Source organism: Mytilus trossulus, chromosome 3 (genome assembly GCF_036588685.1).
Source record: "Mytilus trossulus isolate FHL-02 chromosome 3, PNRI_Mtr1.1.1.hap1, whole genome shotgun sequence".
Taxonomy (NCBI): domain Eukaryota; kingdom Metazoa; phylum Mollusca; class Bivalvia; order Mytilida; family Mytilidae; genus Mytilus; species Mytilus trossulus.
The window spans coordinates 55,421,473-55,493,561 of record NC_086375.1 but is presented as its reverse complement, the minus strand read 5'-3'; the positions used below and the strand labels follow the sequence as shown (position 1 = coordinate 55,493,561).

The window sequence follows — 72,089 nt, the reverse complement described above, 5'->3', positions numbered from 1 at the left end:
CAAAGTTAATAATGTCAAAATGACATTCTCCGAAATCATCTGGAGCCATTGACATCTCTACTGTTGTATGCTTTTTCAATTTCAACTTTTTGCTCAAAGGACTAGGCCAACTCAGATAATAGTATAAAACGGAAAAAATATATCTGTTAATGTGCCCATTAATAATAGCGTTTTGACCGAATAATTATATAGTATATAAAAAAATGTACTTAATAGGGGGACGAAAGATACGAGGGGCAGTCAAACTCATAAATCGAAAATAAACTGACAACGCCATGGCTAAAATTAAAAACAAATGACAAACAATAGTACACATGACACAACATATTAAAAAGTTGGGTCCTTTTTTATTCTGTTTTACAGTTTCTGCATTGTAATATTGTCTCTTATTTGTTAAAGATTACACAGCGATGACAAACATCTTTATTCTGACACATACATATTTAACTGCATAATCTACAACCTTCAACACTATGAGCACACATTCGTTTGTCTTTAACGTATCATCTCAAAGTTAATAATGTCAAAATGACATTCTCCGAAATCATCTGGAGCCATTGACATCTCTACTGTTGTATGCTTTTTCAATTTCAACTTTTTGCTCAAAGGACTAGGCCAACTCAGATAATAGTCTAAAACGGAAAAAATATATCTGTTAATGTGCCCATTAATAATAGCGTTTTGACCGAATAATTATATAGTATATAAAAAAATGTACTTAATAGGGGGACGAAAGATACGAGGGGCAGTCAAACTCATAAATCGAAAATAAACTGACAACGCCATGGCTAAAATTAAAAACAAATGACAAACAATAGTACACATGACACAACATATAAAACTAAAGAATAAGCAACACGAACCCCACCAACAACTAGGAGTGAACTCAGGTGCTACGGGAGGTTAAGCAGATCCTGCTCCACATGCGACAAAAATGCTTAGAAAAGTTGTAACGGCTGTCATAAATTACAAGTTATCATGAGAATAACAGTTATGACCGGTTACCAATTGTATGAAATCTTTAGTTTGTGTGTGAATTGTGCTACTTATGGTGTGTGATGCACTTTAATAGGGTTTTTCATTACTTGTATAATATCTTTTCAGTTTTGTCTGAAATATTCATCTTGCTATTTTTAAGTCTGTCTAAATCACAAAAAAAAAGTTTGGTCGAACCATTGTTTGTGTGTACATAATGAAACTAAATGTAAAATATTTTTGGTAAATTGTGCACACAGCTAAGTTGTATCCTTGAACATTAAACTTGCCTTTATAAATGAGAGACTCAAAAAGATGTTTTCCATTTGAAGTTTTTGTAACTCTGAAAAAACGGGGGTCTGCTCTGGCAGTCTTTTGAACGTCCAGTTCTAAAGTGGGGAAAATCTAAAAGAAGTAGAACATAATGAGTTATAAATAAATCTCAAAAAGTAAAATCACAAAAAATACTGAACTCCGAGGAAAATTCAAACAGAAAATGGTGGATTAAACATTGTTTTAAAACTAGCTTAACCTCTCAGTTGTACGACATCAAATGTAATTATACTGACAACAATATGTGAACAAAATAAACGGACATAATACTAGAAGGTAAAAATGTCACAAATAGTGGTAAAATAGAGAAAACAAACCCCACCTACAACTGCGGTGATCTCAGGTGCTCCGGAAGAGTAAGCATATCCTGCTCCATATGCGACACCCGTAGTGTTTCCCATGTTGTAAAAAAAATGGTAAATAGTCTTATTCGGAAGGTCACATTCGTGAAAAAGGAACGGGATTGTAGTTACGACATAATGAACATAACCTTTATGGAATATCACCTGTGAAACGGATATTCCATGAAGGTCAACCAACTCATAATGGCGTCTTAAAATGTACGTTCTGATCAAATGGCAAAATCAAAAGCGCAAACACACTAAACGAATGGATAGCAACTGTCCTATTCCTGACTTGGTAAAGGCATTTTCTTGTGAAAAAATAATGGTTGATTGAAACTGGTTTTATAGCTAGATAAAAAAAAACTCACTTGTATGACAGTCGCATCAAATTCCATTATAATGGACGACGATGCGTGCACAATACAACAGGCATAAAAGGTTAAATATCTAAAAAATGGTGTACAGTTATAAATATTCTGCATAGAAAGGATATACAAATCAAACATTCGAAAACTTGTGTGATGTTCTGAAAATGTAAAGTCTGGCATGCAGTTTATATCGTCATTGTTTTGAACTTTAACATCGTTTTCAAAAATCAAAAAAAAATTTCTCAACAATTGATTAAAATCGTTACTAAAATGCAATGACTTTAATATGATGACGAATGACGGGTTTCGTTATCTTATTTTGATTTATTTGTAGAACTTGTTTTGCTGATTATGGATGCTATATAAAGTTCATGTCTGTCTATTATAATTCAAAATAATACGCATTATTTACAAATGGAATGCAAAATGAATAATTTTACAGCAACACCTCCTATACGAAGTCGTTTGACAAATTTGATGTGACGGTCAAGATATGTCAACATTTTTAACATATTTACATTCCGTTTTTTCTTCTTCTATTTACAGCAATTTTTGAAATAGAAGACACAACTTGCATGTTACCACTATTTTCTATTATCAGCCGTGCCGTCCATTTCGGTTGGTAGATTAGTCACCAGACACATTTTTAAAACCAGTTGTTTTAGCAGAGAATATTGGTTAAAGTTAACGGACGACACATGCCAACTGATGAATATAGCTCGTTTCGATCTAACGGCTAGATTAGCTCTATAATTGACTTTTCATGGTACCTGACTGGCATAATTAGTATTACCCAACTTCTCGTGGTGATCAAAAGAATACAGCAGAAAATGTGATGATAGGGCCTATATTTGAATTTATTTCTTAACAAATACCTCAATAAGTAAATATGATTTAATCATTTATACTGTATTACTATGAAAAAGGAAAAAAAACTGAGTCTAGTCTGCAAAAGTGAGTGAAACTGTAGTTTATAACCTGAAAATTTTATGTGTGTTTTAAATAACGTTTTTCCATCAATCTTTCATGTATGGGAGGGGGGAAAGGGTTATGTTAAAAAAAAACTGTATACAAAAATAAGAAAATAGGCATACAAGTCGTATGCACGTAATAAGTTACACACCTAGTATCTTTGAAGGAGTTTTTTACAACTTATATTGAATACGAATGAATTGTGCTTGTATCAAATCCAAAAGGATTTGTAATACTTATTGATTTTTGATTTTTTTTATCATATCTTCTATTATCTATAAAGGAAACAAACACATTTCTGGAAATAATATTTTCTCACCATGACTCCAACATTTGCACAGTTCTTTGCCATAATGTATGGTTTTTGATTATCGAATTGATGACAGGATCGCAGCACACAAATGAACATTGTCGTTGGTATTTCATCAGGTGATGCACACATTTTGAGACATTTGAAAATATAACAGTCGAAGCTCCCTGTGGAATAAGGAGGGTAAAAAATTAAAAGTCCACCAACAGAATATTTCGTAGAACAGGACGTTTGATAATGTTTTATGGTCTTGCTTTATAAAAGTGTGAAAGTATGTTTTGGTTTTTATAATATATTGTATATCTATGTTCCTTTATTTGCCATTCTAAATTAGATAAATATGAGCTGACCTTTAAACTTTTTGAATGAATGAAAGTTCTTGTAGCAAAATTATTGCATGTTTATATTTGTCTACTGCTAGTTGTCAATGTGTATTCTGAGAGTTTTAACATTCGTTCATTAATATATTTGACTGTCCTTTTGATTTGAGGTATAGATAGAGACAGTAGTTTACCGATGTTGAAATCTCATAAATCGATTATGAAGGGACAAATCAATTAGAAAATTAACTGAATTTATTTCAAGACAGCTGAGCAAAATCGAACTGAAACTTGATAAATGAATAATTTAAGTTGTCGTTGGAAACACTAATATTTTTTTTTGAGGTAACAGGTCTGTTAGAATATTTAGAAACCTATGTATTTAATAACTAGAATTGATACATACAGTAATCTTGTTTTTCACTGGTTAACAGTTCCATAGATAGATGTTGTTCTGGGTCAACTTTAAGGTAATAATTTGTCCTAAATCCATGTCTGATTCTACACTGATACAGGTTTTTGAACTTCACACATTTTACCCGAGGTATGTAGGTTATTCTTTTTATAAAGCTTTTTATTTCAAGGAAAGCACCACCTAAAATATTCAATGGCCAGTATTAGTCTTTATGTGATTTGTTTATATCCCAATGATGAAAAAAAACCCAACAGACATTGAATTCTAATCATCATATATGAAGTCCTTTACAAACAGCACGTTTAATGTAATATTGTAAAACCTAATACAAATTTTCCCTTCGGCTCTTGATAATGAAATGATGAATGCTATGGTAATAACCTTTACATCCCCTTTCCTTTCATGAATGTGACCTACCGAATTAGACTATTTACTGGATTTGTAATCACATAAGCAACACGACGGGTGCCATGTGCTCAAAAAGTATAATATTCAGATATAAACATTACCAAATTTTCACATTATTTTTTCAAAATGGTCACAAAGCTTCCGATTTGCAATTTCTTAAATGAAAATCTACACAAAAAAAACTACCCATAACACTTCGGTTTGGTACATTTCATGAGCAGAAGATTATATAATTAAGTCAAATACAAACTTATAACCTTATCAAAGTATCATACTTTTACACAAATTTCAAGAAAATCAACCAAAAACTGACCCACAAAAGACTACTTTTTGCGGAGTTATCTCCCCTTCAAATGTTAATTTCCTCGGGAAATTAAAAATACTGATTTTGAGTTTCCCTCAAGTTAGATTTTATGGAACTTTTTTCTGTGTATATTAAGGGCATTATGTTATAGATATGAAATAAAAAAAAATCTATTGCAATTAGTTTGAGTTTAAATCTTAGTTTGACTGGATTATTCTAGTTTTCAAGAAAAAGACAAAGACTAAAATACACACGAAACGAAGCTACGTATTATCATGTATATGTCCTGTTCATTGTTTATTTTATACTTTAAATAGTTTGGATAAATGTTTTACATTGTAATAAATCAAATATGATAATTTGATTAAAATCGGTGAACATGAATTTGACAGCTAGTGTCCCTTTAGAATATATGTTATGATGTGACCCTGTCAGACGAGTATACACTCACTGGACCAAATGAACTCCCTTTCGTTTCGTACTCGCCGCGATATAGCCTTTTTGTGCTAATGCGGCGTAAAGCAACCATCAATCAATCATTCGTTTAGGGCGGGTGAAACTGACTTAAACATGAAAGTTAGTTGATAATAGAATTATACAAAAATGATTAAAATTAAAGTTGTGATCCCTGTTAGAAAAATAGGAATACTAAACATAGATAAGTTTTATCATTAGATTTTAATTGCTTTAAAGTAAAACAACGAATGCAAGATTTAGAGCAAGAATTGTGTCTTTAGAAGCACATAAGATTAGCACCAGTTTTGAGTGAGGTTCGTGTGTCTTTATACTTAGTTTTTGAGGCAGTTTCTAGTGGATTTTTTTAAATGGCGTTGTCAGTTTTCTTCGACATATGAAGTTTGAACGTTCCTTTTGTATCTTCCTTCTTTTTCATAGTTGAACATGTATACCTTAAAACAATTGTCAGATACAAAGACGACATACAAAATTCATTATGTGGTAGAAAATCTGTAACAGAACATGACCAGAAAAGTAAAGAACGAAAAGACAAATAGCAATCTACAAAATACTAGACAGGAATGTGCAAAACCAACCACATGGTTGAATAAAATAGTAAATACAGGCACTATCTGCGATTGGAATAGATATGAATTACCATGTTCGACATTAATAACAAACGAAGACAACATCTACATAAATGTTAAATGTTTAAGCTGAAACGAAATAAGTTATTTAAGCTAAATATGTTTGTTGAATACATCATCAGACAGTAAAGTGTTAACATTCGTATAGTGTTTTGATTATAGACTATACTGTTTTATATTTTAAATGGGCTTATATTGCCATCGCACAACAAAATACTTAAAATCAAATTAACTGATTTTATACTTTCAAAATGGTTTGATCGATTTTAAATCGAAAGATACCCCAATACATTTGAAATATCAGTGAAAGGGCTCAGTCAGAAAATCTTAAATTTGAGGTTTTTTTTTTTTTACAAATTACTAATCCACAACTTTGTTTTGACATGCACTCGTCACATACATAGGCACAGTCGCAAATGCTTAGTGATCTCATATCAGGTAGAATAGAATTAAGCAAGATCCTGTTTGACTGCGACACCATACAATACATAGACATAAAAATAAAGAGTAATATTTTTTTAAACCCAGGCCAAGGCTAGAGAAATATATTAATCATCGTTTTTACCAATAAAAGAATGAGTTTTTGTTGATCGAATCCGTCAACCTAATGGCTTACTTTTGTTTCACTTTCAATGATGAAATAATTCTTTTCCTTTTAATAGTTGGACACGCATAGCTCCTGTGCTAACACTATATAACTAAGGGGTCAAATTGAAGGCCACACGAATACGGAGTCAATGAAGTCGATTTATTCACATGTTAATGAATAATTCATAAGCGAAGTTTTTTTTAACTAATTAAAATTGCAATAAACTGCTAAAAGCGAAATGTTATTTCACTATTTCACTTTCTTTAATGATTAACACAAAAATCATATATATTTTTATATGTTATAAATAATGGCATTTCAGCTAAATTTTTCTATAACAAATTAAGATATAGAGCTTATATTTGTCTCTTCGCATTTACAATACGAGTATTACGTTATCTGTATATGATATAGTAAATAGCTGCAATATATCTGACAGTAGTCACCTTGAACCTTACATTTGTAGGGAATTTCAATTGTTCGTAATGAAGGTTTTGATTTTGCGTTGATGTCATTTTCTCATAATTATATATGATTGAGATAAAGAAGAAATATGTCAGAGACGAAAACCCAGCGAGAAAATCCCATCAAAAATGTAATAAGTTAAATTTCAACATATATGAATATTTTGACTATTGTTGGTTGGTAAATAAAGGGTGAAAGATACCACAGGGACAGTCAACTTGTAAGGTATACACTTACATATCAATCTATATTGTGTTATCTGTGTGTTTGATTTTTAATATCTTATTATGTTTTAAGAATAAACGTTATTTTTACGCCAAAGACTTTCAAAATATTTTTCAGTTATAGTCAATAAAGCAGACAGAACATTGCAGAAAAGCTGATCACGTTTAAATCTATTCTCACATGGTAAAGTGTGTTTATATATGGAGTTAGAATTAAGGTACTAAACAAGCAAAACAACTTACCAAGATCGATTTCGATATCAGAATCATTGTATTTTTCATCTGAAAGCCAGTTGATTTAACCGAAACAGATTAATATATTATGTTTCCTATGACCAATTAATATAACCAAAAACAGATAGATATGATACACACGGTTTGAAAGAGGTGCAAACACTTTATTAGATATGATATAGCCACTTTTCGGTGCTTTGAATTTGAATATAAAAAAGTAGCATAAATCTACCTCATAGCATTTTTCAAATGGTATACAACAAGACATGTCTGTCGGACATAAGTTTTTTTTTATATTATTTTAATTTCATTTACATATTGGCATTATGGCCTTGAACTTCTCATATTAAAAGAAAACCCGTAAAATCTGCCACAATTAGCCAATTACAAAATTGAGTTGTTAAGTAAATATTAAATGTATGCAAAGTTCATTCACTTAACTATTGCCTCAGAAATATAATATTTTTAAAGATTTATGGTTAAAAAGGTCTCTAAGTAGAAATTTTAACTATAGGTGTGAATAAGAAAAATATATAATAAACACAGTCGACGTGTTGCATTTATTGTGGTATTGTTAGTTCTAGCTAATATCAATATGATTATGAGATGCAACCCTTTTTAACCCGCAAGCGAATACAAATTCAAAGAGTTTTTGTGTTATGTTGTTAAGGGAATTGATAAAAAAAAAATCAATAAGGAGATTTCTGCCATAGGCATATATTGCATTTATTGTGGTTTGAAAATTTTGTAATTTTTATGGTTTTGAAATTTGTATTTGATTTTGACTTTAAACTCATTTGTTTGTTTGCCACTGAAGAGTCTTATTTTTATGAAACGCGCGAATTGCGAACCATATTGAGAGCCTGTTGTTTTGATGAGTTGTAAGACACATTCAATAAACTGATCGAAGAGTAAACAAAGTCACTCAGAATTTTTATTTTGACCTTGTGTAAAATATGTTAGCGAACTTCTAGAAATTTGTTTTATCATAATTATATTTTGATTAATAATTGAATAATTGTCATAACAGCGTGGACTAGACCGTTTCTTGGCGCGCCCAGGTTATCAATTGACTTGGTCAGTTTAGGTCATCGTTCGTCTGTAACACACACTTCTCATATCGTGTTCTTATTCTTAAGTTTTCCACATTGTGTCATGTGTACTATTGTTTTTCTGTGTCTTTTTTTTATTTTTAGCCATGGTGTTGTCAGTTTATTTTCGATTTATGAGTTTGATTGTCCCTATGGTATCTTTCTTCCTACTTTTATAGACATTTAAACTGTAGGGTCGGCAAAGGTTCAAACGCCTAAATAAAATAGTACGAGTAGGGATTAGATGACACAATATAGTGTGCTGATTTAAATGTTGAATACGTAACCTTATTTTTTCTTCTCGTGCATCTGCATGAACTTTATTCCTGTATTTATTTAACCCCTTTGGAAGGCCTCAGATAGACTGAATAAGCCTCAATCACTGATATAGATAGCCGATGACCCCTAGTTAAAGGTAAATCATTCAGTATTATTATCAACTGAAGTATTGGGGTTGTCCACACTGTCCTGAAGATGATTCTAATATATTTTAGTTTTTGAAAATTGTCTTTTCTTAATGTTAAAATGTTTGGCATGTTATGTGAATGAATTTATTTGCAATATTGTATGTTGAGTAACTAAAGTAGTCTGGTAGCCACAATATTTAAAAAATATAAGTGGACTCTAGATTAGGACTATTTTATTTTCATAAGAATTGATACAATACAATATTAGAAAACCATCGAAATATTTAACAAAACTCTTTTATGTATACTTCATTAGTTATAATTCTTAATGACTTTTGTCATGATTTCAATTTGGAACAGACCTCACTTCTAAATGTGGCACACGAATTAGTTAGAACGAAGAAATCGTTTATATCCTAGAAAATAATTTTTAGCCCCGGTCACAACAGATCGTACAATTTTTTTGTCGTGGAAGATCTATAAAATAGTTGTCGTGGCACTGACGTGCAAACTGCCAAAAAAATATTTCGAGTGGTCACCTCAGCTACGACATGTCCACGATGGGTACACGCAGGGGTCGAATTTAAGCTTTATTGTGTACTGGCCAGCCGAACCAGTGGACAGAAATTCTACTGGTCCGGCTCCATATCTACTGGTCCTAAAAAAATGACGTTCATTCGACAAAATGATAAATATATATAAATAATAACCCCCCAGTACCGTGTAATTTATTTCGCAGGTATTTTTTTTTGATAAATAGATTGAGATTGCGGTGCAATTAGTAATTTTAATCGACAATTTGCCACTGGTCCATCGGACCACCACATGACAAAGTCTACTGATCCGACCCAAATTCTACTGGTCTCGGACCACCGGAACAGATATAGGAAGATGTGGTGTGAGAGCCAATGAGACAACTCTCCATCCAAATAGCAATTTAAAAATAAAACCATTATAGGTTAAAGAACGGCCTTCAACACGGAGCCTTGGCTCAAACCGAACAACAAGCTATAAAGGGCCCCAAAATTACTAGTGTAAAACCATTCAAACGGGAAAACCAACGGTCTAATTTCGACCCCTGGGTACACGACAGAATAAAAAAATGTTAGTGTACTGTCCTGGGTTTGTCGCAAGTCGGTCGTGCTAAAGTCGTGTGACAGTTCTGTAATGTTGTGTTGTCATTTGATTGTTATATTTTACATGACCATAAAAGAGGGAGGTTTGGCATGCCACAAAACCAGGTTCAACCCACCATTTTTTCCTTTAAAAATGTCCTGTACCAAGTCAGGATATGGCCATTGTTATATTATAGTTCGTTTTTGTGTGTGTTACATTTTAACGTTGTGTTTCCATTGTGTCTTTTTTTTAGTGTGAATTCACATTACTATAAGACGTGTCACGGTGCTTATCTATCTCAAATTCATGTATTTGGTTTTGATGTTATATTTGTTATTCTCATAAATTTTTGTCTAATGCTTAATCCGTTGCTGTGTGTGTTACATTTTAATGTTGTGTCGTTGTTAATTCTTCTCTTATAATTAGAATTCTAATGCGTTTCCCTCAGTTTTAGTTTGTTATCCCGTTTTTGTTTTTTGTCCATGGATTTATGAGTTTGAAACAGCGGTGTACTACTGTTGCCTTTATGTAGCAACGCTAACAGGGCCATAATTTGCTCTTGTTGGAGTACATCAAGACGAATATTCAGCAGGACCCAGCGTTATATTTGTTCCAGATGGATAGCCATCCTCTTTAAACGGCAGACGGTATGTTTTTCCAATCATTCATACATGTACCCGCGAAATTATATTTTTCTTAATAAAACGAGAGTATTTTTCACAACGAATGTACAACTGTCGTTCGACAGACAATCAATGTTGTGTGAGCATCGTACGATATTTGGTATTCATGAGATAATCGTGCGACTGTATCACGAGTGTCTTCCGACAGACGTGAGATTGTCTCACGACAGTCATGCGAAGTCGTACGATTGTATTTTTTTTAAAATAAAAATGGTTTAAGTTCATACCAAAGACTATGTGTTTATCGCAAGACAGTCGCACGACTGTGGTAAGACATTCTCATGACAGCCACAAGACAGTGACACGACAAAAAAATCGTAGAGCAAAAAAGATGCATGTCCAATTTTCGTCCCACGACACACGACAGCGCTTCGATGCTCAAAATATCTTGCGACTGTCGTACGACGATCACAGAGTACCCGCGATTTGATCACATTTCACGTCGTGGCGTGCCTAGATGTGTCGTGGGTTCTTTGTGACCAGGGCTTAAACATAACAAAAACAATTAGAAGAAAAGTAAATTAGTTTTGATATTTGTTTAGGATAAAGCCAACGTTTGATATACCCCTAACCGAACCCGTCCATCCGTCCCATGAATTATCATGGCGTTTTCTCAAAAAAGTCAAACCAAAGTTAATGAAATATGTTATATGGTTTTATGCCAGAATGCTATACCGTCTGACACGGCTTCAGTGTGTCGCTCATTAACTGTCGATTCGCCCAATACTGATGTACTCTTACACATATATAAAAACTGTTTTCATTTTTCTAGGGAACTACAAATCAGACATTCCTGAAATTTGTTTATGGCTTCATATCACCACAGCGGGTGAGGTGGTTTCAAATAAATCAACTAATTTCTGTTTACCGAATACTTGTATATTCTAAACGTAACGACCATAATAAAATGGTTATGGTTTATTTATAATAGGGAAGTAACGAATAGCTTCATAAAAAATGTTATCAGTCTTTAAGTCAGCATGCTAAACAAAACGACGCAGTTTCAGATTCATTGCTCATTAACTTCCTGTTTTCTTTGTATAATTTTTTTGGGAACTACACATATGAGCTTCCTAATTCATCGTCAGGTTTCATTTCTGACCTATTTCCCGTTGACTAAAGACTTTAAGTAGTGGGTATCGATAGTGAGCAATTTTACAGTTCATCTGGTTAAATTCTATTAAAAGGAAGGCGTACGAATAGAAAAGTTTTTTATTTTAATTCATATGTCTAGACAAACTCACAACGCGATAGCAAAAATATGACCAAAAAGACCAAAAAGACAGTCTACAAAACACAACACATAAATATGTAGCCTGAACCACACAACCCCATTGAAACGGTTGTGATCTCCAGGAAGGGAGATCCTGCTTCCCATGTGGAACCCATAGTGTTGTTAACATCCGGTCATATGTATTATTCGATGATAACAATTCAAGAAAAAGAGGACGGGATTGTGATTACAAGAATTAAAACATAACCGTCGTCATCTGTGTGAAAGTTAATAAGATATTCCATAAAAGACAACCAATTCGAGATGGCGTCCGCCCGTGAGCGTCCGATAAATACTCGTAGGACAGAGAGGCACAATGCTTTTTATCACCAGCCACTATTTTTTTTTACATATTAAATTTTACTAATTTTCTTACCTCTAGTTTTCAAGACTGTTATGCAGATTTCATATATAGCATTGTTACCATCACTATCTTGTCGGTCTACGATCTATTAATAAAAATATGAAGAAATGCATGGAATGGATGATGTTTTACCAAAATATATGTAGAGATTCTTTTGAATGAACGTTCAAACTAATTTCACGATACCTCACCTATCCTTATCATGCCGGCCGGCATTTCATGCCCTCGAATTAGCCCGAAGAATACCAAAAAAGTTTCGTAAGTCAACTATTAGCATCAGATAACATGTTGTTTTAATAAGCTTTTTCCAACAACACTTAAAAGAGTGAGAGAAGTACCAACCGAGAGATACATAAATTGAAGAAATCCAGACATTCGTATTGTTAAAATGAAAAATAAACCCAATGAAAAATAAACAAGAGTAAACGCATTGACATGACCATTTTATGTTTTGTAAGAAGTAAAGAATCACAAAACCACGAAGCCTGTAGAGAACAGCCCCATCTTAGACGCCCCTTATAAATAGTAATGGGTTCGACTAAAAGAGTAAGAATATCTTCAATCGATTGAGAGAGTATGAAATACTTTTTAAATCGGTAAATGTGTTACTGTTGACTTTAATGTTGATATTGTTGAGTCTAGTTTTTCTGATCTGATTTCTGATTATTATTGGAAGGAAGTTCCACAATTCACCTTTTGTAATTGTGATTATTAAAAATTCCATGTAACCACAAGAGTACTTGACAGATTAGTACAAAATGAAATCTTGTGTTACCCTTTACCATTGTGATGTCGTAAAGACTCTGGTTAAACGTTGAAATCAGTCTATCGACCTTTGAATTTCTTGTCTGGTTTGTATGGTGTTTGTTTGTTTTCTTGATGACTTGTATACAGTCTTCTTTAAATAGTGTTTACTTACAAGAGAAAGATCATCTTCAGTATTTGACGTACGCAGTAGGTATTTTAAAGTTTCTAACACTAGCCAATGGTTCCAGTATATAACTAACTGTCTGTTGATTGCCAGTAGTCGATCCATATTTCTGTATATTTTTTAAAAAGAATAACAGTTACAGTCGTTTTATCATAAATAATTAAAGATTGTAACTGGACCGGTCATCATTTAACTCATTGATAACTATAGTCTAAATGTTATTTGATTTTTGCGTACTTCATTTTTTTTTATTGAATTTGTAATAATCTACATAGTCTTCTGTGGAAAGCTTACTAAACCTTCAACAAAGCAGGAGGCCAAATAAAAAAATAAGATAAGGCACCAAACTCAAGTATCCACAAAATTAAAGAAATCAGTAAATATATAATTCCATTTTGAATTGTTACTTAATTTTTTAGTCACGCTTTTTGTTACTACGGTATGCATTATTCTCATTGTTGAAGGACGTTTTTGGTGACCAGTAATTGTTTCCATCCTTGATACTTATGGCGAGTTTATATATAAATATGTGTTCTTCTTTTATGATTGAATTTACCAAGCTATGGTACGTTTATATAGGACATACCTTAGTTTGATGTCAAGAGGACTTCTTTCACTGTCCGATTTTTCAATAAAGTGACCTTTTGCAGTTGTATGGAGACAAATGTCCAGTGGATCTTCGACTGTATTTGATGGTTCAATCAAAAATTGTGATTTAATGTCCTCTTTAATGTCCAGATTTTGTAAACAATGTTCCTCCTATTAAATAGTTTAAAACGAAGACATTTTAATTCGTTTAAATTAAAACAATACATCAAGTTTTAATTATGCTTACACATCATTGAAAATAAATTATCGAATTAAGACAACTACACATGTAACAGTATTCGAATTTTAAACTGTATTATAATTCTTGGTAGTATAATAATTATAATAGTGTGTCCGGATGCGGGAATTTCTCGCTGCGTTGAAAGCCTGTTGGTGACCTTCTGATGTTGTCTGTTCTATGGTCGGGTTGTTGTCTCTTTGACACATTCCCCATTTCCATTCTCTATTATATTTTTATGTATTGCTTTCTTGCAAACCAGGAAACTATAAATAGTAAAACTTGTTATTTTTCCCACCACAGCAGAATTATCTTCACGACAGAAGTATCTTCAGTCTCTAAACAAGAATTGATGAAACCCCGTTTTCATTGTTATTAACACCTGGTAAAGTATAAAAAGTTTAAGTAGATTCTTGTTCGAAAGTTTAACCAACCAGTGACTCTTTTCCAAACCATATGCATCTTAGGAAGGAAAAATCTTTAAGTAATAAACACTGGGAACTTTTCAATTTGCAAATAACTCATATGATCAGAAATGGCGATTTTCAGCCATTACATTTTTAAAATTACCGAATATCACATGATAACCTCTAAATGCATGAATCGGCAAATAGATTTATTGAACTTGTGCTTAGCTGGTTTTTTATTTTCAAGTTTATTTTAATCTTCTATGTTTTTTTCTATACTCAAAATTACCACTAGTACCATTTCTGATCAAACCAGCATCGCCGGTAATACAGTTGAGTAGCCAGTATTTCATATATTCGGCATGGGCTTTACTCATTGCTGAAGGCCGTACGGTGACATATAGTTGTTATTTTTGTTTCATTTGGTCTCTTGTGAAGAGTTGTGACACATTCAAACATACCACGTTTTTATGTATAAGATCAGTTCGTAGTTGTTTATTTGAATAATACGTTCCATTTTAAAGAAATTAGCAACATACAATGTACTTACCGCGGATGGATTCGGATCACCATTTGGATTCTGTTCACCAAAACCGTCTAACTCGTCACTGTCGCTCATGATTACTTTTTCTGTTTAAAACTAAATTTATTAGATATTAGTATATTTGTATGCTTTATCATTAAATATATTTACTAGAAAAGAGAATGGAAACAAAGAATGTGTCAAAGAGGTAACAACCCGATCAAAGAGCAGTTTGAATAATATATTGATTGATTGATTTTTTGGTTAATGTTTTAACGACACTTTCAGCCCTAATGTGCTATTACGTGGCGTTCAGTTCAAATTGGTGGAGGAAGTCAGAGTGCCCTTATCTTCGGTAGGAAAACTGACAATCCTAAGGTTGAAATCGAGCGCACCCACCACTTACAGAATTCGAAATCAAACCTCAGTGTTGACAGGCTAGTGAGACAATAGTTCGACTACTTCTACCACTTAGCCATGGAGGCCCTTAAAAAAAGCAGAAAACAGCCTGAGGCTACCAATAGGTCTTATTCTTATATACTGCGATTCAACTGGCCCATAAACAATAATATATATATATTATTTCAGCGAAATAGACGCCGAACTACCTTCCGAAGAATACCACTAATAAACCAAACTAAATTTAAAAAAAAAAATAACCACACACACGAGACTAACACAGGTTAGATGTTCCTCACTTCTGATAGCCGCAACATTGCGGAGCCTGGGTTAAACAGGTTTTGTGAGATCTCAAGCCTCCTCTATACAATAAGCCAATACGGAATAAACAAACACACAGCACACCAAAACGCTTTTTACTTTATTATAAATGAATAGGTCCGTCCAAGCTTTTAAACGTTTCAGTCGCTTAGATTTTCCTGTACCAAGTTAAAACAGGACTGTTTCCAAAATTGGTTAAGATGAACAAACAAGTAGAATATTCTTCCAAAATTATAAAACAAAAATGAGCGCTTAGAATTTCGCAGCCACTTGCAGTCAGACTTGGGACGTGTAAACTGATTTTTGGAACAGAGAAAGTACACCGATCTCTGCATATTTCAGAAGGTTTTTAATCATTTGATGGTGCGTATATGGCCTTTTTACCATACTAGTGGCAGTTTTAATTTCTCGTGCGTCATTCCTGTCTACCTATCTTGCTAAATTCACCTTTTCGTTTATAGGTAAATAGTTTGATCTCCTGAACCTGAAGGAAATAATTGTCACAACACAAACCAGTCAAAGATAAATTTAGATTAAGGTTAAAATATTCTGTAAACAAATTGTAAATATGTAAATATTGTAAAGTTACTCACTAGCTTGCGTTAATGTAAATCTTTCTACATCATCAACTATATAACCCTCGTATGTTGGTTATACGAGGAAACAACAAACACTGCACCTGGGTTTTTCAAATCTTAATTAAGGCGGAAATATTTTCTTTGAGCAAATTCGCTACTGTTACTTCCGGGTATTTAAAAGAGCCAATTAATTTGAACATAATTCAAATGGTCAGTTGATAGATAACCATGGGCGGGTTAACCACATTGAAAGTGTGTTTAATTTGATTTTCTATGTGCTTCTTTTTCATGGTCATTCCGATTTTTTTTTTATTTAAGTTTTTTTCTGGTTTATAGTTTAGATGTGAAGTTCGAATTTTTTACATATTTTTGTTGTATTGAAAGAACCGTCCCTAGCAAAATTCTTATTTAAATATATCGCTTTAGATATTAGACGCCGCCCCGCCCTGGACGCAGTGCATTCATTAAGACCCGGTACCCGGTACTTTTACCCGCCTACGGAAGCGTCTGGTACAGGCAGAAAAAATAAAAATCCCCAAAAAACAATGTGTAAAATTCTTTTGAAATCGTACAAATCTAATTTCTTTCTTTCCTAAAGTGACAATCTCCGTGAACGCCATTCATGTGTATGTTTATAGGTGTCTGCGTCGAGGTCCGCGTTAAAGTATAGATCTATCTACAGACTACTGCCAAATAAAGTACACCTCCAAAGTACGAGAAGTGATACTTATAAACCATGTGTCTGTATCAGTATCGTAAGAGCGCTTTGACATGCGACGATTTAGCAGTATATTTTCAAGCGGCAAATTGTTGATGAAGTTAAACAATAACAGCATAACTATGTCTAAGAAAAGGAAAATGTCCGAATCGTAAACTATAGTTCTGACGACGTCAAAATATAAGGTTGTGTTGTATATTTTCAGTATTTGCATTTCTTGATTACTGAAAAAATTACGCATAGGCTGAAACTGAACTCAGTTTCTTTTTTTTTGTTCTTGTTGAGAACTGATACACAGAGTAAACAATCCAACGAAGAACTTAATAAAACCTCGATTTTACGTCAACACGTACATAGACAATTACTGTTTATCAGCTGTATTTGAACGATGCAAGAAACAGGTGGAATGCGAGCTTCGGCGAGCTACAACCTGGCGATAACTGATTTTCGAAACGTACATAGATGTTGTTCAGAACAAACATTGACAGCTGTGATCCTCTCATTACAGTCTCGGTTTAGTGTAAGTAGCATAATATATTTGTGCATTCCAATAGAAGATTATATATGAATTGCAGTAAATAAATTTGCAATTAAATACCACAATTTTCAACCCTGGTAGACCGATTGTATCCGCAATCGGCCACCCGACTGAGAATTAAAATATGGGAATTCTTGGACTTTCATATAAGATCTCATATAGAAAATCTCCCTTCTCACATTCAAGACTCTACAAATTACCTTCGTTAAATGGAATCCATGAAACCTTTTCCTCCGGAAACTCTCATTGTCACTTCATTGTATACCAACATACCTCATGATGATGGAATACAATCGTATTAGGAAATATGAGACTCGCACAACATTTTAGAACCACCTACCGAATGTTTACTAAGTCCAGCTACTTACACTGGTTCTGAAATCCAACAATTCTACCTTTAAAGACGAACACTACCATCAGATAAACGGGACAGCGATGGGAACAAAATTGGCACCGTCTTACGCCAATATTTGAGAATTAAATCATTTCAACATTTTTGTCCAAACCTCTGTCCTTGGTTCCGTTTCATCGATGATGTTTACATGAAATGGAGTGAATTCCAACAAAAATTGGATGATTTATAAGACATGCAAACAACGCCCACCCGTCAATTAAATTTACGTATAAAATTTCCGACTCTAGAATATCTTTCTTAGACACAACTACATCTAGGACGGGGATCAACTGACCTGTACTTTCACTGTAAACCTACAGATAAATATCAGTACCTTTCTCCCCAAAGCTGTCACTCCAAACACTGTACAAAAAGTATCCCGTACAGTCAAGCTCTCAGAGTTAAGCGGATTTGCTGCTCCGAAGAGGCTGTCACTAAGGTAGCAATACACAGTTAAGAGTTTAGTTTCGCATTTTGGCCCCTGTGGATTTTTCAAATAGGAAAGTTATTGTGTAATAAAATTCATTTTTAGACAGATGAGTGTTAATTTAGCCTTCAAAGATGGTTTATAAGAGCATCAAGATTATTTTTTACATGTTTTATGGGCTGTTTTCTGTTTGACAATCCGTATTTTCATAGCTGGTCTGACCATCGGTCCAGAAATTAATGTACTGTTTACAAACACTTTTTTTCTACACGAAGTTTTTGACGCAATTTTACAAAAAAAAATGAGATGAAAGACATATGATTTTCATTGGATTTGCTGAATGATATATGTACACAGTTTCAGAAAAGGTATTACTTCAAGCAATTGAAATTCTACTTTTAGCCAAATTTTGGGGAAATATGTGACATCTTTCCCCCCTTTTTTACAACATTTTATTACAAATAAATGCAGATTGTTGCCATGGATACACCAAAAAGAAATAATATTTTACCATTTTATATACTAGATATAAAATCTATGGAAGATTCTGATTACATACATATGCCCATATATGACACAAACAGTAAGCTTGATATTGCAAGAAAGCAATGAAAAGGGGATGGTAAAATTCAAAAGGGCAAATTTTAGTATTTTTTCCTAACTGTTTATTGCTACCTAACGAGTTCATAAGAAATGGGACATAGATAAGGGTTTACACTTGCTAAAATTAAGAGCTGCAACGACCTATTACAGAACACATAGAAGAGGCGCAGCAAAATAGTTCCATTTGTTTTAACATACAATCCCGCCTTTACTAACCTTTCACGTTTGATTAGTGCCAATTGGCAAGCTATTGCCAAGTACCCAAAATTATTCAGATCTTTACCAAACCTCATGTCTTCGTTTTTTGGAGACCAACAAGTGTGAAAGACTTATTTGATAGAGATGAAGTCTCCTTTTATAAAAGCTGTTCAATTGTAGGATGGTGCGAGTCGTTTAGCAACAGACGATGTCTTACTTCCCAGCAAATACTAAATATTCAAACATTTACTTGCCACTATACCGGGTCTGTGTTCACTATATTTTAAAATGTAACTTTCAAAACTCAGAATGTTGCATATCGTTTTTATTGTCGATGTGGCATGCAGTATGTTGGCGAGACAGAACAGCTATTTGACATCAAACGCATAAATGGTCATCGAAGTGACTACACCTGCAAGCCTGACCTCCCTGTAAGTCGCCATTTGATATCATCATGGGCACGCCCAAGCTGATCTCAAAAACCTTACCATCACAATCATAGTCCTCAACGAAGGTTGATCAAGGGCCGATATAATTGCATGAGAAAGTTTTTGAATAAGAAAGCTAAGGACAGTTTTCCCAGAGAGCATACTTGTAAATGAAAAAAAAACATAGAATGACTCACTCATTTTCCCTACCATCACTCATTTTTCGATCATCACTTGTTCCCATTAACGTATGCTTCCGTACTGGAATCTTAGTTTTGGAATTATTCAAGTTTAAACTGCAGGGTTCTATTCATTTTGGAGGAATATGGAAGTTCGCAGTCCCGTTCAATTATTTAACCTTTGTCAAAATTTACCAATATATATTTTTTCTTATCATTATCAAACTGCTATTTATTTAGGATGATTCGATAAGCAGCCTACATTATAATTACTCTACCGTTGTCAATTTAGAAATATTATTTAAGTTAGATCGGTAAGAACTGTTAATTAGAAATGTTTATTGAAGCAATCGCCCTTGTAACATCATAACTGTCGTCTCCTTTCAAAATTAAGAATTGTACCAGTTCAGAACACTCAATACTATATTGCAGATTCTAATGTCATTAGCTATATAACGTTTAAAAAAATAACAACAAACGACTCTATGATGTTCGCATTCAACTGTTTTATTGTATAAATTTCAAGATTCCAAGTAATAATTTTTTGAAATTTAACTCTCCGATATACATAAAGATGACTTCTGTTTTCAGTCTTTTTCTTACATATTTCCATATTATCTATTCACCGATACATCAAGTTGAATTACTTACCTCAAATATAATGGTAAGAATGTGACAAAATATACCCATAGATTTATAAACCCGTACATTTATGCTGTACCTTAATAAGTCCTTATTATCCTTTCTATACAATATAAACAATTCTGTTTGAAATACATATCCGTTCCCACAACAATAAATAAGATAAACAGCCATGACCTTTAAACAATTACAGAATGAGGAAATAGTTCCCCATATTAAAAATAGAAAGTATATTATATAATATATAAAGAAAAGTGGAAAACCAAGTTTATCGGAAGACGTTAGTCACTTTATACTTTCAAAACATAGGAAGTATTTTAACAGAATCGAACTTCCCATAAAATTTTGAAATGTTTTTTTGACTAAGTAGATTTGAGAGACTCAGTTTGAAAGACTGAGTTAAAAGAAATATTTATAGTGTCGATATGATGTTTTGTTAGATTATAAATGCATTGTTCATAACAAAATAATAAAGTTTGATCCACATTATATAAAAGTTTAACAAACTCAATAAATAACGGAATTTGAGCAAGTGTGTTATGAATCATTAGTTTTTATTTGGTGATTTTAAGACATTTGCTTCTTAAAATGATTCACATAGTGTAAGCAGTATTTTTAGCTAATAATCTCCATCCTCTGAAATCATGTATTTTGTATTTGTCAGCTGGGAAAAGTTTGGCCAATGCAAGATACTAGGATTAAAATATACGCGCATAGTCTTCCAAGACTCATCAGTGATCCTCGAATAAAAAAAGTTCACCCATAAGGTCAAACGTAGTACAAATTTGAAGAGCACTGAGGATCCCATAACTTCCTTTTAGAATAAACGTTGTCTGATTCCTGAAGCATCGATTTTAGTTTAAATGATAGGAGATATTTTTTAATGGAAACTCACTTTTGTCTATTGATTGTAGCTTTATAACGACAATAATTCATGGGAAAGCCATGCTGGTGTCTTGACAGTTTATTTTCGACAAGAATGAATGGAAACCGTCTAAAATTTAACTAAAATGCTAAAATTGTGAAGATTTTGGTAATATTGAGCAGGACTTAATGATGCTAGTGAGTTTAAATGTCCCTCTGTCATCGTTTATCCCTCTTTAGGGAGCTACCATTTGATTTTTATGGGGGGGGGGGGGGGGGGGGGGGGCTAGGATGAAATTTGAAAAAAATAGGCAGGACAGGAGTTTTGAGTAAAAAAAAAAAGGCAGGATGAGACACTTGCAAAAAAAAAAAGGCAGGACGACAATTAAGGTAAAAAAAATCAGGATAAACTAAAAAAAAAAAGGCAGGACCGAACAGAGTGAAAAATAAAAAGGCAGGACAGAGATTACAGCTAAAAAAAAATGCAGGACAAAATTTTTCATCCTAGCCCCCCCATAAAAATCAAATGGTAACTCCCTTAGGTATATCTATCAATGTTTGCTGCATGAAAGTGAACAGTGTTTCATGCAAAATCAGGAGTCATGTATTTAAAAGAGGAGATATAATGTGAGTACGACTTTAGAAGAGAGATTTGACTTCCTACTCACCATGTTGCATCTGGAATCGTGTCATTTGATGACGTCATAGTTCACGTCATTTACCTATATTATAGACGGCACTGGCAGAAAATATAAATGAACAAGGTTTTGAATCGGTTTATAAGGAAAATGCATTACAGATTTTTTTTTATGTTAAAAGAAAACTAGTCTGGCCTCTATGACTTACGTTTTTCTATCCAGTGTTTGCATGCGACCGTATTTCGGCTCACAGTAAGAACAGCTTAAAAAAAGTCCAAAGAGCAAATCAAATACTATTTGTTTTAAAATAAATCTCAACTTTATACATGTATTACATAAAACAATAGCATATTGACAATATAAAGCTGGCCAGTCATTTTTGAACACAGTTAATCTTTAAGATAGCGACAAAACGTCACAGAGATATGATCACAAAACCGTTTTCTTCTACAATATTTTTATAACAATTTTACACCACCGAATGCCCAGTACTACTTGCAAAACTATTGGAGAGTTCAAAAACTAATTCCAACATTTAAGATCTGATAAAACCAAAAAGGGCAAACATTATAATTTAGGACAAACGATGACAAGGATTAAGAGAGAGGGGAAAGATACCAAAGGGAATTACAACTCATTTGTATAATTTGTATACAAAAGGCAAACGCGTATGTATTTATTTAGACCATTGCTTTTCCCGTTTGAATGGTTTCCATCTTGTATTTTTTAAGGGCTCTTTATAGCTTGCTGTTCGGTGTGAGCCAAGGCTCGGTGTTGAAGACCTATAATTATTTTCATGTATATAATGTGACTTGGATGCATGGAGAGTTGTCTTATTGGCACGCATACCACATCTTCTTATATCTATAATCAACAGCCGTATACAAAACAACAGGGAAACCCGAGCAAAGAGCAACATGAATCCCACCAAGCATCTCCTAACATGACAAATGATCAGAAACTATGTTAGTTATTGACCAAGCAAGTCGGTATATAGTATGATTAAATCTGCACGGCTTTGGTGATCGTAGGAGTTCGTGTTATTCGGTGATATATTTTTATAATTTTATAGACACCCCTTTTAAAATCCAGAAACCGCCCCTAAAGGTAAAAATACATTTGAATTGTGCAGTATATCTAAGGTAGTTAGCTGTAATTTTATAACTTGTTGTTCGGTGTGAGTCAAAGCTCCTTGATAAATAAAGGCCGTACATTTACCTTTAATGGATTACTTTTATTAATTGTTATTTGGATGTAGTGTTGTCTCATTGGCACTCACACCACATCTTCCTATATCTATAAAAAAGAAGATGTGGTATGATTGCCCATGAGACAACTATCCACAAAAGACCAAAATGGCACAGACATTAACAACTATAGGTAACCGTACGGCATTCAACAATGAGCAAAGCTCATACCGCATAGTCAGCTATAAATGGCCCCGATAAGACAATGTAAAACAATTCAAACGAGAAAACTAACGGCCTTATTTATGTAAAAAAAAAATGAACGAAAAACAAATATGTAACACATAAACAAACGACAACCACTGAATTACAGGATTCTGACTTGGGACAGGCACATACATAAATAATGTGGCGGGGTTAACTAGTTAGCTGTGCATTATTCAGATTATAGCACAGTTAGAACAAAGAGATTTTACCCATGTTATTTGTTAAGTCAAACTAATCGTTCTGCAGGTATTAGTATCTCTTGAAATACATGAAATGTTCCATGTTCAATAGTACACTAATATGGAAAAGCTTTAAGACTGAGCACACATGACATTTGTAGATAAGGATAACTTTAACCTGAGTGGACCTACATATATACAATAATCTTACATTCGATACATACATGTAATAGCACCGAATTGGTTACAAACATGATACGATTGCTGTTATTCTTTTGGGTATCAAAATGTAAGTACGCAAGATTTAAAAATAATATTATCACTAGCTTACTAAAATTATTTCACCTTTTCAAATGTAGAAATGCTCAATTTCATTGAAGCGTTTATAATTTCAATGAATACCATCCAGTCTATAGTTTTTACAATATTTTTTTTTTAATATATGTTTTTCTCAACACAAGATTGAATTATATTTGCAGAATCGACAGTTCAGCCTCGGAAAGAAAATATTTTGCCAACATGAGCTTTTTTTGTGTTTTCTTGTGATGTTATCAATTGACTTGTAACTAACAGCTGCATCCTATATGAGTGTTTGGAGATTGTACGTTTAAACGTGAAGTGTTGAAAACAAAATATGGTATTATTAGTTGTAATACTTAATCTGCAACTGTTGTTGTTGTGCCGTATAATCATATCACGAACCAAGACACAAGCGTGACTATTTTCATTTCAAGATAACAGATTAATTCAATTAGGTCCCTGATACACTTGGTATAGATATACACAAGAAATGTTCGCTTTACGAATTGATGTTGACGAGGGCACCTTGCAGATTTCACTTCTGCTGCCTTTACATATGTGACGAGATTGCTTCCGATAGAAAATATAGATGATACTTAGTCAGCCGTAAGTGATTGAGCTCAGGAAGTAGTTCTTTAGCTCAGTCGGTTAACGCGCTGCCTTGATAAAGATAAAAAAAAAAACGCGCTGCCTTGTAACACAGAGGTCCCGGGTTCTATTCCCGATGGAGACAGAACTGAATATATATATGTAGAATCATGCTCTCCGATTACAGTGGCGCCCAACTAAAAAAAAACACGGTGATCAGAGAGGAATTCTAGCTAAGGTGTGTGTTGTGAGAGTCATAATGGTTGATGACTCTTGAGATTGGGGAAGTGTGACGGCATTTCTTCCCTAAGAAAATAAAGAAGATACTTAGTCAGCCGTATAAAGCGGCTGAGTTAAGGGTGTACTTCTTTAGCTCACGGTTGGTTAACTGCCTTGTGACATTTTAGATCCCGGGTTCGATTCCCGGTGGAGACACTGTGACAGATGATTTTGTATGTAGCAAGCACCGTGCTCTCTTGTTACACATACAATAGAAATTATCGATTGAAAAATTATCTTCAACTAACGGATTGCAATAAAATTGAAAACAAATATTTATACATTGTATTTTAAAACATTTAAAAATACTGCATATATATGAATATGGTATCATAATATAAGGGAAAGTAACGAAATTTCAGATGATTTAATTCAGTTTTGAAAAAGGCCGATGCAATACGTATTTTGTTTACAATTCAATATTGTTTAGTGTTATTCGTATTTAAACTTGCTGGTTTATTATTTTATTTGATATTTATATAAAAAAAAAATATTTGTGAAATTTTATTTTTTAGTATCATGGCTGCTAGTTAGTGCTTCCTACCAAGACTGCATTGATGCCATAGATACAGGATGTAGACATGGAGTTACCGACCTAAATAAATATTGTTTGACTGACGGCAGGATTATAAATGGGAGGTGATAACCTTTATCTTCTTTTTGTTAATATCGGCTCTATCAAAATGAAATTCAACTATACATGTAGAAATCAATTTAAAAGTTAATTTTCAAGTATATTAGGAAATCGTTTTATCAGCAAGCAATTTTAGTAAGTGTCTACAAAATATTGCCAGGGAAGCTTAAGGGTAATTAAAATGCAAATGCTCACTGCTACATATGTTCCACAAACATATTAGGACTGTAAGAAGACCCCTAATAGTGCGGTGACTGAAGGCAGATTTTTTCGAATTTAATCTCCCCACCGAACACACACCTATATAATATATCGTTGGAAAGAGGAAATCGTGATCTATAGTAGTATGCCTGTCGTCAGGACCTGATATGGTCACATATTTTACAAATTGAGGTCAAAGGTCATATGTAAAATACTGTGAAAATTTAGGAGGGTTTCAATTTTGACATTTTTTTCTATTTCTAAACCGTACCTAAATACAAATGATACTGTTTTGGCTTAAGTAATGTTAATTATTATACATAAACCTAAATCATTTAGATTTTTTTATCAAAAAAAATGCTAAAACGACGTTTAATAAACAAAACTTCAAAAATCAAGTTTTCAACCTATAAAATGTTTTGAGCACCTTAACCTTATGAAAAATCGATTTCAGGTAAAAAATTAAGTGTCATGCAAGACAATACTTTAAAATTATTTTTTAAACTATCATATTGGGTGAGGTATGAAACCAAAGCAATAGAACTCTACAGTCAAATATGACTTCAAATTGAATTTGCGGATACTTCATGTTTTTTATAGACTACTCATTGCTTTTGGGTTTTTTTTCACAATTATTACTGCTTGCATAATATTATCTGTTGTTACATGTATTTTACTCTGGTTAAAATCTATTACATTATAGCTTTAGTACCTATATCCCCCCTTTTTGCCCTTGCAACGTACCACAAACTTCAAAAAGTATTCCATATGAGAAAAAGAAGATGTGATATGATTGCAAATGAGACAACTCTTCAAATGAGACATAAATTTACAATTATAGGTCCCGTACGGGCTTCAAAAATGAGTAAAAGTTATACTGCATAGTCTTCAATTCCCGAAATGAATAATGTAAAACAAACGAAAATTCTAACGGCCTGATTAATGTTCAAAATAAATAAGAAACAAACAAATATAATATATAGAAACAAACGACAAACACTACATTACCGTCTCGTGACTTGAAACAGACACATACAGAATGTGCCGGGGTTTAGCTTTTTTACGGGCGCGCCAACACTCCCCTAACCTGGGGGCTGGGACTGTGTGTATCAGTGCAACAAGCTACCAAATCAACCTTTATATCCATCTTCTTCATTGTCATCAGCCGTCACAAGACATTTTTTAATATTTCTATACATTTTACTCATGACCACAGGTCTGCACTTGAAAGGTTCTGCTCAAAGCAAACACGTTATTTTGAGTTTTTCTTTACAAGTGCAGACAAGGTATTGTAGGAAGTCCGAAGACATTTGTTCCGAAAAAAACACCAGCTTCAAACCATTCCTATCAATTCATCCAAGATTTAACAGATATCTAAAAGGAGGGTTTAGGAAGGTGTGATGACAACCATATGCTTGTCTGCAAATTAAAGATGCTGGGGAAACATACGAGACATACACACTATCATGAATTCGCTCAATTTCATGGTTGGCAACACATTAGATAACGTCGCACTTCACTTTAAGAAGCATAAAATCCATTGGCATTCACAGTTTGAACAGGGTGTTTTGAACTAAACTCATGGTACATTTGTGAAGCCAATTCTAAATGAAAAGGAGTAAAAAGAAAATTGCCACACAAACAATTGACTCAACAATTGATTAGCATTTATGCAATTTCTCTGGTGCCATTTCCTGGGAAAAGTCTTGGCTGTATGCAGTTTTATCGAGTAACCATAAAATGAATTGCAATAAATACGAAGGCATTGACTGAATGGAAGTAGGAAGAAACAATTCATCCGAAGTTGGGTTTTCTTCTGTATAGTTTCGATGTCTTTTCTAAATATACTTGCAGCGGAATGAAATATCTGTCCGTGATTTGTATCTATTACAGTTGACATTGCGATTTTGAGGTCAGTTTTCAATTAGCAGCAGATATGGCATCTCAAACAGTTATTTTGCTACTGAATATTATGTTATATTTGCCACCAACTTGTTGAAGTTGTTTGACAGCTGTATTTCTATAAAAATCAATGAGTTTCGACTGCATTTTATAAGTAGAATATTTTATATTAGAATCAGCCGGAAGGAAAGATCTATGATATTTATCAAGTAACAGTGTCATAAGGAATGACCATTAAATCATTATCAATAGCCAAAATAAAATTAGTAAAAGCAGTATCGTGATCTGAGATATCTGCTTCCGCGGGTTTGGATTTTATTTTCTTTTTTCTTTTTTAGCAAATTATTTGCAATGCAAACAAAATGACAGAGTGCTTGAAGTTTAAAAGTTGGACGGGAAACTATTTCAACTTTAACTTTGACTGACACGGATAAATCATTTTTAATACGCTCATCTGATTCAAGCTTGAGTAGTTTTTGATCTTTTGAAAATGTTTTGTTCCAAAAAAATAAAAGCGCTCCAGTTGAACGACTGCATTCTAGAACGCCTACAAATACCCGAAACTAAGGGACAACAGATAATTGTATGTCGTCATTGAATATCAGAGATAAGAAGCTTCTTTGCTCTAAAAAGGGGAACACATATGTTTACTAGTGTAACTTTTGTAGCACGAACGATGATAATCTGCCTTCACGGAGTTCTTCAAATTAACATGTTTACCTCATCCAATCTTTTATCCAATGCAGATACAAAAATCGACTTCCCTATACTGGTAAATTAAAATTTCAGTCGAACTTTTTTGGGGGGCATATTATTTAAGCACTGCATAAAATTTAACGACTTTTGTCTGTTCTTTGGACTTAATGGAGCAAGTTGCAACGGACTTGACATATCACGGAATATTTACTGAAACTATCCGTCAATTATTTTGATTTTACAATAACTCTTTTTTTAATGGTTTATAAGAAAAAATCATAGAATATAAACATAAACATACAACGTATGTGGCATATATCAGTGCACTTTGATAATTATGTGTGTATATAATAGCGAAAAAGGTAGTAATTTCATATATCAATTGAGAGCAAATTATTGACTAATACACAAAATGTGACGGAAGGCAAGTGATTGAGTTCCGTGTTGAAATTAAAGTTTTTTACTCATTCTTTTTCCATTGATTTCTTAAGGTTTTTTTCATATTTTGGTTCCGAAATTTTGATCACTTATTAGTTTTATGAAATACTGTATGCTTAAAATATAATGGGATAATCTTTATTACTACTATGAAGAAGAAACTAAAGTTTGTGTCCAAATTTGCATTAAAATTACCACAATTTTAAACAGTCAAACTTCGCAAATTTTATAGATTAGAAGAAAATAAAGTACTGAATAGAATATTTTGACATATACACATAGCTTCAGGAAAAACTATTTCAATTAAATGTAGACAAACAGACACAATTTTTCATTTTGAAAAAGGGGGGTTGAAACTCTCCAATATACTACTAGTCATTAAAACGACTTTTAAGAAAAATGTGACCGTACGAAATTATGACGACAGGGCAAAAACGAAAGAAGACATATTTGTCTTTAAGTTAAGACCATTTTTAGCCGTGTGTTATTTGGGGAGATTAAACTCGCGATCTAGACGACTTTTTACACTTCTGTCACCGCACTATAATGAGTTAGTTGACCGTTATGTAATATCTATTCCGCAGATGAAGACGACGAATATATTTCATGTATCGTAAGTGCAACCCCGTCCAATTTCCATCGTATGTGACCCACCGAATAAGACTTACCACAAGGTTTGTACTTACATGAGAATCGCGACGGTTGCCACACGTGTAGTAGGATCTGTAACCCTTCCGAACCATCTGAGATCACCAGACGTGTTTGGTAGGGTTCATTTTTCTCAGTCTTTCGTTTTCTATGTTGTGTTTTATTAACCGATGTTTGTCTCGTTTGATCATTTTCTTTTCGACTTATGAGTTCGAATGTGTCTTCGGTACCCTTTGCCTCTCTTTTACAGACGGAGAGCAAAAGGTAAGATGTCCTATGGCCATTTATTTTGTTTATTCGTAATTAATATCTTCTATTTTTCAGTTGCAATTTCCACAAGGAATTTTGTCTTCAGACATATTTCCATAATGAGACAATTGAGCTTCTAAGTCACGGCACTCATTGTCAGTACCATGATCACAATCAACAGTATAACCCTAACATTACAACTGGATCAGTCAATTTATTCTCTAATATGATTCATGGTATAGATGATCGTCTAAAAGCAGTAGAGATTGCAGGACATACTTCAAAAGAAGCTATCAAAATATTCTCAAAGCAGGATCATACTCATAAAATATACACCAGAAATACAAATTGCTGGGCATACGGACTAGATTTATCATGTATATCTCCATGGAATAGCTACGGCAACAATAGGAAAGCCGGCACACTTCTGTCACCTCGTCATGCTGTGTGGGCTAGGCATTACAGTATCAAAGTAAATTCAACTCTCCGATTCGTTGATCAAAACAATAATGTCTTCGATCGAAAAATAATCAAAACAAAAGCTATACCCGTCAGAACAAATTCCACGAACCACCGGGTATATCTTTCTGGCTTCGATATGGTTATTGGTCTTTTGGATAGCGACGTTCCTTCAACTATAAGTTTTGCAAAAGTACTTCCGAAATATTTTAAAGAATTCCGTCCAACGCGTATGTATGTAAGGCTACCAACTCTGTGTACGGATTTTGAAGAAAAGGCATTGGTTGACGACTTTTCAAGTCAGACAAACAACATGGCTCGCTTAACAGTTCCGTTCCGGAATACAACACGTTACCAGTATTATGAGCCTAAGATAAGTGGAGATAGCGGCAATCCATGTTTCTTTGTCGTCGAAAATGAACTTGTATTTCTTTTCGTTTTTACCTTCGGTGGAGCGGGCTCTGGCACTTCCATTCAGTATCACCATGATGATGTTAATCAAATTATGCATAGTCTTGGTGGAGGATATCAGCTTACAGAGGTTGATCTGTCTAAATACCTTGGGAATCATGACATAAGTAGCCTATTTGGGTAAAAACGTGGCTTTCTTGTTGCGTTTAATTCAAACTTTCCTCTTATATTCATTATTTTACTGGTTGGGCGTATTTTGTATCCACAGTTGTCTTTATTAAAGATGAAAAGTTATTTCGATTGATAATACATGTTTGTTGATTAATTTGTATGCCCCACTTACGATTGTAGAGGCTTTATGTTGCCCGGATTTTGGCGTCCGTACGACCATTCTTTGGTTAAAGTTTGTTATTAAACGGTGATTTAATATGAAGTTGTGGTAACATCAGCTTAAAATTTATTACATATAGTGATAACTAACTTTGTAAGATAATATATAGAAAATTAGTTTTTTAACAAGATCTCGAGATTCCTCTATCATTTAAAAGTGATAGTACGTGCGATGCATGGTTTCATATGGACAATAACATCATACCGTGGAGATCAATTCTATCCTGCCATTAAAATTGCTGTTAGAATAATCTGTCATAGAGCCGTTTCAAACTGTTCCAGAAAAGTTCTGCCTAATTCAGTTCTACCATAGAAGTGTTTTAAGGTGGTACCTAACACTACAGGGAGATAACTCTGTAAAATCAGCTAAACGTTTTAATTACGTTGCGTTGTTAAAGGGATATTAAGCTTCTCAATGATCAAAATAAGTGTTTGTCAAACTGCTATATAACCAGTGTAATTTTTCTGATCAAACGGTTGGTTCAAAATTCTTTAAATTTTTATATTTTTGTCAAAGGGTCAAAGTAAATACTTTGTCAAAATTTTAAGAAAATTAAACGAGCCAAATTAATTTTAGTTCGACAAGTGTTGGGAACCACCTTAAGTAGAACTTTCAGAATCAGTTCTAGGTAGAACTGATCAAATCATATCTAGGAAGAACTGTTCTAAACTGTTCTGGTTGAACTGTCCAAATCAGTTCTAATCGTATTTATTTCTCAAAGTACCAGGATTATAATTTTGTACGCCAGACGCGCGTTTCGTCTACATAAGACTTATCAGTGACGCTCATATCGAAATAGTTATAAAGCCAAACAAATACAAAGTTGAAGAGCATTGAGGATCCGAAATTCCAAAAAGTTGCGTCAAATATGGCTAAGGTAATCTATGCCTGGGATAAGAATATCCTTAGTTTTTCGAAAAAAATAAAGTTTTGTAAACAAAAATTTATAAAAATGACCACATAATTAATATTCATGTCAACACCGAAGTGCTGACTACTGGGCTGGCGATACCTCGGGGACGAAACGTCCACCAGCAGACTGTCAGCAAAATTGACCAAATCAGTTCTTACCATAAAACTGTTAGCAGAACGGACTAAATAAGTTATAACCGTAGAATCGCCTGCAGAACTGAGCAAACATGTCAGATAATTTTATGCCCCATTTATGGGCATTATATTTTCTGGTCTCTGCGTCCGTCTGTCCCGCTGAAGGTTCAAGTTTTTGGTCGAGGTAGTTTTTGATGAAGTTGAAATCCAATCAACTTGAAACTTAATATATATTATAGTATTCTGTCTTCTTTTTTTGTTTTTGAATTTTTAAGACAAAGAGTTCTTAAAACTGTTCTAGGGTAGAACTGTCAGTACCAGTTCTAGGTAGAACTGACCAAATCAGTTCTAGGTTAAAACGGTTCCAGCTAGAATTGTCTAAAAAGTGTCAGGATGACAGTTCTACATACTGTCCTAGAACAGTTCTCCTGACAGATTCTGACAGATTTGATGAGAGGTTAGAAGAGATCGCCACTGTATGTTTATGTTCGCCTATACCTGCTATTTAATTTATGCTTAAACAAATTGTTATTTTTATTTAGCATTTGATTTCAGAATATTTTATATTATATAACATTATTCAAAATAAATATAATTGTATTTGGCAAAAACTTTCGGATCTGTTGTTCCTCAATGGTCTTCAAATTTGTACTTTTTTTGAAATATTAACGGTTTCAAGCGCCCCTGGTGAGTATTTTTGTTGACGAATGTGTGCCTGGCGTACACAATCATAAACCTGGTAACTTTGATGAGTTTATTTATCATTTGAATCCCAGTCAACATATATACATATACACAACATATATACATATACGACTAGGAAATACATACTTCAGAGAACACAAAGTTCAAAAAGGTCGAAATAATATTTCTATTGAAAATCCTGGGTAAAATCTCGTTTATCCACTAAAGGAAATGACTGATGACAACGCCTATCTATATGACGTACTCAATCCCAGTTATAAATATTCTATAGAATGTTTCGCTAATATTCCTCCATCTTTTTTCTACTTCGTATCTTGTCTATTCATTTCTTCTTGTTTTATAAGGAAATTATAAGATATAAAAACACTTCACATGTGATGTAGACTATAACCATTTTTTTTTATGTTTGATAAAGTAAGGAACCAAGTGTTGCCTAAACTTATCCAGATTGAATTTTAAACAATGAACTTGTACTGTACAATGTGAAACATTTGTCACCCAAGTTAGTTGCCAATAAAAGTATGATTGGTAATATCAAATTTGCAGTCATTGTTTAGATCTCCACATTGTTGCTGAACTTCTTCACATGAAACATGTTTGAGCCGTATACCTCTTCTGGTCCATGACAAATATTTCCCTAATAAAACAAAATAATATAACATAATTGAAATAATTTTTTTTATACCCAGTAGAAATATTCTTTACAATTATTGAAGATAACCGATGAGGCAACTTAACAAGTAATACAAGGGGGAGGGGGCTTAAAAAGTAATACAAGGGCGGGGCTTAAAAACCTGAAATCCCGAGGGTCCCAAATTTAAAAAAATAAATAAATCCAGACATTCCGAAATTCAAAAAAGGAAATCCCGGAACCCTAATGAGTCAATCCCGAATTTCCGAGCTTAAAATCGCACGATCCCGACGTCCCGAAAAAGGTCCCCCCTCAGTAATTAATTGTTTTTACGAGTTTATATCCCAAGATTAAAAGAAATCTTCCAAAGATCGAACTTTGAAGAGTGCTAAAAGTATGTTTGTATGATTTTTTTGACAATTTAACAAATATTCTCAATATAAAAATGTTATTCACACCTATATATTGACAATGAATGACTAGAATAGACTCGTAGGCTGATTTGCTTACTTAACTACTATATATATATATATATATGTTGCATGGATCTCTCATTCAGTGAATATGTTTGTGAAATTCATATTGGTTAATGAGAAAACATGATATAGGTTACTAGTCCAAAGCATTTTTTTCCATGTGGAAAAGATGACTGGCCTCTAAAACGATTTGGGAATATCAATATGGTCAGTGCATGTCTTCTTCCAACCGGCAGTGAAGTTTTTGTCATATTTAGGGGTTTGTTTAAATGTGCGGGATGTACAAGTATGCAACTACGTTTGGATAGAATGGGGACGTAAAAGCCAATGACTCGTGTAGAGAGATTGCCACGCTTATTGCACGTTAAAACCTTTGGAACAACCATTTGTGAAGTCCGTAGGTGGCCTGTTGTAATGCTTTCTGTTCCTATTTAATATAGTTTACAATCATTTTCTAGTGGCAGTCTTAATTTCCATAAATTCCATTGCGGACGGCATCTATTACAGGACCTACTTATTGTTTGATAGTTATTTGTTCTCGTCCTGAACATGCATGGAATGTTTGCCTCTGGACGTTGAGCAACAAACAATCTTTTAAAAATGGCTGTTGATCAAAAATGAAATGAAAAGACTAAATGTATACCTTCATAAGCCAACGATTCAAACATTTCTTTTCCATTAGGAGTTTTTTTAAGTATAAAAAATCTCGAATCTGCTTTTTCTAAATCGACATCTCTGTCAGAATGCGGAAATTCCTAAAATATATATTTATTTTTATAAACAAATATTGACCACAATGTCATTTAAGAGTTACAGAAAAATGGAGAATATCACAGTAAAAAGTAAAACTTGAAAATAATTGGTTTGCTTAATAGTTATGTGCTTTTCATGTCGGGGATTTTTATACCATACTGTACGGTATAGGGTTGTTGAATCCCGTACGATGATTAAAAGTTGACATTTGCAGATAGTTTTCTTGTTTGGCAATTATATACCACATCTCCTTATTTTTATAACAAATTTCAGAAAATAACAGATATTAGCGATCAGTACATAAAAATTGTGATATAACTCTATAATAAAAAGGATTGATAATTAACAAATCAAAGCTCATGCAAAACAAAAATATAGCTTTGAAGAATACTCGCAGTTACTAAAAGCAAACTCGATGCACTCTCAACCTGTTTTTTTTAAAATCATTTAGTCCCTATGAAAGTTTATTTGTTTGTTATAGTTTTACTAAAATAAAATAAAAAGCACATGCAGTTTCTTCTATAAAGCTATAAATATGATTATTGGTATGCAATTTACCGCTTTCCAACTAAAATGGTTTTACTCCGGGAGTTCGCCAGTTTTTTTCTCATTATTTACTTACTAAAAGTAAATAATTCAATTTACTTGCATTCATCTAACAAACTGCAAAATGTGTTTCTTTTTTATGCATGGATTAAAAAAAGATACCAGTGCGTAAATCGAAGGATAGACAATTTGCCTTTGAAATATTTGCATATCAAATAAAAAATGCAAAGCTTCTCAGTCTCAAAATAACAAGCTTTTCATAACACTAGTATATGGGGGGGGGGGGGGGGGGGCAAGGGGGTCCCAATAACAGCAAAACAGCAAATTGATTTGGCTCATAACAGATAACAAGGAATTAAAATGTACAAAAACAGATATAACAGTAAATGAAATATTTCAAAGGCCTTATTTGAACATTTTTTTATCAGGTTTTTGATTGTACCAAGTGTACTAGTAAGTAGAATACATAGTTTAGTAGGGAAACAATGGCTTGAAACGATATTTTTTTTTTAATGAGTTATGGCAGCTTTGGACGCAAGTACATGATTGAAACTTTCATTGTACAATGCATTTGGTTCTGGTTTGAAAAGAATCACAGAGCTGGGTCTATGTACCATATTATATAAAAGGTTAAGTGGTTGTTAGGACCTAGTCCTTAATTGATATCCTTTTCAGATATTCCTGGCCATATGTTTTCCTTTTTGTCATATAAAGTTTAACGGAACCCAAAACAGTTTTTTTTATGATCAAAAGACAGTTTCCACAGATAAATTTTGAAATAATTGTGTACATTTTTCCGTTACCATTTAGAGTCTAGGGTTTATTTTTTTTTAATTTTTTTTGATATCTTTGCATGAATTTTTGTAAGAAGCCTTTGTTTATTGAAAGATAAAACCTGAATCAAATTTTGATTTATTCTTGAGTCTCTTACCAATATATAAAATGGTACCAAGTGAGCAATATGGTTTCTCTGCAGTTTCCGGTTAAGGTGGCTCAGGCCTAATCGAAGTTTCTATCAGAAGTGCCATATTTTTTGTTATTTTATTCCTTACAGAAAATAAATCAAATTGGTCGAAAAAAATAGGAGCTCACAGACCATTTAAGCTCACAATTTTACTTTTAATCTTGGATTTGGAAATACCACGGAAAACAAGGTCTAGATCTTTAATAGAATGTGCAAATTTTTAGAGTATTAGGTAATTCATTTGTAAGAACTTCCACTTCGATATAGAAAATTCCATGTTTTATCATATTTATGGTTGCATTTTACAAAAAACAGAAAATTATTGTTTGATTATTTTGTTTTCAACTTTGCCAAATAAGGGGAGGCAACTCAAATGCAAGGGCAGATAGAATGAGTTACGAATTTACCTATTTTATAATGTAACAAGAAAACGGGTCCAGTGACCCCCTTGTTTCTTTTTCTTAACTGAAAGAATAATATTAAAGTCATCTTCTCATGTGTTATCTCAAAATTCTATTGTGTAGATTGCGTTTTATTGCAGAAAATTAGGGTTTTCATGCTCTATTATACACAATTTGTCAATTTTGAACCACTGTGTAGCATGAAAATAAGTCCGGTGACCCATTCTTTTTATTATTATTTTTTAAAAAGCATGATATAAACTACATTTTGGCAAATTATTAAAAAGTTCTATGGATTATAATTTAGACACCCCATCTAACTTAAGAATTGTCTTAATTTAATATGTTGGTAGGGGAAAAAAGGAACATTATTCTCATACAAAAAATAAGATAATTCTAAATACACATGCATAAAAAAATGGAATTTATTACATAGGATAATCCTAAGATATACTTGAATTGTCCTGGACCTCACTTCTGTGATGGGTATATGTTAATGGAATTCTTCTCAGAATACGGGAAAAAACATATCAGTAGTGTTAGAACCCAATGTCCAATGATCTTCAATTTATACCGAATATTGACTGTCAAAAAAAATGCTAACATTCCAATTTTCAATTACAGTTAACAGCAAACACATTATAACAATAACAGATAACAAAAAAACTAAAAGCCCAATAACAGCTAACAAAGAATAAGACAATAACAGCTAACAGCAAATATATTTTCAAAATAACAGATAACAAAGAATTAAATTGCCCCATAACAGCATAACAGTTAAACCCCTTGCCCCCCCCCCCCCCCGTATATATTGATAGGTAATTATTTTAAATGAACAAAAAGAGCAAATAACATATATAGGTCAATGTGCTTGTTTTCGATATATATTTGCCATTGAAATTTTGGCGGGAAAATGTTCTCTCTTGATTTTTCATAGCTTTATCATTGACAAGTTAAAGTTCTCAAAAACTATTAAAAAATAACAAAGATTTTATAAGACTTTTACAGATGGCTTATAATTATGCATTTTTTTTTAAGTCATCCAAATGAATAAAACCGGAGAATGGCCGAAAATCTGCAAAAAATGCCAAAACATGACAAGCAAACATCCTTGAGGCTAATTTGATTAAGCTATATTTACCTCTGCGTGTACGTCTTTTTCATTCTTGACTGTGATATATAGTCCTTTCTCGGGGTTTCCCTCCTCTGCAGGCCTCTTGACGGCACGTATAATACATACATACGTGTTATTCAGGTGATTTTGTCCTCCACTTAAAACTAAATAATTTTGACAGGCGAAGGTAAAGCCACCTATAAAACATTGTGAAATCAGAACAGAGAGCATTGGAATTGATTTCAAATACTTTTAGTATGGATGATATCTTAAAGCAACACTTTTTAAATTAATATGCATGTTCTATTGTTACGACCTGCTCTATAATGTATTGTCTACTAAGGGGACGACCATTTGATATTCTGGGGGGGGGCCAGGAGGATTTGTTTTTGATCGGTTATTTATTTTTGTAAACTGAGAGGACAGATTATTCATTTTCTTCACTATTGAAGCAAGATTTTTCATTTTCATTAAAGCAAGGAACTGATTATTCATTTTCACAACTATATTTATGATATTCGAAAACATACAATTTCAAAAATATTTGTTAATTATGAATAATACATGTACAGTCAAGTTATTGTGTATCATTTAATCAAAATTAATCATTATCCCCTGCAAAAATTTTAAGATTCAAGATTTTATTCATAACCTCAGACACATACTTGTGTACAAGAGGACAATATATACAAACATATTAAGATAATACATATAACGAGACAGGACAAACGAAACACAAATACATAATATATTATAAAAGACAATTGGTATAATTAGATTAAGTATATTATATTTTTCTTTCGAAAAGAATCATTTATATACCCAAGGAATTGTATATTTAAATATATAATTTCCTTGATATACCCAACCAATATACATGTATTGCATACATACAATGTACCTAGTATTTAAGTTTGGTTCTACGTAGCCTTTTTCAAAGTATTGTCCAACATATTTCGCCGAGCGAAGCGAGGCAAAAATTTTTTTGAAGGGTTTTGGAACCGCTGAAGGCCCAAGAAGCTTAAGACCTGCTGAGTTATTTATTTTCCATACATTCCAAGTCAGGTCATTTATTTTCAAACTACCAAAGAACAAACCATTTATTTTTGCAATTATCAAGGCTGAGTTATTTATTTTCAAAATCCTCCTGCCCCCCCCCCCCCCCCCCCCAGAATATCAAATGGTCGTCCCCTAAATACAGTTTGTAATTTATATATTGTCAACTGAATGCACCCTGGTCTCAAGTTGAGATTAATTGGCAGTGTTCGAAGTATGCAAGGAATTTATAAATATATAATTATAATTATATATTTAACACATTTGTCTGACAACAAAGATGAAATAGAAACGGGAACGTGTCAGAGAGACGACAACCTTATAACTGAGCAGAAATAAACGAAGGCCACCAATTATTGGTTTTCAACACAGCGAGAAAATCCAACCCAAAGAGGGTGGTCATCTCTGCTTGTCGCTAAAAAGTAATGTATGATGGTTCAGCGAAATAGACGCCCCACTTAACTCCAAAACATACAAATTAATACAAATTTACTAAAATCAGTATCAGTTTGACAGCAAAATAAGTTAGCTACCTATTGAATTAGACTATTTACCGGATTTGTTATAACACGAGCAACACGACGGGTGCCACATGTGGAGCAGAATCTGCTTACCCTTCCGGAGAACCTGAGATTACCCCTAGTTTTTGGTGGGGTTCGTGTTGCTTATCCTTTAGTTTTCTATGTTGTGTCATGTGTACTTTTATTTGTCTGTTTGTCCTTTTTATTTTTAGCCATGGCGTTGCCAGTTTTTTTTTCGATTTATGAGTTTGAATGTCCCTCTGGTATCTATCGTCCCTCTTTTAGCTCTGATTTATTGACTTTACGTACCTCTGTCTTTGACATCAGGTGGTAATGACTCCATGACTAGTTTGTTTTCAGCTGTACATTTAACATATTTTGTACTACTTTCGGATATATAACAGTCATATGAATGTATGTATTTGACATTGTATACATATGGTTGAAAACTCAGGAATAAATGTTTAATGACGTATCTAAAATTGAAACCTGAAATTGAACAGAAATATTAGCTATAGTAAGATTCTCGGCAGTTGTTTTTAAATTGGACCGTTTGTTATATACTAATTCCTGTACCAAACATTATAATAATCTAGATGTGTTTTTAAAACAAAACTTTCCCGTCTGCTGTTATGACATAAATCATTCTTCTGTGGTAAGAAGGTCATACGAAATCAAGCGAAATGCAAATTCGATCTGTAACTATATACTTAATAACACTTATGTATAAACTAAAGTACTAGCTCATAGTATATAGTCATATAAAGACGGTAAAACAAGAGGGACAATCAGTGGCGTTGTAACGGAATAGAATCGTTAGAAATGACACTCCCTATTTGGAAATTGTCGTGTTCTCTTTTAAATTAACCTTTGCAACAAATCCTTAAGAGATCTGTTATTGCAGATTGCATGTGGTTGGGCATGAAATCTTTATATTTTAAATTTGATTGAAAGCCGTTTGAGTGAAGGTTTTTTCAACTAAAAATTGTTAATACATTATCCGTTTTAACATAAGTTATACAACTCAAAGAGTAAGATACTTATAGGTTTCATAACGAGTGAGAATTAGATATCGCTTGATATCAACTCGAGTTATTTAATTTCAATATAATAATAAACGAGCCTGTGGCGAGTTTGTTATTACTATTTAAATTAAATAAAGAGAGTTGATATCAAACGATATCTAATTCTCCCGAGTTGTGAAACCTATTTCTCTTATGGTAAACATGCTTTTTGTGCTTAATAAAAAAAATCCGCGAAACGTCGACCCAGTCGCTTGAACATAACTGCATTGTGACGTCATATGTCCTGTTCGTCGTCAATCTTCAACATAAGACTTTTTTAAACATTTTGTACGCTTCAGAATGTAATAATATTTGAATAAGAATATATAATAAGGTGAAAAGTGTGCGTATTTTCTATATTATTGAAGAAATCGCTTATCTCCGTTGCAATGGAGGAAATGTACATCATTGTGACCTTTAACTGTCAACAATGACCTAAAGAATAGCCAATGAAAATGCCGCAATATCGTTTCAGGAGGTTTCGTTGGCCAATCAAATTAACGCATTTTTCGTATCACTTTTTCGTATCACACTCCGGACAGTGTGATACGAGAATTATCTATTCATGCGAGAAATAGATAACAGGCCCCAACCATAAGAGAAAATTATATACATCAATACGAACCTGCATCTATGTCAATATCTGTAATTAAAAAAAACACTTTCAGTATAATACCTTTCCGTCTGCGTCTTCTCTTTAACAATTCGTTTCCTTCACACATATTTTTTTACTTAATTTAATATACGCTCACATCCTTGTCATGAGACTGATACTTTTTTGGTCGCTATGTGAAGATCAGTTTTTTATTTGTTTTTTGTGTAGTGTTTTATAATTATTTAATGTCTTTTCGTCGTTTTCTTTTTCGCAAGTCTTTTTATTGAAATTGTTATTTTTAATTCTACTTTGGTATTTTCTTTATCTAATGCCTCGTTCACACGGGCATTTAATTTGAATAAAATTTGAATCGAATGCGAATCGAATTCGCTAATCGCGTTCACACACTCTTCTTTTTTAATTCGAATTGATTCGAATTGGCTAATTCGAATTATCTAATTCGCATTAGAAATACACTTTTGTGAATATGAATTAAAAGTTAACGTCGTTTGAACAGTAAGGAAAATTTGACGCGCATTGTAATTCGAATTAGAATTGACGTTAGGGCGTAAAACGTTTCGAATACGAATTAAACTAATTCGAATTAGTTAATGCGAATCGAATTCGAATTACGTTATAAGTTAGTTGAACTGGAAATTATATATTACGTAGTCAAAAACATTAAACCATTTCATTTTGTTATACATACAATATTTGATCAAGAATGTTTACTAAAATTAAAAATAAAACAATACATTTTTTTGCTGTTAGATTATGTCTCTTAGAATATGGACTAATACAATTGAGAAAGGAAATGGGGAATGCGTCAAAGCGACAACAACCCGACCATCAAGCAGACAACAGCAGAATAAGTTTGAATTCTGATACTATATCGTGTTTTAAGTGCACATAAAATATATCATACTTGCCTGTAGGTGGGTATACCAATAGCTTAATTTCAATCATTCTTAAATCTCCGTCATGTTCTTCCCTATCTATAATCTACATATTAAACAATAAGTTTATATACAAATATGTCCAGAACAGCTCGTATAAATCAGCAGTTTTATACATGAAAAGAAATGTTGGATATACCGCAATGCGACTCCAGTCCAACAACACAAACATTTTAGCTGCAGAACAAACGATAAATATGTATTATATGAACATGGGCCTATAAACATGTATACTAGAAATGGCCTGGCCTGTATTTGGCTATTTACTATCGATTCCAAGTTTACTTTATAATATATTAGTGACCAAATGGGAGAGTAAACTTGATGGTAAATTTCAATACTAGTAGCTAATTCTAGTATATATATTTATGTTCATATGATACAGAAAAAAATGAAAATGTTATTTATGGAGAACTGTCCCAAAGTACTCAAAAATGAAAATCGCCACTGTCTGGTCAATAAAGAGAAAATATATAGCAAATCGTGACGATGTTTCTTGCTAGGGCAGGAACACTAAAAGGGACCGTATTAAACTATTTGGATGTGAATGTGATATTTTTAATTCAATGTTAATTCATAAAAGTATGTAGATTGTAATATAGGGTTATTGCATGAATATTGGGAAATATTGTCCCGAGTAGAATTTTATATTGCACGAGCTTGCGAGTGCAATATATGTTCTACGAGGGTCAATATTCACCAATATTCATGCAATAACCCTTCTATTGTATAGCAATATAATATTTGAAACTAAAAATTGGTTTAAACTAAGATTTAAACATTGATGACGTCATTAATTTTGAAGATTTATTGCACTAGTGCAATATTAGAATTTATTGCATGCTAACTTTTGGTTACGTTCTGTGGGGAATATTATATTGTTATACAATAACATGTGTTATCAACTGCCAAAATCTTTATATTTTAGAGTTATCTCCCCTAAACTATAAATTTGCTATCTGAACTTTTGGGAACATAAACCGGATGTGCTTAACTAACCTAATTATAACATCATTGGATATACTTACCAAATTTTAAAATTTTACAACAAAACTTTAAATTGAAGATTTTACTTAAACTTAAAAACCATTACAATTGAATGTTCATTGAGGGCACGATTGTAAACCTTTATTTTATCTACTAGTGAATATGCAAATAATAGAGAGAGAGAGGGACAGATTTTGAATTTACTTACCAAGGTTATACATCTGTCTTCCTCGGAAAAATCTAACACTTCTTTTAACATTTCAACAATATTAACATGATCAAAATGGCTTATTGACTGTCCATTTAAAGCAATGAGTCGGTCATCGTCTCTAAAATGTAGAAAAAACATAATACACAGTCTAGTATTTGTTTATACGGACAACACCATGTGTAACGGAAGTAAGACAGGGGTTAAGTGACCACAAATGTATACGTAAAGATAAAAGTACAATAATATTAATAGACACACACGTTTGAGCCTTTAGAAAGATATGGGCTGCTTCGTTCTATCATAATTTAAAGAAATGTGTGTGCATGTGGTATCGAAAAACAAAACAAAACATTCACAAATAGACACGACTCTGGAGGTGATCCTAGATTGGCAGACGTTAAAAATTCAGATAATGCAATTTTATAAATATTGTATAGGAACATGATTGTTTAGCAAAACAAATTCTGCATATTGTAGATTAACAAAGCAAACAAATACGTATTAATAATTGATATTTCAATATTAAATTTCAGTGTGCAATTTATGCATAAAATGAACAAAAAATAATGACAGTTGATCGGACCTGGAATATACATAGTTAATTTTACATAATTTGATGTCTTATCCTGAAACGAGAAAAGTCTGTAATTCATTATCTCAGTTAAGCCAATAGCTGTTGATGTATCTCTACTGCATAATAGAGCAACTAACCAGAACACACATGGGATAAGTTATTAATTCAAGATGGCGTGTATTTCGACTGAAGCTAATAGCTCCGCACCGTGATGCGAAACAACTATTTCTTTTTAAATTTTTATATATAACAACCCACACCTCATTCGAAGATTGACAATTGGATAATATATATAATAAATACGAATAAGCATAAGTGATATTATAATTGAGCATTACTTGAAGTTTTCCTCGTCATCGTTCAATATGTTGGGCTTTCTTATAAAATGTTCTCCATTTGTAGAAAATATACTGAATAGATGTGCGTCTGTGTCCATTGATCTACTCCGAAACAGAACTTTCGATTCCTAGACAAAAAAGAAAAGAGTTTCATTTTCATAACATCGTTGAGAACCGCAATATTTATGTTGATAATAAATAATGAATCATTTACCTTGTTAAAACTAGGTTGTCATCGGCTATCCATAACAGTGATTTAACGCTCACCCAGTTTGTCAGAAGCCTCAGTTCCAGTTGGGATTTAGACAGAACAAAAGAATAAAGCACATGCAGTTGTACGAGAAGAAAATATAGAAAGTTTCGGTATTCAACATTAAAATCAACACACAAGGTTATGTCCTATACTATTTATTCGTAATACACAAATTTGACCCAGGCGTTGAGAACCTTTGGCGACCAAATCTGAAACCTATGGTGGCCGGTTAAGGCCATTTCGCGTTTTCGCCTTTCATATTCTATAGATCGAAAATGCGAAAGCACGAAGTCGAAAACGCGAAGTCGAAAACTTAGCTTGTGGGATTATTTCACAACTGTCTATACGCGAAAAAAAGTCCAAGTATTGGCGTTTTCTTTAACTTATAGTCACAATTCAAGTGTGTTCATGAGTCGTGATTTAAAATAAGATACTGAATCATCACGAGTAATAATGATTGAACATACAGAAACGTCTGACATTTTACATATCATTATTTTTTTCTCATTTTTTTTGGATGCAAATTAAATCAAATTAATGAATTATGTCTCACTATAAGTACAATATAATAATAAATTACCTGTTTTTCCATATTAAGTAAATAAATGTATAACTGATATTATGTAAATACTCCTTCTTTTAGTGTACTTGTTATATGTAAACTATATTTATATATCAATTCAAGGAAAAGATTTCTGGGAAGTTGATGTTTTGAAACACCGTGAAGCAACAGTTAATCAAGGAAACTACCGTAAGGGAAGTTGTTTGCTATACTCCGATCATTTTCGTTAAATCTACATAACATTATAAGGTAATTGCGTACCTGCACTACAATAGTTTCCGCGTTAAGCGTGATGAAGTTACTCTTATAAATGAAAGTACACACTATACTAATATACTAGGCAAAAAAGAAACGTTACCTGCTTATAAGATATTTTTTTTTTAAACAAAAAATTGATAACAAAAATTTAATGGAATAGTTAAAAGAGGGACGAAAGATACCAAATGGACAGTCAAACTCGTAAATCTAAAACAAACTGACAACGCCATGGCTAAAAATGAAAAAGACAAACAGAAAACAATAGTACACATGACACAACATAGAAAACTAAAGAATAAACAACACGAACCCCACCAAAAACTAGGGGTGATCTCAGGTGCTCCGGAAGGGTAAGCAGATCCTGCTCCACATGCGGTACCCGTCGTGTTGCTTATGTGATTCCAAATCCGGTAAATAGTCTAATTCGGTAGGTCAAATTCATGAAAAGGAAGGGGATTGTAGTGACGACGTAAGGAACATATCCGATATCATTTGTGAAACGGTTATTCCATAACGGTCAACCAACTCGTGATGACGTCCGTAAAATTTACGAAGGGATGATTTCAACTTCACCATTTGGAACTCTTGGTTTAATAGCTTCCTTGTGAGCAGTAACCCTCTATCAAGAAAATCATGATAGGAAATGCAAGCACGGGAATATCGTATCAATTGGGAAATATATACCCCGTATGCAGGTGCTGCTTGAATGTTGCTACTTAGAAATGGAAAGTTCACAATTGGAAAGCTGAAATCATCTCTTTTGTCGTAAAGTTTTGTCTTCAACCGACCCTCATTGTCAATTTCTAGATGTAAGTCAAGATATGAAGCCGACTTAACTGTATCTGTAGTATCCTTTATCTCCAATTCGATGGGATAGATGCGATCCACATAGTCACCAAATTTTGAATTGTTTAGTGAAAGAACGTCATCTATATAGCGGAAAGTAGAGTTAAAAGATATTGCTAACTTCTTATCTTTCTTCCTAAGAAGTTCCTGCATGAAGTCAGCCTCATAATAATAAAGAAACAAGTCAGCAAGTAGAGGGGCACAGTTTGTTCCCATTGGGATGCCGACAGTCTGTTGAAAAACACGTCCTCCGAACGTAATAAATATGTTGTCCATCAAGAAATCAAGCATCTTGATAATATCGGTTTCAGAGAATTTTTTGTTTGAATCAGAATGATTCTTTACAAAGTAGGATTTATTCCTCCCTAAGACAAGATACTTGTATCTACGTTGGCCATTCTTTTTTATGAAGCAAAGTAATACCAACTCTTTTAATTTGTCTTTTAGTTTGGAATGTGGAATACTTGTGTAAAGAGTAGAAAAGTCAAATGTTTTAATACTGTTACAAGATGAAAGAGAGTTAGATTGTATGTACTCTAAAAGATCTTTGGAATTTTTAAGTATCCACATCTGATTCACGCCGCCTCTAGAATAGGCAGTTTCACAATAACTTTGAAGCCCGTCTTTGATTGCTGATAAAATTGATGTTAATAATTTAGAAAGGGGTTTCGTGGAGCACTTGGAAGACCCAGCAATATACCGTTGCTTGTAAGGACACTTATGTAGTTTAGGTATCCAATACAGCGATGGAAGATCCAGTTCTTCATCTTTAGTTGAAATACCAAAGGAACAAAGACCTATGATTATCCAGGATTTCCTCTTTGGTAAGTGTCGTGAGGGTATATGTTGGGTTTCCAAGTGAATTGTCTATACCTAATTCGTTTATCAAGCAATTAACGTAATGACTTTTACAGACAAAAACGATATTATTTGAGGCTTTGTCTGCGGGGACAACAACATATTTATCATGGAGGTCAGATAGGTGTTTAGCAACATTTGGATCTTTGAAGATTGACGTAGCATGGGCATTGATGGACCCATTCAGTTTCTTAATTCTGATTTGTATAAACGACCTCACTGCCTTAATCCATTCGGATAGAGTGTCTACGTCTTCCTTCTCGCGCTTAGCCCATTGCCTGGCATAATCCTCGACTGAATCCATCAAAATTTTAAAGTTGTATTTCCAATTGATGGATTTAGGCTCACGATATTTCGGACCTTTCGATAACACGTTTCGTAGAGAAGTGTTATTAACAATGTTTAGGTCACCGGTAATAACGTGGCCAGCAGGATTATATGTAAATTGGGAACTGGCACAAGTGCAATCAGGAGGTTTAGACTTGAAGTCGTCAATATCGAGATCCTGCAAAACGCGTTTGTAATTGAAAACTTTAGTTGCAATAGGTTTGGTATAAGTATAATAAATTATTGGTACAGACTGGTCTTTGAAATAAGGAGGTATTTTCGATTGAACTAATTTAAAATGAAGGATATTGCCTAGGTTGACGCCATCGAGACCTTTGTTGGCAAAGGAAATATTTAAAAAGGATCTTTTCTCTTTTTTATCTCTTCCAATGCGAATTGGCTTGTAAAGTCTGTGACTAGCAATATCCGAAATTATAGCTTGTAGTTTGTATTGGTTTGAATGAGGGTTTGTAACAGTGGATTCCAAACATAAATTGAACAGAGAATGAAGTTTTGAAAGAGGTAATGAATAAAGTTTCGTGCGAATGTGATGAATACCTAATGGTTTTTGTATGCATGGCAGCAAGTCATTAAAAGAGACATCATGCAGAGAGGGTGATGTATAATGACGATGGCCATGACTACGTCTACGTCGAGGAGTCGAGTTGAAAATATTCATCACATTCACCGAGTTACACGAAGGACTAGATAGAATACCTATACCATCAATTTTGTCATTGCAGCCATACGGTGTTGCAGTTCCCAATTGTCTAATCCAGTAGTCTTCTTTTTGTCTACGGAGAACCGTTGAAAGATTAGGATTGTTCGAGCTATGGTATATTTTTTCGATAATTCGAACTGTCATAAAAACGATGGAATGATCGGCTGATTGAAATGCTGGTATAGAATGTCGTTAGCATTGAGGTTAATGTCTGATCTATGACCGCACATACGTTTGTTTTAGCTTTCCTTTCGTTTCACTGACGTATACCAGTCCGCAAAGGTTGCACTCTAATCCGTAGACGACATTTATCGATTTACAATTCAGATCATCGTAACTTCTGGTAAAATATGACTTCTTGGTCAAATTGCTAGTGAATTCAGCATCTGTAATTAAAATAGCACAAGTTTTGCAGCCTTTGGTCTCACATTTTGAAATGCGACAGTGTTGTACTGTGTCATCAAAAACCAAAATGTCTTTAAGGAGAACTGAACAAGGCTGTATATGTGTAATATTGCTGTTGTCACTAGGACGATGATCTGAGTGGGTCGTGTTTGGGATATTTGTCATGTCTGGTGATGAGGGGGCACCTGCCGTATCAGACGACACCGTGTCCATAGTGACGTCTGTTTCGGACCTTTTTATACTGGGCGACGTCCGAGCCAGTTTCCTGTTAGTTCTTCGTGAGTTCATGCAATTGTAGTTTTTGCTACTGGGCGGATGATGTCCTCGGGGACAAAATGTCCACCAGCAGAGACATCGACCCAGTGGTAATAAAAGAGGGACGAAAGATACCAAAGGGACAGTCAAACTCGTAAATCTAAAACAAACTGACAACGCCATGGCTAAAAATGAAAAAGACAAACAGAAAACAATAGTACACATGACACAACATAGAAAACTAAAGAATAAACAACACGAACCCCACCAAAAACTAGGGGTGATCTCAGGTGCTCCGGAAGGGTAAGCAGATCCTGCTCCACATGCGGCACCCGTCATGTTGCTTATGTGATTACAAATCCGGTAAATAGTCTAATTCGGTAGGTCAAATTCATGAAAAGGAAGGGGATTGTAGTTACGACGTAAGGAACATATCCGATATCATTTGTGAAACGGTTATTCCATAACGGTCAACCAACTCGTGATGGCGTCCGTAAAATTTACGAAGGGATGATTTCAACTTCACCATTTGGAACTCTTGGTTTAATAGCTTCCTTGTGAGCAGTAACCCTCTATCAAGAAAATCATGATAGGAAATGCAAGCACGGGAATATCGTATCAATTGGGAGATATATACCCCGTATACAGGTGCTGCTGGAATGTTGCTACTTAGAAATGGAAAGTTCACAATTGGAAAGCTGAAATCATCTCTTTTGTCGTAAAGTTTTGTCTTCAACCGACCCTCATTGTCAATTTCTAGATGTAAGTCAAGATATGAAGCCGACTTAACTGTATCTGTAGTATCCTAGCTAACATGATTTTGAAGAGATCAATAACAAGTTTTCTTTAAAATATTAAAGAACTGCATAGTTATTCATCCGAAGCACCTAAATTACCTTTTACCTCTTGCTGTTCATAGAAATATTTTGTTTATGGTATTTTTGTGTTTTGTATGATATTTCTTTGAGTTCTTTTTTATGGTTGCATTTTGTGCGCCTGAATAATATGAAAGTTCGACGTATGACGTCATTCGATAAATGCAGTCACGTCCTAATGACCGTGTCTTTGAGGAAAAACATTTCTTAAGAAGCCTCATGCACATGTAGTTGAAATCACTACTGTCATAAAGAAGAAAGGAGTAGGGGCAATAAGGCCCTTACTTGGCCCAAATATTACTGCAAATTTAAAAGTTATCATACATACGTCACGGTACCCAACTTGCACCTATTTTGACAGTTTTTTCAACTACGTTTTTTTATGATCAAGCCAAACATTTCCATTTTGTGTTTATTTTTTAGCCGTATCCTTCTTTATTATATAGGTACACCAATTTGATTTTCAATTCAATTTGAATCATAGAAAAATTGGTCTGAACTAACCTCCAAACCATCAATGATTCTGTAATGAGGAGTACCCAAATTGCATCCATGCTTAAATTTGCATCGTCAAAAGTCGAGTAACAAAGCTTTTGTTTATTTTTTTTTCAAATATTTTGAACAATTGGATATTTGTCCATGCTTCCTCTTTTTTTTTTTTTAAAGAAATGGATACTTAAAACATATTGTACTTGCTAATTTTAAAAAGATGACGTTTTGATGACATTTTGCTTTTTCAGTAAACACTTCATCTGTTGATAAATACTGTTAACGTTTTGTGTATATATCTAAATATATTTACCTATGTTGAAAGACGTGCATACTATCGGATCATACAAATACAACTTGTATAGTCTCTAGGAAATCTTGTAAGATTTTCACAGCTATTTTTGCTAAATAGGTGCAATTTGGGTACTCGTTGCAATTTGGGTACCGTTACGTTAAGTTTAAATAACTGTAAACTTGACTAAGGTACAAGGTATTCAGAAAAACAAAACAATTTTGGACATTGAACAAGTTACCATGGCAACAAATCATGACTTAATTTGCATATTTTGTAAAATTTCATGATTTTGCTTGTTTTTCATCAAACTTTAAGTGTATTTTAAATTGAAAAAGTATGTGCGCACTCAAAAAACAACTTTATATTTGGTGAGATTTTGTCAATAGGTATAATAAAGCTTCTGTTAAATTATTTTGTTTTTTGGTTTCTTTCGATGTTTTCACAACGGAAATACAGATAGAAAATTACAAAAACTCTGCATTTTTCATCGTTTTTGTTAAAACAGTACATATTATGACTTAATTGTGACGTAAACCTTAATGTTTTCCATTTTTATTTCTTGACCCTATGCATTTCTCAACATTATATTCCAATTTGAAAAAAATATCAAACTTATTTTCTTGGGCCAAAGCCAGGCCTTAAAGTTTGGATGTGATAAATCCTATATGAGTGAGATAAAATGAGAACAAATTTGAGCGATACGGATTAAATATATATTCAAAACACCTGTATTTACATTTGTACTTCTAAATATATGATAAAAACAATTATCAAGCCTACCTATGAATGGAAAGGAAGTTATTGAAGCTATCATATTTAATAGTATTAATGATGGAGTAATATTGATTAATATATCAAAATCTTAATATCAAAGATTAAGTTAATCTGAACTTAACTGATCTTTCATTTTTATAAACTAAATAAATCAACCTGTAGAGGAGCGAACGAGTACAAAGGCGTATCGTATCGTCTTATTAACACAGTAATCGTGTGTAAAGTGCAGATTTTTGTACAGATAATTAACAAAGAATTTAGGGAAGTAATAGTAGAAATTCCGTTTGAAAGAGTTGTGATGAATGTGTACTTTTGTTGTACAAATGAATTGAAATACAAAACCGGATCATAGGCATAGGTTTTATTGCAAACTATACAACAAAGAAGCACCAAAAACAATATACATCCACGCTAATTTTTTTATGTATAAATTGTAGACAATCGTATCTTGTTTATTTTTATAATATGAAAGGATGTTTTTATTTATTATTCTTTTTGAGTAAACACATTTTTTTGTTCATTTTGATGGATCGACGTTTCTGTAAAAGATTAGGTCTGTTCTAAGTTTTAAATAGCTTTTTGATAATCTGACAAAACAATTTGTAATGTGAAAATACAGACAATATAGACACGATATAAACTCTGAAACATAAATGTGAATGATAAAAGATCATGATGAAATATAATTAATGCGAAAAAGGAAAAGTTATAAACAGCGCAATAATAAAAAGTTGCATTTATTTTTCATTTTTCATTATTACAAATTGTTGTATCATATCATGTGCATTAATTCCAAAAAAATCTTTCGCAGTTACATGGTATCAAAGATTTTCAAAATTCAAATTTGCAATAGTATATGAACATATTGAATGAGGAATTTTCTATTGTATGAAGTGTTGAGAAATTAGACCAATGAAGAGTGTCTTGCAATATCTCTTACGTTGTTTTCTTTATCTTAGAATTGAGGTACTACATGTAGCATTGAAATGTGTTAAATTATACACGATTGTGTAATGAGCTGAGAGAACAGGTACTTTATCGAGTAAACAGTTGTTCAAAATATCAAAATATGGCTACCATAAACCTGTAAAATAGGACAATTTTGATGGTATTGACAATAAAACCATCAGAGTATTACCAACAAAACACCATTTGGTACAGCACTATATGTATGATCAAAGCATAATAAAGAGATATACGTGTTAAGTAGAAAAAACAAAGTTACAACCAAGAATTTATTTTCTCGATCATTTTGAATTTTCCCCGGAGTTAAGTATATTTGTGATTTTTACTTTTTTATAACATTTTTGATATATTACTCGCTGTCTTGCCTTATGAATTATATAATCATCACTTACATTGCGACAGTATCAGTATTATGAAACAATGTGTATACCATGATCTTCTCAAAACGGAAAGTGTCACGTTTTTGTTTTAATTTGTTTACGTGTATGATTTAGTTTCTGTCTTATTTACAATCGACGTTGCTTCTTATTATTCTTATTTCATTGTAGTTAAAAATGTCAAATTCAAAGGTGCTTTTACCTGTCATATTCGTCATGGACGTTTCACAAACCAATTTTTGAAAGTAGATAATATTGGCAGACTGTTGAAGAACAAATATTGCATAGCTAATTCAAATACAAGTAAGTTGACTGTGTGTTTAGACAAATTATGCAGTAAGCCTTATATTCGGTTTAAAAACTTTGACTTGTCTGCATTCCCTTAGCATATGGCATTTGAATTGATGATAGACAATTATTGCGACACCATTAAAGTACAGAATTCTTAATTTGGCCAAAAAAATACTGCAAATATAAAAGTAATCATACATATTCTAAAGTAACTGAAAACTTGCCTTAGGTTCAAGCTATTCAAAAAGAAAAAAAAATTGACAGGGAACAAGTAACCATGGCAACAAATCATGACTTGATTTGCATGTTTCGTAAAATTTAGGGATTTTCCTTGTTTTTCATCAAGAGTATATTTTTTATGTGATGAGAATATGTCAATAGTTATAATAAAACTTCTGTTAAATCATTTTGTTGTTTCTTGGCTGCGCACGCTGTTTCCACAACGAATATAAAGATAGAAAACTGCATACATTCTGAATTTTTCATTTTTTTTGGGGTGAAAACAGTACATATTATGACATAATTGTGACGTCATTAGATACAAATCTTAATGTTTTTCATTAATATTTCTAGGCCCTATGCATTTCTAAACATTATGTGCCAATTTGAAATTGTTATCTAACATTTTATTTGCTTTGACCAAACCAGGCCTTAATGCCCCTACTTAAAAGTCTTATAATTGATTTAATTATTCAGACACATATAACATTTCAATCAATGTTATCATACTATTATGGCTTGTCCCCTTTCTGTGTGTTCATTGTCATTTTATTAATCTTTTTCAGCGTTTTATACATTTCTTGGTAAATGGTAATTGCCTTATTGTTGAATCATTAGATATTTGAAATGGTTGCAAATTTTCCATTGGATAAACATATCTTATCATGCAAAAGGAGATGTTTATTCATGTTCGAAACACATGTTGTCGTCGCATCTTTTAACATTTGAGAAATGTTTGATCGCAATCAAGCAAAACATACACTCTGATATTTATATGGCATGTTTTAAGGTTATCTGATCGTATTCTTAATATTTATTTATATGATTCAAACAATTATTTCTTACAGTCCAATGATATTTCAACATTCAAATACATTTTTATTTCAGGTAATTTTAAATGGTACATGTTCTGTTCTGGAATCTTAAAGAAACAGAAAGAAGTACGGACTGTTTACTTCTGTGCTATCGGCTCTAATTCGGACATGAACAGATTTTTAACTGCAAAAGACAAGGATAGATTGATGATGTCTGTAGGTTCTGTATTTTCTGACATTCTCAAATATAACTAATAAAAATTCCAAAACATTACGAATATAGTCTTTTTGTCAAATCCGTATTTCACCCTGTGATTAGAGACATATTGTTTTTATTTATCTTAATAAATTTATGAAATTGGAATATTAATCAATTATTGCTGCCACTAAAAGAGGGACGAAATATACCAGAGGGACAGTTACACTCATTAACTTTCTAAGCAATATATAAATTGTATAGTCACTTCAAAGCTTTTGAATACAACAGTCTGTAATTTGTTGTACTTTTTTTTTAGGCGACACCCCTTTCTAAACATGTAACGAATACAATTTTCAACAACAACAAAGTAAACTTGGCAGAACCAAGATATTTCATTTACACCAAAACGGACACAGGGAAATCAGAATTTGAATCGGCAGCTTTTTTAGGTGGGACCAATTATTTTTCAATCATTTCTTTTTATTAATTGACTTAATCATTCCCGCAATGCATTTCGATCGCCACTAACAAATGTAAATCATTCGTTCAAAGAAGACATTTCGCAGTACAACAGGTCGTATACAGGTTCTGTATGAAATAAGAAGATCAGGTATGTCTGCCACTGAGGCAAATGTCCAGAAGAATTCATAACTACAAATACATGTTTATCCAAACTAAATTATCATCAGTACGCTTCCAAATGACTTATTTGAAAGATACCATAAACTAAAAAGTAACATGGCTCTAAAATATTGTGTGAAGCCTTTCATGTAGAATAAAAAGGCTAATACAGCAGTCTGCCAGCTGATAAAAGTTTAAGAGAAATTATGTAGAATAGATTAACATAGATTTTTTTCACCAAATCAGGGTCACAGAAGGGAGAAAAAAATCACACATTTTGTCCATAATGCTAATGCAAAGACAGTTCAAAAGATTATATATTTATGAGATACCTTGGCAGGGAAATATGTTTCACTGCATACCAACACAGATCGAAAAATCAAACTTAAAGAAATACGCACAAGATAAGTTATTTTAATAATAAAGACACCATAAATGTATGACATTCATATCAATTAACAAGAAATAGTTTTATTCATTTAGGTAGATTGTTTACTTCTGATGGTGAAAGAGTTTGTCTCAAGTCTTATAAAAGATTAGACAAATATAACATGACTGATGATGATTTTAATTTTGATATAATTCGTTTTGAAAGAAACTAATGTAGATTTCCAGTAATAAAGATCTATGTATGAACTAAACACATTATTTAAAAACCAGTTGTTGGCATGACACGGGTTATGTTCTTCTCATATATGTTATGATGGTATGATAATAAACCCCTCACGGGAAGGATTATGCCTCATATTCATATGATGAAGAAATAATCTTTCAATCAGTTTAATGAAAGTCTGGAGCTAGCATGTCAGTTAATTGCTAGTAGTCCGATGTTATATATGTATTATTGTCATTTTGTTTATTTTCTTTGGTTACATCTTTTGACATCAGACTCGGACTTCTCTTGAACTGAATTGTAATGTGCGTATTCTTATGCGTTTACTTTTCTTTATTGGCTAGAGGTGTGGGGCAGGGTTGAGATTTCATGAACAATTTCTCTGACCTTTGGCAGTCTTGTATTATTTTTAACCTTAGTTTCTTGTGTACAATTTGGAGTTTAGTATGGCGTTCATTGTCACTGAACTAGAATATATATTGGTTTAGGGGCCAGCTGAAGGATGCCTCCGGATGCGGTTGTTGTCTCTTTGACACGTTCCCCATTTCACTTCTCAATTTTATTATACAGATGAAATTGTTGCGATGCAATTTACGATAAACGGTATTTTGACGTTATTATAATTTTTAAACTTTTAAAAAAATATTTGTAACATCGTCGTTTCAATGGGCCATTCCAGTTAATTTCTGACAGGTGGGGATGGATGAGGAGAATTTTTTTTATACGTATCAGAAAAAAACATCATGAAAAACTACCTATCAGATCTTAAAATTAAGACCTATCAGATGTAGAGTTTCTGTTTATATTGGGTGGATGGCGGCGTTTTGCATTTGCGCCGATTTGCACTTCATTTGCGCCGATTTTTTTACAGGTAAATACAGGTAAAATACAGGTAAAATACAGGTAAACTACAGAAAATATATAAGAATATGTCAATGAGACAACTCTTTTTTTTTTATTTTTCATTAAAGACCTCTTCCGTTAGGCAGTTGAACACATTTTATGAATTGTCAATCATAACATGTATACAACTGTTGTCCCCTGCTAACCACAGGGAGGTGGAAATAGGATTTCGAGACGAATTAAATTCATAAAAACGGAAAACATTAAAATTATAAGTCTGTTCTTGCAGAGTATTTGTAGGCAACACATCTTATGTATTCCTTTCTTGTTATTTCGTCATTTCTGTATTTGGCATACTTGTCGATAACAAAGTCCATCTTTTCTTTGTCTGGCTTGCGAACAGATGCTGGCATGTCTAGAGTTCGCATTTTTACATATGTAACGGCCTGGATTTTCTTGATAACATCCATAAAAACATATATGTTGGGATGGTGAGAATAAAATTGCTCGTTGTAATGAGAATGAAAAAATTCTGGAACGTTATTCGTCCTCTTGCAGTTCTCAACGGGTGCAGCTGCCCAGAATTGAGGTGGATAGCGTTACGTTGTGCATATATGTGTACTTAGTACGTAGTCTAAGAATGTATGGCATTTGTCATCAGAAGGAGCATCGGACATGAAGCCGTCCTCAACTTCATTTGGGGGAAGAAAAGGTAACCCGAAAAATTAGGATAACCATTTACCTATCTCAGTGGATTTGTCTTTGTAATCAGTACTCAGCCTAACAGTCTGGATTTTCCTCCACCAACTCTGAGCAAGATGCATGGAAACGGCAGCAATCTATTTTACATTGTGGGAAAGCATGCATAATTGCATTACGCATTGCTTGTTCGAAATCTATATGTATAACATTAGGCACAAAGGAAAGTTGTTTTGACTGAATAGATCACAAAACATTTTCCACATGATTTCGTAACACTCTTCGTCTTTTGATGGCAAGAGGGCATACATAACGGAGGAACATAATTGCCATTCTTACAGTCGTGTAACGTATATAATTGGTAAAAGTACTTCGGACAACACTTAAAAGTTCGGACTTCCATCTATAAAAATTGACGACATATCGTTGCAGAGACAAACAAGATTCAGGTGTGAAGAAAAAAGAAGTATACATTTCTCGCGGTCATTGGCTAGTAGGAACTTTTCCGACTTATTTGTCTCAATTACCATGAAACCAGTAGCGGTATGGACGTCATCTCTAGTTTTTGGTAAAAGTATAAACTTACCTGTATAACTTACCTGTAAATCCAATTAGTAGAAAATATAAAATCGGCGCAAATGTCAAAATGAAATCGGCGCAAATGAAAGAATGCAAATTTTCAAAATCGGCGCAAATGTCATACGCCCGTGGATGGGCTTTCATTGGGAAAAAATACCTATCAGAATTTTTTACTGCAAGGATTGGACCCATCTGAATTTTAAATACCATACCAGATAATGCATGATACCAAACTGTAAACATTTCAAAGCACCCCTAAGATCTGATATAGGCATTTTTGTTACCCCTCAGATGTAATTATTTTTAAGTATTTGCTGCTGCAATATCATCAGGAGTTTTTTGCATATAAGTGTATGTATCACCCCTCAGATATATAAACTTTACACCCCTCAGAAAGGACCATCCATCTCCCTTTAGCAGATATTATCTGGAATGGCCCAATGCAATTATATGATGTTGTTTGTACATACTTTGTTATGAAGACGCAGGTGTCAGTACCCAGCCAGCGCATGCCCAACGGGTTTACTTCATAGTAAATTATACTATATATAATTATGTTGATTTAATTCAAATGTGTACCTATAGTTTATAAAAAAAAATGGTAATAAAGATAGATCAATATGAGATATGTTTTGAATTTCTTTCGCCTCGTTACGGGGAATGTACATGCCGCAAACCAACAACTATTCAGACAATATTTAGCAAAAACAGCGTTACTGTTATGTAGAATTTTACAAACAATATGTGACATCATCCGTTTAATGTTTTTTTTACAATTAAAATTATAGCTAGCTCATTTACACGCATACAAGGGGTTTCACCAGTACATAAAGATAATGGATATGACCATTTACTGCTTATTTCCATCCCTTACTTAATGAAATGTGAAATGTGAATATTATTCAATTCAATCGGTTATCTGTACTATAATGCAGTTTTAGTCTCTAGCTAGATTCGGCTACACTATTTTAAAATTTTTGGTTTTTAGTTTTTAATTTTTTAATATTTTTATTGATTACTTAAGCCTTTAATTTGATTGTTTTTGATTGAGCGCCATTGCTTAGTCTTATCCAGACGAAACGTGTATCTTATTGCGTGTTCTGGCCCGGCGTCTCGCAAAATTGAAGAAATATTGTGTTTCTATCAGATTTAACAGTTGTTATATGTAAATTTTATTTATAAGTCGGTATTTATTTTAAGTCGGTATTTATTTCGTATATATATATAGAAAAAATACCAACTTATAAATAAAATTTATATGTAAACTTAAACTTCCCTGATCATTGTTTAAAGTTAACAAAAATTATATAATCTTACTATGAATAAAAAAAATGTTACACAAAAATGTTCAATGACTTGATAAGTATAAGACATATGAGATAAGGTGTCATCATCGACCTCTTTGCACCGGAAGACATCCACATGTTGCAGTTAGGATTTGATGGATTCTCTGAACACATTAACATCTGGACATCTCTAAAAAATAAAGTGAAAATATCTTCATTTTAGGTTACTCAGCTTAATATAAGCCAGGTTTAAGTAAATTCTCACCGAAGATCGTGTTACACGTAAAGTATTAGAATACCACTAGCATTTTATCATTTTCCATAACGTAATTAGATCATTAAGGGGCAATACCTCATATAAGTGTTTGACCTATAAATTCGGCCATATTGACATATGTGTAGATCTCATTTCGCTGATTTGTTTCGTTGTTATATCAAAATAAATACATAATTAAATCAAAGTACAGACGTACTGAACATAGTTATGTTGGAAGCTGAATAAATGACTGGCGGTATTATGATATCCGGCAGACAGATTTGTACACATTACAATTATTAAATACACTTGTAATAAATGACATATTAATAGATATTTCTCACGACAAATATTTTATTATAATTCATTTTTGTTCTTGAAAAATATGTTCATGAGTATTCATTGAAAAAATGTATTTATTACAAGCGATAAGGAATGTTATATTGGACTTGATAATATCCGCGTATTTATACGAAAAACGTTCGGTTACGAAAAGCATAAGGGACCTTGTGCAAAAAATTCTGCGGCAACACAAGACTGGTATGACCTATCAATGTCACAACCGCTGTAAAAAAAATAATATAAAAAAGAAGATGTGGTATGATTGCCAATGAGACAACTCTCCACAAGAAACCAAAATGACACAGAAATCAACAGCTAACGATCAACGTATGACCTTCAACAATGAGCAAAGCCCATACCGCATAGTCGGCTATAAAAGTACATTACAGTATAATAGTTTTCTTACAAGGAGCCAAACAAACGTAAACAAGTGAACAAAAAAGCAGGTAAACATGCAATTCGGGACGGTTTTTAATTGCAATTTATTTTTTATCAATAGCGGTTCGTATGTATTTCATGTCAGTTTGCAGGCAGAATAACTTTAAACTATTTACCCAAATGATGCGTGTAGCCAAGCTAGTTCTTACTTGGCCCAGTATTTCCAGATAAGTTATTTTTTTGGATAAAAAATAACGCTATAAATCTTTCTTACCTCGGATTATCTATGCAAGATGGAGATATACCTTTTGCCGTAAAACGCTCCATCAGATTCTTAATTGATTCACCGGAACATTTTTCTCTGAAAAAATATCAGGATACTGTTGTTTCAACTTGTTACTGTTGCTAAAGTTTGAATAGTTGTTGCTTTACTAGCGGCATAGAGATGATCACCGGAGCTATACATTAGAGAGATTGTTTACACTGATACATTTTCAGTACACATTTTTTAGCTCTAGTTTTAGTTTTTAATGTATCTCGATAATTCCTTCGAACTAATCTGCAACCACGGAGGATCTCAACATGGGTTTTTATGTACAGATGTGCAGCTAGGATCCCCCCCAAAAAATCATATATTGTAGTATTGTGAATTCCTGATCCATTAACATATTTCATGACAAAATCATAGCCCATTCATATATTCCTCAGTTACCACATATTAAATCTTTTGCATCTTGACTTAATTGTAAACGATAAAACAGCATTTATACAAAAATCTAATCAAAGATAACTATTTTTGACCCATTGACATATTACCTTGGTGAAATCGCAACCCATTGATATATTTTCTAGTGCACATCTGTATATACCTTCATATAGGAAGATACTCCACCCCGTATCTACAACGCATTATAATTAAAGTTGTTGAATCTATAGAGAATATTCTTTTTAAACCGATCTTCATAATGAACCGTGTACAAATAACGATTTTTCATCTAACAACATGCATGTGAAAATCAAACATGTCCCTTTTCAACTGGTTTACGAGTTTAAAATACCAAGAGAGTTTTTTTGGCGATGAAGAGGCCGCACTAATTTTAAATAACATTCTCGATGTTTCTTTTGAAATCATTTCCACTATGTTTACAATACATACGTAGTTGCTTGTAAATAAATAAAGATAAAACAGCACAATTGACTTGCTACTCGTGTGCCAAAAATAATAATTTCAAAAATTGTTGAATAAAATCACGTTAACCCCACAATCTGCAGTTTAGTCACCTTTTGAAATAATACAATATCTGTATTAGTATCATATTTTAAATGGACAATTTTCCTTCCGATGAAAATTAATGCAATGACGTGTATTTGAATTATGTATCATTGTCAAAAATGTGAAGAGGTGTTTCATTGAATCCTCAGAAGAAAAAAATCATTTAATACTTGCTGATATGTTAAAAAAAACTTAAATGTTTGAAAATTGGTGTAAGGGTTAACTGATGTTTCTGATATAAATTCATAACTATTTTGTTCTTAAAAGTTTTTATGCAAAATTCCAACACCACATTAAACGTATGAAGTAACCGACATTTCAGATCTTCAAACACATACTCTCATATCTTCGTCAAAACTTTGTTTCAACGACTTCAAAACTGATACAGTTGATTAATGTGAGATACTTTGTAGTCTCATATAGGTAGTATTTACTTACAGTACAGGATCGTCCAAAGAATGAACCAGTAGGATCGTTGCTTTCTTAACTTTTGTACCATTTATATTGGGAAGTTCATTATTCCCAAAGTATCTTCATAAAACAAAACAAAAGTTGTTATAGAATGAAAGATTTAGAGATTCTTAAGGAGGAGACAGTACGCAATACGATAGGTGCCACATGTTGAGCAGGATCTGATTACCCTTCCAGAGCACCAGAGATCACCCCTCGTTTTTGTAGGGGTTCGTGTTGCTTAGTCTTTAGTTTTCTATGTTGTGTCTTCTGTACTATTATTTGTCTGTTTATCATTTTATTTTTAACCATGGCGAAATCAGTTATTTCTATCCATGAGTTTGACTCTCCCTCTGGTATCTTTCGTCCCTCTTTATGGAACCGCAGTAGTGAATAATGAGTTTTGATAAAACACCGTATAAGCAACAGTCTTACGTTAAGGTTATGAGATATACCGATGCGATTTCTTTATATGAATGAAGAGAAGTTATACAAATGTCAATATAGTACTTAGAAGGTAGATTTTAAACATTTATTTGATTTGTTTTCGTTTTGATGAACATTCACTCACTGAAATCCATAACGGTCATAAAGCTACATACACCGGCATAACGAACGAATTGAACAAATTAGTACCGCAAGACGGTACCAAAAGAACTTTCACCCCTTTCTTGGTAAGTTTTTATATAAAGTTTCTGATGTAAAACAGATATGTCACAATCTAGAAAAGAGGACTAATTATTGGTGGTAATGTTTGAGTTAAATAGGGTAGATAACTGTGGGTTTATTTCGGCAAACTATTTAGAGAATTCTTGATCATTTTGCGAAAAATGTATTATATTAAGATAACAATCAGAGTCTGTTGGAAAATCTAGTCGACACTTACGAGTCTGTTGGAAATGCTGGAGATATGCTTGCATTCAACATCACATAGACATCACCATAAGCATTTCTTGCATACTGCAAAGAGTTTTAAAAAAACTATGTTTTTTATAATATAAACTAGAATACGATTTGTTTAAAAGATGATAATGCTATGTGCATTTATAGTACACATTTTAGTTTTATAAGATTGAATAAGTAAAAGCAAATAATAGATATTATTTTGATTGGATTTACAATTTCAAGATCTTAGAAATTATCAATTTGTACCTACTCAAAAAGAGGATCGAAAGATACCACAGTGACAGTCAAACTCATAGATCGAAAATAACCGGACAACGCCATGACTTAAAAAGACAAACAGAAAAAATAATAATACACAAGGCACAACATAGACAATAGTGGAAGATATTAGCAGGCAAAATCAAGGGAATTGTGGAAATGATGATACAAGCATGAAAATTACCACAAAGCATCATTATTATATACTTTTAAAGAAACAACTGCTGGCCATTAAAAAAAAATCATTTTTTCAAGATGGCCACCGCCGTTTTCTAAAATGGCTGTTTTTTCAGTTTGAAAATATCGATTTTTTCTAGAAAACTTTTCGTTTACCTTCTTTAAGGGAAAAAACAGTTGTCAGGTTTGGTAGCTTCCTTTCTTACATGTGAATAATTCAGTAGACATGAGTATTTGACATATATAGGGTTTACGCATGCGCGAAAATGCCCAATTTTGATGAAACAAAATTCATTAAAAAATATTTTAACTATTTACTTTAAAATAAGTGATTTGGGATTTTCCAACATATAATGATATGGTTTGATAACATTTTTCAAAGTAATGACACGATTTAACAATTTTGCGCATGCGCAAACTATTTATAGACATAATGAGTAATTTGTATGCACTACCAGAGCAAATCGTAGTTTCTCTCATTACTCTCAAAAGCAAGTAAGTGTAAAAACTATAATGCCACTGTTTAAAAACAAGCTTATTCAGTTGCAATGATCAGGAATTTGATGGATAAGACGGAAAATGTGGTTTATACGAGAAAAACATCAATAGTAACGGCAGATCAGCCACTTTTGGTAAGGGATATTCAGTGGAAATTGCCTGATTTGTACAGAGAAGAAAAGTTTATCGTCATGTGAGGTGGATTTCACATTGAAATGACTTTTTATAAAATTCTGGGTGATATATTACGTGACAGTAGATGGACATATGTCCTCACTAAAACCAGTATTACAACACCTAGAACGGCATATTCTTGTATGTATGTTCAAATGTACTTAGGACTAGACACGCGCATCAGATAACTCTATGTGTTTCAGCTTGAATGGTATATATCAGATTAAGAAGGCTAAACACAGAAATTATAATTATGGCATGACTCTGACGTTCAATAATTTGGAATACTGGTGTAAAAAATATAGTCATCTATACCACAGTTCGATTCCTGGCGTTCATTTATAAAATAAAAACTTCTTGTGAATTAGATAGTATGCTCATTTCATGAGTCAGATTTTGTACAAACAGTCCATATAACGCATGATAGCGTATTCATTTAGGTCTTGCTCGTGTAACATATTCTCGATCGCTACCGACCTTCTCCGAGATAAGGCTTTCCTTCTCTTACGTCACCCACAGGTGGCAATTGATATTGAAACTGATAATTTTACTGTACGTAAGACCAGAAAATATTTTTTTATAACACAATTGATCAGATAAAAAACCAAAAATAATACAATTGTAAAGGGCGATGTGTTGTCATAGGTTTAACCGAAGACCTCATTTAGATGTATTGATGGTAGCTGGACCAGAAGTCAGTAGACGATCAGATGAATTTGCAAGATCTAGTGGTTTGAAGCATTATAGTTTTTTTTTATAATAGATGAACGACTTGATGAACACCCAAGGGTTTCTTTAAAAAGATCAAAGCAAATAATTTGAAGATTGTTTGAAGCAAATACAAAACGAAGGAGAACCGGTTTTTGATAATCAGATCAAAAAGAACAACTTCCTATTATGTCGGTAAAATAAAACTGTAAACGTTTTGGTAAAAAACAAAGCTAGAGAACCTTAGATATCTTTTCTAGACTTTTATCTCTTGTCGCAGTGGACAAATTGATTTGGAATATTTCTTAATCCATAAAGACAAACTGCTCCTCTGTTTTGTCTTCGGATGTCATTTAAACAGTGGTATTAAATCAGGGTAAATGGATAAACTTGAAACATTTTGCAATTTGCAGATCCAAATTCTGACGCGTTAATCATTGATGGGGCAGCAATGGTTAATTCCAGGCCACCTTGTAGGGCAACAATATTGGATGATTTTGCAATTGTGGCATACGGACTTGAATTAAATCTTGCATCGATAAGTATTCAAGAGTAGACATTGTGTTAGATTTACTAAATGAATCATTGGAAGGCTAGATGACAGAAGACAAAAGTTGGGTTCTGGAGTAGTTTTTTTCTATGGAGATGACAACGAAACGAAATTGTTCAAGTGTCTTGCCGACAGAAATACTTCTGTAGAGACTAATAAGGATACTTTCCAGCTACCCCTTGTAAGCATGGAGAAGCAGATATGCGAATGTTTGTCCATGTTCGGCATGATTATAAAAATTGTTGTAAGACGGTAATTTAAGGTAGCACCGACACAGATGTAGTAGTATTAAGAATTGCAGCACTCCAAAAATATGGTGGAACAAACTGTGAAAAGGTTTTGGCAGTAATGAAGACTTTTGATGGCTTCCTGAACGTGATATATCAAATGTGTTTGGTCCTCGTGTAGCTACTCTTCCTTTCATTCATTCAGTGGATGTGACACTAAGGGAATAGGTCAGTTTGGATGACATGAGAAGTATTTCAACCTGTAAAGGACGTACTTATTTCATTGCTGAAGTGTAAAGACACATACATGGTCATAAAAGAAGAATCTGTTTGCATCATGTATGACAGAACAACATCACTACTTGCTGTTAACGAGGCACGATGTAATTTTTTACCCAGGAAGCAGCGGCATTGTGATGTAGTTCCGTCTACAATAGTTTTTTTACCGGAGCACATCTAAAGAGCAGCGTATCAAGGTGGATAAGTTTGGGCTCAGCTTGATTTATGTACCAATTCATGAACACTGGGGTTGGATGAAAGAAAAAAAATCGATGATAGTAGAGAACCTAAAAGAACTTCTTCGGCTGCCATTAAAGTTGCATCCTCCTGTCGGAAACTTTTGAAATGAGGAGGCGAAAAATTCAGTGGTGATGGTGACTGTAAATGCTACCGTTCTGTCCTTCGTTGTACGAGTTTTGTTATTGGCTACTGTCAGATAATTACAAGATAGCAAACCTGTCTTTCTAACAAAACTAGGCATTTAATCTTAACATAGAATGTGATATCTCTTGTTAAGTTGATGAAAATTATAAAAAACATACATTTTCAAAAATTTGGCCGCCATTTTGAAACCGGAAATCACTCTTTTTTTGTCATTTATGTGTTGTTTTTTCATACTTTAGGAACTGTAATTTACGCTTAATAAAAATTACATTATAACGCCATTTGCAAAATGATCGGTGGCCATCTTGAAAAAATGGAAATTTTTGATGGCCAGCACCTGATTTCTTTTAATTATCATTTAGTCCATCTTTATACCAAATTTCATGCTTGTTTTTCATGCTTGTGTTATAACTTGTTAAGTTGACGAAAATCATTAAAATATTTTCCACGTATTTGCCTCTAATTTGGAACCGGAAACCACTAGTTTTCTTTATTTATGTGTTGTTTTGTCACATTAAGTTTCATTAATGTATTGTCTAGTCGTTATTTATGAACTGTCATTTGCTTTTTATCAAATATAACCATGGATTTTACATATAACACACCTTTTAAAGAATAAACAAATAATGACTAATTTGTTATGACGCCATTTTCAAAATGTATGGTGGCCATCTTGAAAAAATGATTATTTTTCTGGCCAGCAGCGGATTTTTTATAAGTATCATATAATTAACCTTTATACCAAATTTCATGCTTGTATCACGATTTGCACAATTATCTCCATAATATCTCCCACTAAACTAAATACTAAGCAACACGAACCCCACAAAAACTAAAATTTCCTAAATTTTACAAAATTAACAGGATGGGCAATTTGACACGAAAAAAACTACTAATTTTTATAAACATTTCTGATATAAAAACCAATCTATAGTTTTTTTTAAAACTTAATTCATTCAGATTCGCCCACTTTATCATTACTAAGATTATGAAAAGTTCAATTGTGAAGCTGATATTTTTCATGGTAATAGCCGAAAAACTAAACGACAATTGACGAAAAATGGGAAAGGTTTGTTCACAGTGCATTATATGGATATATATGACGCATTTACATTCACTTGTATGTACAATATACAACCTTGGAGTATAATTTAAGTCTATATCCTTTAGTTAAAAATGCTGTAGGTTTTCAACTGTTGGCATAACATAAACGTCAAAAGTTAAAACTCTGCTCTATCGGTTATAATTTAATTTTGGATATAACGCGTCTTCTGATTGGCTGACGTTATTTTGTTATGAGCCTATAGACTTATGACCGTGACGTCATCAACGTTTTTTCGTGGTTTTCTACGGTTTAAAATGGAATTTAGAATTAAATTATAAGAAATGACTGTAATGTTTTTTTCTGTCTATTCGAAATAACATAAAATGTGGTGCACACTGTTAAAAAACCCGCTACGCTAGACAGAAAAAATATTAGTCATTCCTTCAATATCGTAATTAAAACTTGTCTGTGATAGATACAAGTATTATTTACTTAAAAATAATAATAGAAATGTTATATTCTTATTCTGGTGATTGGAATGAAAAATCCATTATCGGTATTGTTTCTTTTAAGTCCTTTTTTACAGTACGTTTTTGATCGCTTTATTTTTCTAAGTTCTCAGATAAATAGATATAGGAAGATGTGGTGTGAGTGCCAATAAGACAACCTCTCCATCAAAATAACAATTTAAAAAAAGGAAACCATTATAGGTCAATGTACGGCCTTCAACACGGAACATTGGCTCACACCGAACAACAAGCTATAAAGGGCCCCTAAATTACTAGTGAAAAACCATTCAAACGGGAAAACCAAAAGACCGTTTAAAGTCTGGAATGGTCTTTTGTAGTTTTGTTTTCTTCCTGGAATTTGAAAGACTTTCGGCTAACATGTATAGCAGGTTTGGTGCAGATCAGATTATGACTAGAAATACATACGAATTTAGATGCCGTTTCCCAAAAAACAGACTGAGCAGACTTCTGACACTCTGGACCTAGTTCATAACCTGGGCAAGTTCTCGGATACTTTTCTATTCCATCAGCTTCTGTTGAGTTTCCACACCATTCAATGTTGTCAAATAAATAGCCTGAAATTGAAAAAAATAAATAAAAAATTATTATATAAAAGTCAGACTATTAATGCACTTTTTTAATATGAACACAATATCAGCTTCCGGTCTGTATATATCTTTAAAAAAATCACTAGCAACGAGTGTATAAGATGTCAAGTACATCGTAGCGAAAGTATATTATGTATCTCACGAATATTTTTTAAATAGTTAAATGCATACGTCATTTAAACGGCTGTTCATACAATACTTTCAATTTTTGTTTTATTTGATTCAAAACTCAGTTCGTCTTACGTCATTTTTGCCGTCAATTTCTTGTTCACCGATTCGACTCAAATTCTCATACTTTTTCTATAACCATGTTTAACATTTATCCATATTATAAAAAGTGTAAAATAAACAATTTACAGAGAATGGATCCGAGAAAATGTCACTTCGTTTCGTGTGTATTTTTATCTAGACACCCTCTAATTAACTATCGAGTTCACCTCTGGAGACCTCCGATGGTCATATAAGCGATTTAAACATAAACGTAGATATAAATAGAAACGAACTCGTGCAATTGGATTTCTCTATGTCTGTTAAATTTCATCGTTTTACCTGTATAAGAAAGCTATTTTATGGATCGAATCAGTCAATCAAATGATTTACCTTTAAGTGCCAGTCTGCCTAAGAATCAGGCAGTGATTAAAACATGACCAAAAAACCCCACCCAGTTTGACATTGATTTCAGTTCATAATATGTAGTTATGCACAAAAATAACATTCATTTCTGTTTTCTGTTCTGGTAATAGAAGATACAATTTGGTTGAAATGCACTAGAAATTAACAAATAAGGGGAGATAACTCTGTGATTTGCTATCATTCTAACCAATATTCTAACCGAGTTATTTGATATCACCAGACACACACAATTGAAAGACTAATTTTTTTTAACTCAGGATGATGGTTAGTATTAAATAGAATGATAAGCTCGGTGGGTTTTTTCTGATCGTGTTTTGATTTTTACCTAAATTGCCTGATTCTTACAAAGACTGGCACTTAATTCACTTTCAAATTGAAAGTTGACATTCTTTTTCTTTAAAAAAACCTAACAAAAAAACTGAACGCGTTTCTAGCGTAGGGTTTCCATTAACAATCAAAACCAAGGAGTAAACAAAGACTCACAAAACCAAAGAACATTAAGATAAACAGTTATAAATAATAATTTAGAAAAAAGACGAAACCACCAAAAACCGGGAGTGAAATCATGTGCTCCGGAAGGGTTAGCATTTCCTGTACCGTATACGGCACCCGTCGTGTTATTTCTTTGTTCAGTTCGGTAAAGATGGAAGGTTATTATGACTGACGAAGAATATCAGATATGATTTCTGACACACTTTTTTTCATAATGGCCAATCAGCTCATGATGGCGACCGTGAAATGTCTTGTGAGAGAACCTTAATTTGATTGATTCATAGCCCTGTCTTAGCAAATTTTGAGAAATTAGTATTCCTCGTTCAACAAAATCAACTTACTTAGAGCTAGCTCTAGAGTAACGTATCAATTGAGACACATGTGCTCCATTTGCTGGTGCCGCAGGGATATTGCTACACAGAAATAGAAAGTTGGCTATAGGAAAATTAAAATCATCGAGTTTGTCATAAATTTTGGTATTCAACCTATTATCAGTAGTCATTTCGAGAGAAAGGTCTAAATATGGAGCAGATTTATCTGTGTCGGTAGTATATTTAATTTGAAGTTCACTTGAAGTTCACATAAATATGGATTCAGTGAAGTCGACCTGCAAGTGAATAATTCATCATCAATTTCTCTTAGCTTATTTTGACAATATTAAACCTAACTGACCACTAAAAGCGAATTATTATTTCACTATTTCAATTCGCTTACCGATTGAACAAGTCAAAGTCATATTTAAGATTTATTTCATATCTCGTAGCTAGTGACCCTTTTAAAACTGTTAATGTTACCTGTTAATGTATCTGATATTGTATAATATTTGTGTCCGCGGTTACTGTACCACATGACAAAGGGGTATACATTTTCCCAAAAAAGGAACTGCAACGAGAAAAATCAAAACAAAAACTAGTTGAATCACTTAAATATCCTACTAATCAACTATTTTGATTGGTATGCTATTCTTATATGTATAATGCATTATTCTTATAATAGTTAGTTAATGAGAGAAAAAAAAAACAATGAACAAAACTGTAAAAATGCGATGAACAGATCACGAATACTCAAAAGAAAAAGCAAATACAAGGCAAAGAAAGTCCACAAAACACGATGCCGAAAAAATTAGCACTCGAAAGGTTTATCCAAGTATTCCTTAGAAATGAAATCGGAATAGAATTTTGTATGACAAGCTTTAACAACGTCTAGAGGCATACACGTATGCAAGCCTTGTCAATATTTTAATTGTGGGATATCATTTGAAAACAAAAACAACTTTTTACCTTGTTTTCTGGTACAAAATGCTGACTAGCTGTGACCAAATCTTCATAAGCACTGTTGTTGAAATTACATTTTGGTTGATATTCTACTGCCGTTTTCACCTTTGACCACAACTGACTACAGTCTATAGTGCTGTAAAGAAACACATGTATTTTTCTTATCTTTTCGAAAAAAAACCTTTTATACTTAAAATATAGGTAGAATAATATAGGTAGAATAATATGGTAATGGTTGTAATGGTTAAAATTGGTATAGATATTTTTTATTGTCTCATTGTCTATTTTAACAAAAATTAATGACAGACGACTTTTAACCTGATATTTTGCTCTTACATGACGATTGTACTAGAGAAAGATTTGACTTGTATCTTGAAAACTATGTGAAATAAAAAATACGTTTTAAAGAACAAATAATGCTCAAGGGAATATCTTTTAAAAAAATCAGCATGATAAGATAATTCATAACATGTACAGTTTTACAATTTTGACGGGGAAACAAAACATACCATTTTATAGTCTACGGATTGATTAACCCAGGGATCGAATACAAACCATAGACTACGCTATGAACACTAACAGAAGACCCAAAAGTTCTCGTTGAATTAGACATGTACATTAATTGCTTGAGTTGTGCAGTAAAACATATTACCAGTCGTATGATATAATTCGTGATTGAATGATTTTTAAACTCGTCTGATGTTCAGTTTGAATTTGAAGTACCTCTTTATACAACTTTTAAAGTTTAAATCAGAGTGCAAAAATATGTAAACTTCATCATGTCACGACAATACCTTTAAGATGACGACTGATAAAGTATGTACTTTTTATCATATGCAATCAAATTAGTACAAACAAAACTTACGTGTTACACAATAAACTTGAATTATAATCTTGTTTATATAATAAACATTTCCCAACAAACAAATCTCGCCATTCCGATGTTTCTCTGCGCGAAGAACTCTGAATACATGCAAAAGAAGACGCATACAAAATTGCTACCAATGACATGAACATAAAAACGATAGCCATTTTACTCAAGGATGTAAAGATATATCAATATTACTAAAGGATGTAAAATTAAGCCGGTGTACTCAAGCATGTAAACATATAGTTGTAAGATAGAAAATTATTTTTGTTAACCGCGCTCATCTTCACAACTTTGGTATTCATTTGTATGTTTATCAATAGATAATGTATCTAATGTCATTGCTGTGTCGGAAATATGTGTGTGATAAAAACGTAAACAGGTAAATTTATTATTAGACATTTGCGAAAACTGTCATACACCTACGATTAGGACTTCAATTAGACTTACAATTAGCAATTAGATATTGGGTCGTCTCAAAGTGTAAATTATAAAACGCCGTTCACAAACAAGTTTTTCTATAGTTTAACAACAGGGTTATAAAAAATATAATAATGTGTATAGATTAATTATAATTGGCATTCATAGTTGCAAGTGATGCAAATGTACCGAGTATGTAACAATTGAAAATAAACACCATTTAATAAATTTTACACGAGACATGAACAACAAATTATAATTGTCGTTTGCTAGGATTAGACAATTATAAATTTGTTCCAACCAAATTTAGTGTTAAGAAAGGGCGATTAACTAAGAAGCACGTGGACAATATTAAGGGTTTTTCATTGATATACATTTTCCTTTTGTCTAAAGAGAATCAAGGTCAAGCGACAGTGAATGGGCTATGTCGCATATTTAGCTAAGATTTTGCAAGTAAAAGTGGATCGGTGAATTTCAACTGAAAGTAAAAAGATAATGCATATATCTCTTTTATTATCTGAAATATTACAGATTGATTTCGTTTAATATTGTTAAATATTTGTATAGAAAGCTCACAAAATCGACAAACAAATAAAATGTGTCTTAAAATCGACAAATCTCTTATTCTACTCCACAGATTTCTTTTAAAAAATTATATTTTTTTGACACATACATTTCTGTTCTAATGATTTTAAAAAAAATATGGTCACCGACTTCGTTTTTTTTTCTAAAAATAACAATGTTTTGCCTTGTTGGTAGTAAAACCTCAAAGATCAACGTTTTACGGCCTGCATCGCGGTGACGTTACAATTTTTTCGACGTTTTATTGGATTCATTTTTTTACAAAGAACACAACTTTGGATAATCTTTACCGTAAAAACGAACCTTTGTTTTTCATCAATAAGATGGAAATTTATGTATCAACAACATTATGATTTTTTTTAAACTATGGAGAAGAATTAGAAATTTAGCGATTTTAAGACAAATTTCAGAAGATTTGATGCAGATTTTAGGTGCTGTCTTATCAAATGTTCATTAATTTTGTTGAAATTCAATCGTCGTAATTTAAATGATAAATGATAAATGAGATAAATGCATTATTTTTTCGATTTTCGGTTGTCGAAGTTCATCGAACCAGAGCTGTGACATAGGCAATTTACTGTTACTTGACCTTAAGATATCAGCTTAAGTGGTTGGTGTTTATGAAATATTTTTTCTTCCCTGCATTGTTCTTGACATACAATATATTTCATTATCTTTTACCTTTTTTTTTC

The 72,089-nt window shown here is 32.9% G+C and overlaps 4 protein-coding genes across 11 annotated transcripts; 1 reads left to right on the top strand and 3 right to left on the bottom strand.

Annotated features, from left to right (window-relative positions):
• Positions 1-411: 411 nt before the first annotated feature.
• On the bottom strand, positions 412-20,584 carry LOC134709564 (uncharacterized). 8 transcript variants are annotated; one of them, XM_063569728.1, is made up of 10 exons: positions 20,490-20,584; positions 15,013-15,102; positions 13,816-13,988; positions 13,218-13,338; positions 12,311-12,383; positions 7,374-7,412; positions 4,029-4,217; positions 3,312-3,469; positions 1,266-1,380; positions 412-632 (listed from the first exon to the last, which is right to left on the bottom strand). In XM_063569728.1, exons 2-10 carry the CDS (start codon positions 15,079-15,081, stop codon positions 496-498), a joined length of 1,074 nt encoding a protein of 357 aa, XP_063425798.1. In that variant the 5' UTR covers positions 15,082-15,102; positions 20,490-20,584; the 3' UTR covers positions 412-495. The 8 variants fall into 8 exon arrangements, with proteins under 8 accessions (XP_063425798.1, XP_063425799.1, XP_063425797.1 ...); XM_063569729.1 differs by having other exon boundaries at positions 15,013-15,092; positions 20,490-20,564; XM_063569727.1 differs by having other exon boundaries at positions 20,420-20,552.
• A 3,162-nt stretch (positions 20,585-23,746) lies between these two features.
• Positions 23,747-30,606, top strand: LOC134709563 (uncharacterized). The gene is made up of 3 exons (XM_063569723.1): positions 23,747-23,834; positions 25,228-25,351; positions 29,556-30,606. The coding sequence occupies exons 1-3, from the start codon at positions 23,798-23,800 to the stop codon at positions 30,532-30,534; spliced, it is 1,140 nt and encodes a 379-aa protein (XP_063425793.1). The 5' UTR covers positions 23,747-23,797; the 3' UTR covers positions 30,535-30,606.
• A 2,013-nt stretch (positions 30,607-32,619) lies between these two features.
• On the bottom strand, positions 32,620-44,606 carry LOC134709531 (uncharacterized). The gene is made up of 9 exons (XM_063569689.1): positions 44,514-44,606; positions 43,681-43,808; positions 42,766-42,886; positions 41,544-41,616; positions 40,645-40,662; positions 39,265-39,444; positions 37,406-37,575; positions 34,244-34,355; positions 32,620-33,130 (listed from the first exon to the last, which is right to left on the bottom strand). Exons 1-9 carry the CDS (start codon positions 44,523-44,525, stop codon positions 32,997-32,999), a joined length of 948 nt encoding a protein of 315 aa, XP_063425759.1. The 5' UTR covers positions 44,526-44,606; the 3' UTR covers positions 32,620-32,996.
• A 13,450-nt stretch (positions 44,607-58,056) lies between these two features.
• Positions 58,057-70,715, bottom strand: LOC134711886 (ADP-ribosyl cyclase/cyclic ADP-ribose hydrolase-like). The gene is made up of 8 exons (XM_063572842.1): positions 70,393-70,715; positions 69,534-69,663; positions 69,048-69,135; positions 66,947-67,095; positions 61,692-61,765; positions 60,794-60,886; positions 59,357-59,443; positions 58,057-58,296 (listed from the first exon to the last, which is right to left on the bottom strand). Exons 1-8 carry the CDS (start codon positions 70,557-70,559, stop codon positions 58,155-58,157), a joined length of 930 nt encoding a protein of 309 aa, XP_063428912.1. The 5' UTR covers positions 70,560-70,715; the 3' UTR covers positions 58,057-58,154.
• Between the last annotated feature and the right edge of the window lie 1,374 nt (positions 70,716-72,089).

What these genes read in the sequence shown, in the direction of transcription:
- LOC134709564 (XM_063569724.1), bottom strand. An exon ending in CTGAAGATGATCTTTCTCTT is followed by an intron (nt 12,384 to 13,217) that starts GTAAGTAAACAC and finishes TTTTATTAATAG; the next exon opens with ATCGTAGACCGACAAGATAG. An exon ending in CAGTGAAAAACAAGATTACT is followed by an intron (nt 3,470 to 4,028) that starts GTATGTATCAAT and finishes CTTATTCCACAG; the next exon opens with GGAGCTTCGACTGTTATATT.
- LOC134709563 (XM_063569723.1), top strand. Translation starts at nt 23,798, where the DNA reads ATGATACGATTGCTGTTATTCTTTTGGGTATCAAAAT. An exon ending in ATTCTTTTGGGTATCAAAAT is followed by an intron (nt 23,835 to 25,227) that starts GTAAGTACGCAA and finishes TTTATTTTTTAG; the next exon opens with TATCATGGCTGCTAGTTAGT. An exon ending in GGCAGGATTATAAATGGGAG is followed by an intron (nt 25,352 to 29,555) that starts GTGATAACCTTT and finishes TCTATTTTTCAG; the next exon opens with TTGCAATTTCCACAAGGAAT.
- LOC134709531 (XM_063569689.1), bottom strand. An exon ending in AAGACAGATGTATAACCTTG is followed by an intron (nt 41,617 to 42,765) that starts GTAAGTAAATTC and finishes TTTAATATGTAG; the next exon opens with ATTATAGATAGGGAAGAACA. An exon ending in TGAATCGTTGGCTTATGAAG is followed by an intron (nt 33,131 to 34,243) that starts GTATACATTTAG and finishes TTGTTTTATTAG; the next exon opens with GGAAATATTTGTCATGGACC.
- LOC134711886 (XM_063572842.1), bottom strand. Translation starts at nt 70,559, where the DNA reads ATGGCTATCGTTTTTATGTTCATGTCATTGGTAGCAATTTTGTATGCG. An exon ending in TCAAGTTTATTGTGTAACAC is followed by an intron (nt 69,664 to 70,392) that starts GTAAGTTTTGTT and finishes GTTTCTTTACAG; the next exon opens with CACTATAGACTGTAGTCAGT. An exon ending in CCAGCATTTCCAACAGACTC is followed by an intron (nt 60,887 to 61,691) that starts GTAAGTGTCGAC and finishes TGTTTTATGAAG; the next exon opens with ATACTTTGGGAATAATGAAC.